General features: G+C 36.0%; 2 protein-coding genes across 5 annotated transcripts; both read left to right on the plus strand.

Annotated features, from left to right (window-relative positions):
* Nucleotides 1-8,264: 8,264 nt before the first annotated feature.
* Nucleotides 8,265-47,158, plus strand: LOC125866815 (uncharacterized). Of its 3 annotated transcripts, none has more exons than XM_049547173.1 (22): nucleotides 8,266-9,273; nucleotides 14,651-14,766; nucleotides 21,314-21,522; nucleotides 22,188-22,307; nucleotides 22,462-22,590; nucleotides 22,672-22,797; nucleotides 25,247-25,302; nucleotides 25,379-25,478; nucleotides 25,620-25,737; nucleotides 25,925-26,134; nucleotides 38,123-38,450; nucleotides 41,778-41,871; nucleotides 42,441-42,549; nucleotides 42,860-43,131; nucleotides 43,263-43,390; nucleotides 43,770-44,004; nucleotides 44,739-44,927; nucleotides 45,070-45,356; nucleotides 45,434-45,617; nucleotides 45,709-45,955; nucleotides 46,590-46,674; nucleotides 46,787-47,158. In XM_049547173.1, exons 1-22 carry the CDS (start codon nucleotides 8,465-8,467, stop codon nucleotides 46,932-46,934), a joined length of 4,299 nt encoding a protein of 1,432 aa, XP_049403130.1. In that variant the 5' UTR covers nucleotides 8,266-8,464; the 3' UTR covers nucleotides 46,935-47,158. The 3 variants fall into 3 exon arrangements, with proteins under 3 accessions (XP_049403131.1, XP_049403130.1, XP_049403129.1); XM_049547172.1 differs by having other exon boundaries at nucleotides 8,268-9,273; nucleotides 45,709-45,951; nucleotides 46,586-46,674; XM_049547174.1 differs by lacking the exons at nucleotides 41,778-41,871; nucleotides 42,441-42,549; nucleotides 42,860-43,131; nucleotides 43,263-43,390 and having other exon boundaries at nucleotides 8,265-9,273; nucleotides 45,709-45,951; nucleotides 46,586-46,674.
* A 6,330-nt stretch (nucleotides 47,159-53,488) lies between these two features.
* LOC125866816 (AP-4 complex subunit sigma) lies at nucleotides 53,489-63,943 on the plus strand. Of its 2 annotated transcripts, XM_049547176.1 has the most exons (5): nucleotides 53,489-53,621; nucleotides 53,719-53,865; nucleotides 54,189-54,275; nucleotides 63,470-63,538; nucleotides 63,624-63,943. In XM_049547176.1, the coding sequence occupies exons 2-5, from the start codon at nucleotides 53,725-53,727 to the stop codon at nucleotides 63,756-63,758; spliced, it is 432 nt and encodes a 143-aa protein (XP_049403133.1). In that variant the 5' UTR covers nucleotides 53,489-53,621; nucleotides 53,719-53,724; the 3' UTR covers nucleotides 63,759-63,943. The 2 variants fall into 2 exon arrangements, with proteins under 2 accessions (XP_049403133.1, XP_049403132.1); XM_049547175.1 differs by lacking the exon at nucleotides 53,489-53,621 and having other exon boundaries at nucleotides 53,678-53,865.
* The last annotated feature ends 8,146 nt before the right edge of the window (nucleotides 63,944-72,089 follow it).

Here is a 72,089-nt window from a genome sequence, read left to right on the forward strand (position 1 = left end):
ATTGTTGTATGTCATCTCTTGACTTGGTAGACTTAGGTGCTCTTCTTGATAAATGAAAATTTATGTTGAATATAAATCGATAGGCTATGGCATTCCTTTCATATGTAAGTGATGAACTCTGTTTCTGAGATGGGTAGGGTTTGGTAATATATGCATATCTTGTTCTCTAGAACTTCGTTTACAATGAATAAATATGATTTGGAAAGCTAACTCGTATACCTACAACTCTTATGTTTATGTAAAACTCTAATTTAAGTGATATGGACACGAAATATGGGACGCAACATAGGGCAAGTTCTGCCCAGATTTCAGAAATTGAAATCCTGTATGATCAGCTGTAGTGTTTTGAATATATTTTTTTGTACAAAATATATTTTGCGGTGATTCTTGTTTATTTACAACCTTTAGAGATGTACCTACATCTTTCATGAAGGTTATAAAGTTTAGTTTTGCCATTTTCCTTTTCAAATCTAACTTGCGACTTGAGGTACCAGGCTGGACAGATTTACTGTTTTGGGAGTATAGTTGTATTTGTACATGCTAGGCTTACTTGTGATGATGATCCTATTTTACGTCAACATTATTGAGCTAATAGAAGTTAAAGAAGTTATTTAATTGTATTTTTAAGGTTGTATATACTCGTGAACAAGTTGAGGACCATGAAACGTTGGTTGGTCTATGGTCTGAACTCGCAAAGTTGTGTTAGACTGGTTCTTTGCTAAAGCACTGAGTTTGGGTATAAACTTGTACTTGCACTCTTTTAACTGCTGGTATATCTGAAGGTTGATCTTGGTATCTTGGTTACCTCTTATCACTTTGCATTGTCGTGTTGGTATCCTTTAAGACGTTAAAGATGCTTGTGTAACTCGCCCACTTGTACGGATTGTTTTATCACTTGGCACTCTTGTTGGGACCTTATCCTTCTTGTGGCTGCGACTTTGTCACTCTTGGCATGCCTCTTGATTCTGATCACTTGCCATCTTGACTCTGGATTTTTAGTCCGTTTTAGGAATGGAAGTTGTCCATTTTAAGTATGAATTAGAAAGCCATTTTTAATATGGTTCTTGGTTCTCTTGATTATTGGGCTTTGACCCTTCTTGATACCGAGCGTCGGGCCTTCTTGATACTTGCTTGTGCTTGGTGTGACTACATAATGTATATATTGGGCGAGCCTTGTTATTGAATCTCTTGGAAATTTGTGCTATGAGCATTCTTGACACTTGGATCTTTAAATGTAGAACTTGATAGCCTTAGTGTGAACTCTAGTTACTTGATAGGTTCTACAACGTGTAGATAGTAGTATGGGATGCTATCTACACATGGCACGAGTAGGCTTTGAAGGTGCCAAAATGAGTTCCCTAAGTCTATATGACTATAGTGTGAAGTCCCCTAAATGCATGAATGTGTCCTACATGGCTTTAAAGAAGAATGTTGACTTATTGTCTAAATAATTTGTTGAATGAATAGCTTATGTTAATGAAGTGAGTTAGTTAGTATGCTACCTTGAAGCATGATGGTTCTTGTCTATAGTAGCCTTGAGGAACACTTAGGTGTGTATGAAGAGGTTGTATGGGTGGTCACTTCATGTCTCACTCAAGTGTGTCTTAGGGTAACTTTAGATAAGGGTTCTTGGATGATAAAATGAGTTACGTGGTGAAAATGTTGAGTATGTCTATAATGTGGTTAATGTCTTATATGTTGGTTGTGTTCTATAATATGTCTAATATGTCAATATTCATGAAGTTTTACTAAAATGGCATAGGGCATAACTTTCAACTAAATGTCCTTTTTAGCATGTTTTTGCATGGTTTCCAAACTTAGTACTTAATTGTACTAACCCCTTTCTTTCCCTTTTGACTAAAGTGTAGGGATTTGGAGATGTTGATATTCCATGGTTGATGGATAGGTTTCTAAGCTGTTTGAAGATGAAGACTCGGTGAGTCCTCATATATTTGAGGACAATAACCAACATGTTCCTCTATGTCTTGTAGTTTTGTTATAGTTTTGAGTGGGCTTAGTCTCATTGTTGTATTCAAGTATTAGATGGTTTTGAGACATCTTGGATAAAGTCTAGAAAGTCTTCCGCTTGCTTTTTATTTAAAAGGTGTTCTTTCGATTGTAAAGGAAGCTTTAAATTTCTCCTCTATATTTATTTTTGTATCGTATTTTAATGAATGATCCATGAGGCTTGTATTTGACCTCTTCGAGGTCGAATACGCCGGTTACGACTAAAGGGTGCTCTCGGGTCGTGACAAGTCGCTAGTCAAAGTTTAGTAGTTTCTTGGTTATTTGTCTTGAGGTAACTTGGAGCCATGTCCCTGTAAACTTATTTCCTTCGGTTTAAATGTTAGAGGCTTATTTCAGACATTAGTTGTTCAGTCATCATCGATTTGTTGATTTCCTTACTAAGACTTATTAATCATATGTTTCAGCTTCCGCATTAGTTTCATATGATATTCTTTGATATGTTATGCCAAGGATTATCTTGGGGTGACTCATGGTTCCGATCTTTGCTGGGGTGTAGATCCGGGTCGTGACAAATTTATATATTTCTAGATCTCATGGTGGCTTCGATGACCCACACATGATTTAGTTTATGTTCATTATGAATTACTAAGATTAACTAAGTTTACTGCAAGTTATGTTGATATGGAGATTACCGATTGAGGGCTTATTTAAACGGATATATACTTGGTTCATTTTTTAAATTTCTTGACTGCTATTATTCTAGTAGTGTAGTTGTCTATATTGCAAGTGTCAGCTCAAGATAAAGTGTTGCAACATATATATATCCTAAAATGTGGTTTTTGGTATTAATCTAATTAAATTGTGACATAATACAACATTTAACACTAATATATAATCCAACTACATGTCTAAGTATAAAATTATGGTCTAATACAACAACCGTCATCAATTCTATCAATTATTTTTACAAATACTATCATACAACTAGTTCATCATACAATGACTAAGTAATTTCTTATGATAGTTATATAACACCCTTGTAAATCGTTGTTCGAAGTGTTATAACATATTTTTATTGCATAATTATGGTCCAAAATACTAAAATATGGTCCAATTTGACATTCTTCATTACTAAATTGCTTAATTTATCGATTAACTCATCCATCAAATGTCATATATGGCAACATAGGTACGTTCTGTTGGATAATATGTTGAATTTTGCAACAGAAATTGCAACATATACGTCGTATATGGCAACATATGAATATCCTAAAATGTGGTTTTTGGTATTAATCCAATTAAATTGTGACCTAATACAACATTTAACACTAATATATAGTCCTACAACATGTTTAAGTACAAAATTATGGTCTAATACAGCAACCTTCATCAATTCTATCAATTATTTTTACAAACACTATCATACCTTTAGTTCATCATACAATGACTAAGTAATTTCATATGATAGTTATATAACACCCTTGTAAATCGTTGTTCGAAGTGTTATAGCATATTTTTGTTGCGTAATTATGGTCCAAAGTACTAAAATATGGTCCAATCTGACATTTTTCATTGCTAAATTTTATCAATTAACCTATCCATCAAATGCCATCAGTGGCAACATATGTAAGTTCTGTTGGATAATATGTTGAATTTTGTAACAAAAATTGCAACAGATACGTCATATGTGGCAACATATGTATATTCTAAATTGTGATTTTTGGTATTATTTCAATTTAGTTGTGACCTAATACAACATTTAACACTAATATGTAGTCCTACAACATGTCTAAGTACAAATTATGGTCTAATTCAACAACCTTCATCAATTTTATAAAAAAAAATTTACAAATACTATCATACCACTAGTTCACCATACAATGACTAAGTAATTGCATATGATAGTTATATAACACCCTTGTAAATCGTTGTTCAAAGTTTTATAACATCTTTTATTGCGTAATTATGGTCCAAAGTACTAAAATATGGTCCAATTTGATATTTTTCATTGCTAAATTGTTTAATTTATCGATTAACCCATCCATCAAATGTCATATGTGGCAACATATATACGATCTATTGGATAATATATTAAATTTTGCAACAGAAATTGCAACAGATACGTCATATGTGGCAACATAAGTGTATCCTAAAATGTGGTTTTTGATATTAATTCAATAAAATTGTGACCTAATATAATATTTAACACTAATATATAGTCCTACAACATGTCTAAGTACAAAATTATGGTCTAATTCAACAACCTTCATCAATTATATCAATTAATTTACAAATACTATCATACCACCAGTTCATCATACAATGACTAAGTAATTCCATATGATAGTTATATAACACCCTTGTAAGTCGTTGTTCAAAGTATTATAAAATCTTTTTATTGCGTAATTATGGTCCAAAGTACTAAAATATGGTTCAATTTGACATTTTTCATTGCTAAATTGCTTAATTTATCGATTAACTCATCCATCAAATGTCATTTGTGGCAACATATGTACGTTTTGTTGGATAATATATTGAATTTTGCAACAAAAATTGCAATAGATACGTCATATGTGGCAACCTATGTATATTCTAAAATGCGATTTTTGGTATTAATTCAATTAAATTGTGACCTAATACAACATTTAACACTAATATATAGTCCTACAACATGTCTAAGTACAAAATTATGGTCTAATACAACAACCTTCATCAATTATATCAATTATTTTTACAAATACTATCATACCACTAGTTCATCATACAATGACTAAGTAATTCCATATGATAGTTATATAACACCCTTGTAAATCGTTGTTCGAAGTGTTATAGCATATTTTTATTGCGTAATTATGGTCCAAAGTACTAAAATATAGTTCAATTTGACATTTTTCATTGCTAAATTGCTTAATTTATCGATTAACCCATCCATCAAATGTCATATGTGGCAACATATGTACATTCTTTTGGATAAAACACGTAAGTACTTTATAAAAGTCATAGGCCCAACCTCTAAAATTGGCCCAATCGGCCCATTATTTCATTTCTAGAAGGGATATATATAAATTAGGGTTTTCATTTTCATTTCAAGAATAGGGTTTTCATTTTCTTCCTCACCGCTTTGCTTTCTCTCTCTTCGCATGGATCTCGGATCTCTAGAGTGCATGGAATATAATGATGTTATTTATTTCGTCAGTCTTTTTTGTTCTTTGTTTTTAACACGCAACTAATTGATTGAGGTTTGGTTAAATCAAATCAATAAATAAACATAGTTTTGCACTTTAGTTCCAACATTTTTACTTGTTCTTAACATAAGATAACACCCATGTGTTGCTACATATGAGTCAAATGCTGCAACATTTGAGGCATATATTGCTACAAATGACTTATTTGTTGCTACAGATGCCTCAAATGTTACAACATATCACCCTTATGTAGCAACATTTGACCATATGAGGCATATGTTGCTACAGATGACCCAAACACTACATATAAGTCAAATGTGGCAACATTTGAGGCATATGTTGCTACAGATAACTCATGTGTTGCTACATATGAGTGGCATATGTTGCTACAGATGACTCATGTGTTGCTACATATATGAGTCAAATGTTGCAACATTTGAGGCATATGTTGCTACAGATGACCCATCTGTTGTTATATATGCAACATTTCAGTCAAATGTTGCAACATATGACTCATTTGTTGCTACAATGCAAATGACTCATTTGCTGCTACAGATCACCCTTATGTAGCAGCATTTGACCATGTAGTGGATAAGATAGAGTTAAAAGGAAATTGGTTGAAGCAACATAACATATAACATCATAGATAAAATAAAACATTGTCATTAATTACAAACACATTGTCAAGACTCCAAATTCTTATCTACTAACCCAGCAACCCAATTCCATTGCAATCGACCAGCTGTATTGCACACAACAAGGTGTTGGGAGGTTGAATTGGTGTGTTAGTAATCAAATGCTCAATAAATGCAAGTGAATATGACCCTCACGCGACACTGGTGATAATTTTTACCATGAGTTTCAATCGACCTTCAAATTCACATGGTTCATTGAGGAGCTTATCTGACAAATGCTTCATTATTTCACTTTGCCTTAACAAGATTGACAGCAAGTCGAACACAAGTTGTATGAATGTCAAAACACATCATGTTCCATACACGTTAGGTTGCAGTCATAAACATTCATGCGACACTCGTGCAAGAGGATCTCAAGAGTCACAAAATGAGTATTATTCATGCTCATGACTGCCAGAATTCTTTTTGCACTAATCCAATCGATGCCTCCAGGATATGGTATAATGCCCCTGACGTAGTCAATCATATCGTCATTCCATACAAACTCATTAAGTAACTGTGTAAAGCTTTTGCCACCAACTCTTGTTGCCTCCTCGTTGATACTGTCATACCTTTGTTTGAAGTTGGTATAGAAGTTGAAATTCATGATTCTATCCGTGGAATCATAGTGCTCAGGGTATCTCAACCGTCTCTCCCGCATGAGGCTGAAAATTTCATCAATATACTGAAATAACAATTAATATTAAAGAGTAAAGAAGAGTAAGGATTGAAAAGATAAAACAAACAAACATTATAAATTGAAGGTTAGTAGAGAAAAATTACCTAGCCTTCCCACCAAACGATTGTACTACCTTTTTAATTTTTTTGAATTTCGACAGTATAATGTTGCAACATACGACAATTCAAAAATTTTCATATGTTGCCACATATCTCCTTTCTGTTGGGGCACATGCACATAATTCTGTGGTTTTTTTTACAACAAAGAGGTTATATATGTCTCCACATATGACCTTCCTGTTCGAGAACATGCAGATAATTATGTGATTTTTTTTACAACAAAGACTATATATGCTCCAACAAAATAAAAATAATAATAATCATTAATATTATCAGCAACAATAACACTTCACCAATTGTTTTTTTTACAACTTATCAACAAAAAAGGTCAATGGTATACATAACCATCAAAACTAAATCTAATCAATGGTAGTAACCATAACATTTTCATTTGGACGTACGAATAATAAAATATTCATGTTGCTGCTCACATCCTTCACATGGACAAGAAGAGCATTTGATATTAGATGAGGAAGCAACACTAGCAAAAAATTGAGCTGTTGCCACAGATGAAGCTCCTTGTGACATTTTATCAACAAGGTAAATAAAAAAAGTTTGAAAGTTTACAACTGATTATAAAATAATAAGGGTAACAATTTATACTTATGTTGACACATATGAATATTTTGTTGCCACATATGTACCTTTTGTTGACACAGATGATCATTTTGTTGCTCTAACACATAGGTGACATGTTCCAACATATGATAACTATGTTGGAATATGTACCAACATATCATCAATATGTTGCAACATACGTCACAAGATGAACAAAATGTTGGACAACTGAACAAAACTAAAATTCTACAATCATATGAACAAAATGATCACAAAAAGAAGAACAAAAGCAACAAAAAGGACTCTTCACTGAACAACAACAAAAATGACTCTTCACATATACATTTCCTAAAAATTAGGGTTTTTTTTGGTTTGTCGATTTTCTTTCAAAAACAAAAATAATATGTACCATTGCACTATTATTCAATTTTCACATCTATAGAGCGATTTCTTGTTCATTAATTCAAGAAAAGAACTTAGTATCAAGAGTGTGTTGTTCGAAATTGTAAAATCTTTCAAGAAAATGACTTACCCGTTTTAAATCAAACACGACCTTCACTTCAGAAAGAGAGAGAGAGTGACGACCGGAGATGAGGAGGAAGATAATGGGGGAGAATGATCGGATTTTCTAAGGAAGAAGAAGAAGAGAAGAACGTTGAAGAGAAGAAGAAGAGAGAAAATTCTATTTTCTTTTAATATTTTTTTTTAAATTGAAAGTTTAAAATGTAGTGATTTTTTGAATTTTATAAAAGATTAGAAAGTTTTGAAAATGTTAATTTGTTCACAAAGTAACTTAATTACCTTTTTAAGTGGATTTGATCATTTTTTGATCAAAGAGTCACAAAAAACCAACGACTTATTGACACCTTTCATTTGATTTTCTCGTGTGACATTTAGCATACAGTAATAGTGCGCTTTGTGTTATTTGGTCTTTAACTAATCAGTTAGATGAAATTGTCCCATAAGGGAAAAGACTAGGTGGGTCCATAATGACATTATAAAGTAGTAAGTTGTGTTGAGGTGAGAAAACTTGTTGATGGTCCATCTCCATGGCAAATTTCAATTTTCATCGAAAGAGAAACAAAATGGAAAGTGCAGGTGTCATCCTGTCTCTTTCTCTTTCCACCGAACTCTTCGCAAGCCCCTTTTCTCTCCTCCACCTGTTCTCTTCTTCTCCCCATAAATTATATTTCCATTTCAATCAAATTCTGCTATTTTGTCACTGCAGAAATCATTACTTTCCCCTCAATTTCTCGTGTCTGATGAGTTTATATATATATTATGGCCATTACATTGATTTACCTTTTCGTCTTCTTCCACGTTTGCTTTTTCTTTGTTTCAGCATCACTTTCTGATTTTTCAATTCTTGATTACAATTTCGATTCCGATCCATTCAAAGCCGACTATGCACCCCCATCACCACCACCACCCTCTCCACCACCCCACCCTCCCTCACTCACATGCCATGAATTGCAAGGTATTGGCTCACTCAACACAACATGTCAGCTCAATTACAACGTCAATTTCACACGTGATGTGTACCTTGAAGGAACAGGAAATTTGTTTATTCTTCAAGGGGTTCTTCTCAGTTGCCAGGTTCCTTCTTGTTCCATTACCATTAACATAACCGGAAACCTTAAGCTTAAGGCCAATGCCAGAATTTTAGCTGGCTCGGTGTATATAGTGGCAGGAAATGCGAGTTTCATTAGTGGGTCCCTCATAAATGTAACGGGATTAGCCGGTGACCCACCGGAGCAATCAACCGGAACACCTAAGGATTATCAGGGTGGTGGTGGAGGCCATGGGGGTAGAGGGGCCAGCTGTGTTATGGATAATAAGAAGCTCCCAGAAGACGTTTGGGGAGGAGATACTTATTCTTGGAAGTCATTGGAACAACCTTTCAGCTATGGAAGTAAAGGGCAGAGTACTAATAAGGAGGATAATTATGGAGGTAATGGGGGTGGGAAGATCTGGTTGGACGTCAACAACGTTTTCGATGCTTGCGGAACTCTTTTGGCTGATGGAGGGGATGCTGGAATCAAAGGAGGTGGTGGCTCTGGTGGCAGTATTTACATCAAGTCCAAGAAAATGTAATATAATACAAACTTCTCTTGTTCTTTGTTGAGTATACTATTTTTCATTTAACGTCTATATATGCTGACATTACAAAAGATTTCTACACTACTAGTGCAGTTTGACTGTAGCATGTCACTTCTGAAGTTTTGCTGGTTACCAGCCAGTACCTGTTTATATAGGGAACTGGTTGTGTTTAGCTTTTAACTAACCATACAATGTACAATTTTCTTCACCTATACTTCGCCTTACACTTTACAGGCCAACTATGTTTGTCTGAAGATGGTATGCATGTTTTCCCATCATAAATATTGTCCCTCTGTCTTCTTTGACAATTGATTCTTGTTCTAGTGATAGAGACTTTTATTGCCAACCGTCGAGTTGGGAGGTTGAGTTATGTAGAGGGGAAGTTAAAACATTGTTAATCCTCTTGGAGGGGTAATCCCTATTTTAAACACAGAGTTGCTGGTTGAAGGTTCAATTAGACTAGTAGGAATATAAGCCTAAACATCTCTTATTGAGTTTCAATTTAAGGGGGTCATGCTTCCTTCATTAAATTAGAGTTTTTCTGAAGAGGTGTGGAAGGTATGAGGGAGTACAACTTGTTTTCCTAGGAGAGCTGGGGAAAAACTTTATCCCCTTTTTCGACCTAGAAACTGAAAAAGAATTCTAATTAGAGAAAAAGAAGAAGAAACTACAGGAGACCCTATCTTATTAAATGGAAAATGATGAGTTGAGCAAATAGAAATGCCAAATCATTGTAGATTTCATAGCAGAATTCTCTGTTGAAAGTTCCTCACATACTCTGGATTGGAGGCTTATAGCTCAATTTTACTGGGACAATCTATTCCCTGTTATATTTATCATTTCTGGATATACTCGAACTTAGCACCAAACCTGACAAAACCCACATGATTGCATGGTGTATCTGTTTAAGTATATGAAACCAAAAGCTAAAGTTGATGTCACGCAAATAAATATGAAGAGATGAAAACATTTTCTGAGTTTCTAATAAGCCAAAGGAACAAATCTCTAGGAGATATATCTTTACACAAAGTAACCATTACCGGGTGGCTGGTGTGAACATATTGTTGTCTTTTCCATTAGTGACTGTGGTCAATATCTTTGTATATCTTCGCTTTATTAGATTGATGGGAGATACCCCAATGTAGAAAGTATCTTAGCCTCTTTTGCCAAAAGCCAAGTGAAGCAGTTAACTGCCCCTGCCCCGAGGCTACCCCCTTGACGTAACACGGGACCTAGGATCACGAGTGACCCCAAGCTAACCCTGTAACTGGCATATATCAAGCATACTAAGAATAACTGAATAAAACATGTACTATTCAGAAGCTAAACAATAGATAACTGGAAAATGGGGAATACCCATCTAGTCTGAAGGTATAAAACATACTACAAATGGCATAGATCAAGCATACTGAGAAAAACTGAATAAAACATGTACTATGCGGAAGCTAAACAATAGATAACTGGAAAATGGGGAATACCCATCTAGTCTGAATGTATAAAACATACTACAAGTTTAATAACACTGAAAGTTCAAACTTAACAAGTCAAGCCGATACTACTACTATGTATGAAAAAGCCTCTAACTGAGTTGAGTTGTTGGGACATGCCCCAGCTAACTCTAACAAAAATGAAAACTGAATAAGAAGACTAAAATGAAAGCATGTCTATTGTCCTCGGAATATGAGGACTCACCACTGAAGCTGCTGAGTGCGGATCGAGAATCGATCTAAGCGCGATCTGGATGCTGAGTACCTGAACCTACATCATAAAAGGATGTAGCGTAGAGTATGCATCAGTACTTTGAAAGTACTGAGCATGCAGGATATAGATACTAAGCTGAACAAACATATATATAAGCTGAAACAAGGCATAACTGAGCAATACTGTAAACTGAGCAAGAATATACATACTGAAAACATAACTGAAATGCTGAACTGAATGCAATGACCAAGTACTAATCATGAACAAGACATGCTAAACTGAATTCTGAAGTACATACTGAAAATCGGTCAAATGCACTAAGAGTCTGACTGTGGGAGCTACTATTAACCGACATAAAATCACGTGAGCTAAACGTGGAGTTCGATGCATATGCCCCATCGAGAGGACCCAATATACCTTGCTAGGGGTATAAAGACATGACTGATGTGATCACTAATCTGATGCCCAAAAGAGGGGACTTATACTCTTACGGGGGCACGTAGTTCTGGGACTATGAGGGGTACGCTGAAACCTAGTCCAACTCAGTGCTAAGTCTATTCCCAACTTAATATGTATATGACACAAATGTAACTGGAATACTGAATAACTCAAAATACTAACATGCAATCTGTGAATGCAACATTTATGTACGGATAATGTGACATTCGAAATCTGGGGCATGATTATCTGTTTAACTGACCTAGCAAGTATAATCCATGAACTAAGAGAATTTATACAAACTAGGGTTCTGAGTTTCATACAAGGAACTAAACAACGTTTCCAAGAAACATGCTATGTTGATTTAGGATACTACCACAGCTAAATCACAGTATATATCCAAGGTTTTAAAAACCCTAAGTCTAATAATATATGGAGAATCAAGGAACTGGCTAAATTCTAGGGACCTAGTGGATGAAAGTAACTCACTAGTGAAATCCCACATACTTGGTAACGAAATCTACGGAGAAATCCCTCGATTTCGGGGCTGAAACTTGAAGCAAACCTTTTGACTATTCTTGGGAAAACTGGCGCCTCTTTCTTTTCTTTTCGCTCTAAGTTTGGATGATTTTTTGTGAATAAAGGTTTTGGTTAGGTTCTGACTAGATTATTAGGCTTAAGCGGAGTAAAACGACGTAGTTTAGGTATTAAACGATGTAGTTTAATGCCTAATGCATAGGGGAAAAGACCAAAACAACCCTGACTTAAAAGCTGACGAGGCCCTTCCACAGAGCCACTGACTGCCCGTCAAAGGGACCACGGCCCGTCAAGTGGGTCGTGGTTCTTGGCCAGGGTCTACTGGTTCTGGGAGGTCCATCCACGAGCCATACCACGGACCGTGTGAAGGACCACGGACAGTGAAGGCCACCGTGGTTCTTCACTTGGGCTGGGGGTCTACTGGATCAGGACGACAGACCCATCCACGGCCCGTCATCAAGACCACGGCCCGTGGAGGGCTCCGTGGTTTGATGCCTGAATCGTGGTGGCTCTGCCTCACATCCACGAGCCTTCCCACGGCCCATGAAGGGTCCCGTGGTCCAGCACACTTCTGGGTGGGTGTGAACCACGAGCATGTCGACGGATCATGGTTCCTTTCACTGTCCGTGAACCCTTCCGTGGTTCACCAAAATTTCGTTCAGGATTGTTAGGTGCTGAGGTGTTACATTAACTTTGTAAGGAATCTTTGGCTTCCAAATCATCTTCCTTGACACAGGAAAACCTAAGTAAAAGGGGTCATCAATTAGTCGCTGAGTGTTTTCTATGCGTGGAACAAACTGAGATAATCAACCATCTTTTTTTGCATTGCAAGTGGACAGACCAACTATGGAAGATGTTTATATGCCTAAAAGGGATCAGATGGGTTAAACTTGGAAGCATAGCGTGTGTCCTAAGATGCTGGAACAAGGATGGCATGGTAAGTAAGAAGGAGGAGAAATGGAAGATTATCCCGGCTTGTATTTGGTGGTCAGTTCGGATCGAGAGGAACAAGAGGTGTTTTGAAGGAGTACAAAGTAGTAGGGATGGCAATAGGGTGGTGCGGGGAGGGGGTGAGGCGGGTTGAGCTTAACCCGCATAATTTTTAATCCGCCCCGCCCCACATAACAACTTTTTTCATTTTCAACCTGCTCCACCCCGCCCCGCCCCGCCCCGCATAGACCCGCCCCGCATGAACCCACTCCGTATAACTTTTTTAATATTTTCTTTTTCTAGTTAAGTTTGATAATAAAAATAAAATTCATAAAAATAAATTCATTTTTTCATTAATTTAATAGGATAGTGACTTAAAATTTTATTTTTTAGAGGTCAATTGGAAACATGTAAGAAATTTTATTATTTTTTATTGGACCATTTTCATTTACTATCTTGAATATTTTTGTAGTTTTAAAGAAATTATATTAATATATAATGCTCTATCACTCTTATAACATGTAAGAAGTTAAAATTAGTTTGAACCCACATGAAATCACATATACCCGCAACCCGCCCCACCCCACATTAATTTTTTAAAAAACCCACTTCAACCCGCCCCGCACAATCTTAAACCCGTCCCGCCCTGCCCCATTGCCAAAGCAGCTTACAGATTCTTAATATGAATTGTTTAGGCCTATTTTTATTTTTGGTGTGAGCAAAAACTATTAGCTCAAACAGAAGATTTTTTTGATGTTTTAGACTTTTTGCAAGGATGCATGTTTGCTAAAGCAGTGGTTAAGTGAAACAAAGCGCTTAACCTGTTCCACAGCAACTTTCAAGGTATAAACAAAACAGACCTTAAGAGATTCTTTAACAATACTGATAAATATACTAATAAAAAACACTGATAAGCATATCTCAACAGTTAAACTTTGGATGAGGTGTTTTAAAAAACTTATCATGGATTTTTGGTCATTCTTGACCTCCGGATATTGACATACTAAGGGGTCTATAAAGATTTAAAAACCACTTCATCCAAACTCTTATGCTCTAACTATTTCACATAATATATTTTTTTGACTTTCGAGAAATTCATCTGGAACCAACTTTTTGGGCCAACCGTAACTTTTGGAACTCAGAGGTGGTGGGCCCGCCCTTCTACCCTTTTCCACTTTATTAAAGTTGGTAGAGTCTTAAGTTTGATTTCATGCCGGCCAAAAACAGAATATGTCCACATGTTTCGCCAAAGAAAATATTTAGGCTGACAGGTGTGAGGCGTATTTAAGACTTGATTAGATAACTAGTCCCTAACAATTTAATTTATATGAGGCGGTTTGCAAGAATTCAACAAAGCAAAAATCATTATCAAGTGATTATATGAGTGCCTTCTTATTGTACTTTTAGAAAATCACAATATAGTGTCCACAGTAAACTTTTCTGCTTTCAGTCTATCTAATACACTGCTTGCCTGATTAAGAGGGTATTTGAATTGGATTTTAAAAAAGGCTTATAAGATAAAAGTAAAGGGCCATAAGTTAGGATTACCCAACTTTTAGCTTCTTTTTTTCATACTTTTTGGGCCTAAAAATAAGCCAATCCAAACACCCTCTAAAATTCTAGTGTGGATTGTCATTCTTTTATGACAAGTCTCCCTATATGCTACATTTTGGTATTGTTTAAGTTATGCTATCCGATGAGTGAGGACATATCTCTTTGAGGTAGTATCATGTGTTCAAAGTTGACTTTCTTTCTAAGCAGGATAGGAGGTGGCAAAATAAGTGCTTCTGGGGGTAATGGATTTGCTGGAGGAGGTGGTGGAAGAGTTTCTGTTGAAGTTTTTAGCAGGCATGACGACTCAGAGTTCTTTGTTCATGGTATGACTAATAAAAAATAGAGTTTATACTTCTCTGTCATTGATTCATAAGTCATGTTTTCTGAGAATATTGCTTTGAATGAAAGCCATCTTTGGTTTGAGGATAGGGTTTTAAGTATTATAATATTGTGGAATCTTCAACTGAATATAAGGTTGTAGAGCATTAATAATATTTCGAAGCTGCAACATTTTTGTCAAATCAATTATGCTTCAACTGAATATACAGTAGTAGAGCATTAATAATATTTTGCCAGCTTCGATTTGTTTATCAAATCAATCATGCAGAGAGATGCAGAAGTCATGCATATCTCCTAGAGGACCAAATATGAATGTGAAGGAAGACTGCATAAATCGAGGTTTTAAGTCTTTGCTAAATGGATGTAGAAGCAAATTGCCCACCCATTTTGGATGGTAAGGATTTCCAACTTGTTGCAAGTCTTTGCTAAAGAGTGTAAAAGCAAATTGCCTGCCCATGTTGGAGGGTAAGGATTTTCGGTAATCGAAAGGCAATCTTAGAGCCACACTCTATCTACTCATCTGCCTACCCGAGGTATAGAGATTTCTTGTCACTTTAGATCAGTCCAGTGTTTAACACTTGATGCACTTTGAAAGTTAGCAGCAAATTTTCTTCAAGAGTCCAGCCTTCTAGAATCCTTTCCTTCTCCTGACGCTGAACCACAGAATAGCTCTTCCCAATGTGTTTTCTACTTGTCGATACTTAGAAATTCCCTCTTTTTTTTAAATAAGCTAAATGGAATTGCTTTGAATTACTAGGATAAGTGTGTACCATAAGGTAAAATTTAATCACTTATCATTTGTTATTATTTTTCAAATCTTAGCACGACCAAATCAGGAAACTCCCACTAATAAGCATTTACACTATGGTAGGACCTCCTTAGGAGGTATAAGGTTTTCATTAGGTTCTCCAAGCACAAATACCTTTGTTTAAGAAAACATTTTTGGTGTATGAAGTCTAATTTTGAGGATCTATCACATATGTGAACCTCCTTTTTGTGTCAATTTTGGGGACTATGTGAGGACCTGGTTTCTGTTCTCTTATTCTAGTTTCTCTTTCTCCCTCTGGCATAGATTAGAGCTTTTATTTCAGGGAAAATGGCCAGATCTATCCCTTTACTTTAAAGCATTATCTACATTTAACTTCTGTCTGAAATATAAGAGAAAAATATTAGTGAACATTATTACATTGAGACCCAATTTATAGACACTACATTACTCTTTTTCCAACTAGGACACTACATTACAATCATTTTTCAAGTAGGATTCTATATACTATTCTTGTTCCTACTCCTATTCTTACACTCCTCAAGCTGGTGCATTCAAGTCATATGTACCGAGCTTGTTACAGGTGTGATTAATACGAGGACCAGTGAGAGACTTGGTGAAGATATCTTCAAGAAAATTGGTAAGGATTGCTTTGGACATCTGGGCGACCTCAGTTGAAAAGGAACAATTGAAAAAATATCGGAAACTTGCAAAAAATATATGAGTTGTCTCAAAATCATGAGATGAGTAGATTGTGAACAAAAAAGACACCAAAAAACTAGCTAGAACAGGCTCATTCCGGCGAGTGGTCAGATCTCGTCGAAGGTGATGATCTCCTGGGAGACGCGTGGGAGGTTGATTCAACGGCGCCGGTAAAGTAGAAAATATGAGCATTTCAGAAAGTTGCAATCCCAAGAGGTATATCTTGCAAATATAGTGCTGCCAATCTTTCTACGGTCACAGGGAAGATCTTCAAATATCTTCTTATCCTTTCCATATATCCCAGTACTTGTGAGAAAACCACAACTTTACTCTTTTTGTTATACATCAATCAGAACCTTCACCATTTGTACGTGACTAGTCACTTGAATACTCGAAATTCACCAGAGTTATTTATTTGTGCAGAGTAGTTGAGACATGCATTGCATCGTTTATAGATTCGACAGACAACTTCATCATATCTATTCTAAAACTAACCTCGACTCCATTACTACATAGATAATTTAATCAAAATTATGATCAAATCTCTCTTGAAACTCGTGTCAGTCTCATTAAACATTTCTGACCTCTCTCTGATGAGTCTACCTATTCTCTCTCTTCTCCAGTCTCGAAAATTCCTACCATGAGAGATCATCGAAGGGAAGAGTAAGCTTAAACCTAGATTATGGCAATGAGAAATGCCTTTGATTTCCCTTACAGGTGGAAATGGAGAGACAAACATACTTTGTGGTTGGCACCAAGTTCGTCAAACTGGTGGACTTGTGGAAAGGAACGAAGCTTTACTAGAAGAATCAAAGCCGATGAGGATAATATAAGGTGGTTTTGTGAGGTTGATGAAAGCAACTGAGGGGAAGGGAAATCTGGGTGGAAGATGGGGAAGGAAGGTACAATCTTATGTGTATACTTACCGAAGCTTCAAAAGATTTGGAAGATATGCAAGGCTAGAATCTTGGTTGGGAAATATTAGGGGTTAGTTATAATCCAGGAGCGGATAAATGAGTGGAATGGATGGATATAACAGTAACACTACTGAATTTTGTGGAGAGAATCGGAAAACAGTGCAGTGTAGAAGACAAAGTCATTCATTGAAGTAACAGAAGTGAAATAGTGTCTGGATATTGAAGTGAAACTGGTCAAAAATAAAGAAGAAAAAGAGGAAGAGATAGAGGTGGAAATCGATTCAATAGACAAAAGGATGGAGAACTTGAGCATATGTCTGGTAGGAGCCGTAAACAAGCTTAATCCCAATAACTGGCATACACTACATGATTGGTTTTAAAGATTGTGTAAGGTAGTGACACGAATCAAGGTCCGTTAAATACAGGATGGTCGTTTTCTGTTTGAGTTCCCGTCCAAGCATGAGGCAGAAAAATAATTAAGGCAAGGGAGTGTCGGTACTGAAGGGGAGAAGATTAATCCTGAAATGGTCGTCACAGATGACAAACATAGTCGAAGAAGTGCAAGAACCAATGGATGATTGTAGAGGGAATGCCATTGCATGTGTAGTCCGAATCTATCTTCTGAACCATTAGAGTCAGACTTGGGGGTGATGAAGAAACAAAAAGGTTGGTACATTTAAATAGGCTCGAGTATGTGTAAGCAAACCAATGGTGATACACCAAGAAAATTGGGTATCGTCGTCAATGGGTGGAAATACAATGTGAAAATCAAGAAAAGACGAGTCGACGAGGATTGAAAAGGCTCAAAGGACAGTTCCCCGCAAGGGGGTGTTCATCAGCGACAGAGTAGTGAACCATTGTGCCAGAAACTTCGGTCAAGGGGTAATAGGCGTATTGACTCAAAGGTACACGTGGAGGAAGAGATTTGAAATTTGTAAAAAACTAAACTGCATACTAGCCAACAGCTGGTTCAAAGACGGACACAGGAACGGTTCAAGAGAATAAGTGAACTGAGCCACAGATGACAGAAGTGCCCTAGATTGAGTCTGGATTGAAAAAAGAAGGCTCCACATAGAAGAAACCCAATATAGGGAAAGTTTTAAAGATGGAGGAACGGAGAGTTCAGAGATTACACAACCTGAGCCCAGAGCAACCAGCAAAAAGAAGAATAATCAGCTGAAATAAAAAAAAGTCACACTGTAGTCTGAATTCTGATAGTAACAAGGGGGAAGAAGTGCAAAGCAATAATTCATTGAAGATGAAGATTTTGAGTTGGAATAATAGGGCGTTGAACAAACCAACAAGAGGAGGGACATTAAAATGTTAGTACCGCGATATTCTGCACTTTCAAGAGACAATGATTAGGGATTTTTCGAACTCCTTAGTGAGGCAAATATGGGAAATAGATGGGCTTCTTGGGCAGAAATCAAAGCAGAAGGAAGCAAGGGAGGAAAAGTGATATTATGTGATAAAGGCAGTAGAGAATGGCTGCTAAACAACAGGGTATCTTTTCCATGTCGTGTTTGTTCAAAAGTTTGATAGAAAATCTCAGGTTGTATTTCACAAGTATGCCCTAGTTAAAACTCAAGCCCTGGGGCCGATGGCTTCAGTTTGACTTTTTACCAAAAAACTTGGAGCATTATCAAAGAGGACTTAATCAGAGATATGAACTACTTTTAACAAACCTACAAGTTTTTCAGAGCTTGCAATGCCTCTTCATATGGCCTTGGTTCCAAGAAAAAAAAAAGGTGCTGAAGGCTAATACACCTCAGACCAATAGTCTTGTTAGAAGTGTGTATAAAATTATGTACATACTTCTAGTTGAGAAGTTGAAAAGCGTGATGTGGAATTTGGTTTCTGTGCAGCAATCTGCATTGAAGGAAGGCAAATTACAAATGAATCCCTCATGCCAATGAGGTGCTGGACTGGAGGTTTACAAGGGGAACCAGGTGTTTTATGTAAACTAGATGTGGAGAAGGCAGACAACCATGTCAATTCGGTGATTCTTATTTAGCACATTGCAACAGATGGATATTGGAGAACTTCATAAAAAAGCAGATGGGTTTCTGAGAAAGGTGGCTGTGCTGGATAAAATTCTGTGTCACAACAATTAGAAATCCCATTTTAGTTAATGGACAACCAGTGGGATTTTTTTCCTGCACAAAGTGGGTTTGAGGCTGAGGCAAGACGATCCTATATCACATTTTCTCTTCATCCTGGTTATGGAAGCTATCAATAGAAGATAGAGAAAGCCATCCAATATCAGTGGATTAAGGGCTTTATGTAGGGTCAAAACAGGGGACACAATCACTGTTCCCCACCTTTTTTTCCTTATGATAGATTGATATTCTATGGTGCTGAGCGAAGTTAGATGAGATACATTAAGTTGCTACTCATTATTTTTGATACAAAATCTGGATTACTCATTAATCTTTACAAATCAGTCATCCATCCAGTAAATGTAGTAAAAAATGTGTTGGGGCCGGCAGAAATATTGGGATGCAGCATTTGTACTTCCCTATCATATATCTTGGATTGCCATTGATACATTAAGTTGCTACTCATTATTTTTGATACAAAATCTGGATTACTCGTTAATCTTTACAAATCAGTCATCCATCCAGTAAATGTAGTAAAAAATGTGTTGGGAAATATTGGGATGCAGCATTTGTACTTCCCTATCATATATCTTGGATTGCCATTGTGAGACAAATATATAAAATCACGTCAGTGTGGCAGGGAATAATTGAGAAATTTAAGAAGAAACTGGCCACATTGCAGCCACAATACTTATTTTTGGGCGGGGAATAACTTTTGACTAATAGTGTGTTGGACAACATTTCATCCTATTTTTCCCAATTCCAGGAAAGGTACTTCCTCGTCTGGACAAAATAAGGAGGAGGTTTTCCTTGGGAGGGCATAGTTCTCTAACATAAGTTTCATTTGGTTAAGGATTATTTTGCCCAAGGAAAGGGGAGGTATAGCGATCAGGGACTTAATACTTCACAATAAAAGTTAATTGATGGAGTGGCTGTGGAGATATAGTAACTATGAGGAGGCCTTGTGGAAGAGAGTAGTGCCAGATAAAACATTGCGCAGAGGTTGACACTCTAAAATAACAGCAGTCCCACATGATGTGAGTCTGTGGAAACATATAAGCAAGCTATGGGATGATTTTAATGACAAAGTGAAAATACAGGTAGATAATGAAGAAAATACCTTATTTTGGCTAGACAGATGGAATAGAAACAGGGTTTTGAAAGAAGAATCTCAGGTAGTGTCTGGTTTTGTTAATGATCCTAAAGCGTCAGTAAAGCAGCTCCGGGAGAATAACTCCTGGAACATTAGTTTCAGGAGATAATGCCATGACTGGGAAATTTAAGAGATACTGGGATTTATGGCCAAAATTCAAGACATTCAGGTGCAACAACAAGAAAAGGATAGACCGATATGGGGGTCAAAGGCCAGGGTACCTTCACAGCCAAGGAGTTGTATGAGCAAATGGTCAGCAGAGGCAATATCATGGAAGATTGCAAGATTGGCTTATGAAGCTGATGTGGAGAACCAAATCATCTACCAAGGTAGCATCGTTCAGCTGGTTGGCAGTTCAAGGACCCTACCTAACATGAAGCATTAAAGAAGAGGAGAATAGTTTCGTGCAGCAGGTGTTACGTGTTTAAAGAAGATAGTGAGAGTGTAGACCATTTATTTATATTCGGTACAGTAGCCAGGAATATGGGGGATCTGTTCAGCAGTATTTATGTATAAGTTGGGCAATGCCAAAGGAGTGTGAAGGAAGTTAGTCATTTGGAATGGCTTCAGAGTTGGAAAATCCACCAGATGCATCAGGAAGATGATACCTCAGCGTATTATTTGGAGCAAATAGAATGGAAGAAAGAAGAGATGCTTTGAAGGAACTTCAACTCCCATGCACACACTAAAATGTAGATGCTTACTTTCATTCTCAAAAAAAATCTAGACACTTAATCCTTTTGCTTCGAGTAACTCTTCTGATGTTATTTCACATCTGGAAATTTGTGGATCATGGTATCTTTGTTTCCCTATCCATGATGGCTGTATTTGAATATGTTGTATTGTGGGTAGGGTCTCACTGTGTCAGTACTTTTCCTTTTTGTTGTTTGACAGGGGGAAGTAGTTTTGGATGTCCCACAAATGCAGGTGCTGCAGGGACGTTCTATGATGCTGTTCCTCGAAGACTCATTGTTAACAATCACAACTTGTCAACAGATACTGATACGCTTCTCTTCGAGTTTCCTAATCACCCTCTCTGGACAAACATTTATATTCAAGATCATGCACGAGCTACTGTTCCTCTACTTTGGAGTCGTCTACAGGTCATTCATATCTTTTGTTCTTGTGAATAAGTGCTTCAACTTACAACATAAGGATGTTTTGCTTCTATGTCAGAACGAATTTTGGATTTGACAGATGTCAAAGCAGTGAGTTGACTGCCCATTGACCATATCTAGACTTTTTCTTCATTTAAAACTTTTGAGTGACTTGGGCATGTTGTGGTGTTGTTTTAGTAGCCAATCCCTAAGGAAGCAATATATGTGTAAGAATCAATTGAATGAAATATTGGCTCTAAACGGAGTTGTTAAATAGATAAAACCAAATAAAGACACCCGAAAAGTGGGTTCATTTCTTCCTAGCTCAGTTTTTCAACCCCATTGGGAAAATGGGTATGAATATCTAGAAGTTGTATAAACACTAGTGTCACAACCTCCCTATCCTTTTTGTGTCCTTTAGCACTTCCTTTTGTATTTTTTTCTTGGATGACCATGGTGTCTTTTGTCTTTCTTACTGCTATTTCCTTTTTATGCCTTTCTGGTTTGTTAGGTACATATTATGGTCCAGGAAGGGAAGCCTAAGTTCATAATTTGAAAATTGAATATGATATCTTAGTTTCTAGTTGGCTTCCTTCTACCACCATGCATTTAGATTTGAGTGTTAATCTTAGTTGGTGGTATTTGAAGTTGATATGCTACTTGTCATTTAGGTTCGAGGACAACTTAGTTTATCACATGGTGCCATTTTGTCCTTTGGGCTTGTACATTATGCTTTATCAGAATTTGAATTGCTGGCTGAAGAGCTCTTGATGAGTGACTCAGTAATTAAGGCAAGTATGTTCTCTAGTGTTTTACCCTCCTCTTTTTATTCCAGTAAAAAAAAGAGGCACACCCCAAATTTTCTTTTTAATTGTTCTTTCTCTTTTCAATTTATGTCTAGAACATATTTGTTGGTGTTATATTTAATAGATTACAAATTTCTAGATCTATGGGTCGTTACGAATGTCTGTCAAAATCCAGTTGATGTTGAACTCAAAGATGCTTATAGATGGTGATGGTGATGCAATTGTTGCAACATCTTTACTTGAAATGAGCAATTTAGTGGTGCTAAAGGTAACTCATTCCTTTACCCTACTCTTATCATTTTGGTTATATTTTCTTTGTTTGTTACCCATCAAAACATATTGGCTTTAGGGATCCTCTGTGATACAATCAAACGCAAATTTGGGAGTTCATGGACAAGGTTCACTGAACTTAACTGGACCTGGAGATATTATTGAAGCACAACATTTGGTTTTGTCCCTGTTCTACAGCATAAATGTAAGGCTCTTTGTCTACTTAATGCTTGTACCTTTTAAGTGCAACATCTGCCTTTTCTTCTTCTGCCAAACATAAGTTTATACTATCCTCATCTAAATCTTCTGAACCAGTATTCATTCAGATCTTGCTATTCAACTTGCTCTGAAACCAGATGAATATCAGGATATTTCGCAACTTAATCGTTGGGTGTTCCATACCAATTGAATTGTTCTAATATAAAACTCATTGAACTGTATTTACCATTTTAGCGGTTAGTGAAACTATTTGTACCATACTAGGTAAGAAAAGAAACATCTATAATGTTCTTTGTGCGGCATGAAGCAGCGATTGAAGCTATTCTGCATCTTGAGTTGTCTTTTCAGAAATGTTTCTGTTTCAATGATGAAAGAAACAAGTCCACTTATACGGGATTTGCAAGCTTAGGCAGTCCCCTAATAAAGGAAGAGGGCCGCAAAAGATTACGATCAGTGTAAAAAGAGTACAACTATGATGAATGATTGATAAAGAGTATTCATAGAGCTGACTCGAACTAATTTAGAATTGCTGAATAATTGATGTCACGACCCAAATTACTCCCTAGCCGTGATGCTACCCGACTATCTCAAGACAGGCGAACCTAGTAATAATTAACCAAAACCAATACACGTGGAAGCATTGATTAAGTCTTAACATATGAAATACCATAAAAGACCATGAATCTGATACAAGTGCGGAAGCTATAAATCCCAAAGCATAATACTTAATATCTCCAAGACCAGGTGTCGCATTGTCACGAGAATAACTAGAAGAAAGTACAAGAGTCAACTAATACAGAGTACCAATAGATAAGAAATAACAATAAGATAAGGGACGTAGTGGCCACTATTGCCACAAAGCTGGAACTCACGAGCTGTGCTGAAACTGGGATTCAAAAATGAACAGAAGTGCAACAAGTGTAGTGTGAGTATGAAAGTCAACGTGTACCCAGTAAGTCTCATTGTCCGTTCTCAAAAGTTTAAATGTCCTTCCACACACACCAAAAAATACAAGTAGGGATCATTTTATGAACTTGTCTGATGAATTTATCAACTTTCCAAGAGTTCCAACTAATGTAAGCATCCTTTAAACTAGCAGAGGCATGACCCAACTCAAACCAAAAATAGCAAAAAAACAAATTCCAAAATTCAGCAGTCACTGGGCAATGAAGAAATGGATGTTGTTAGTCTCATAAGCTTATTGGCACATGAAGCATCTATGGACTGTTGTCATGCCCCTTTTCCTGCGGTTGTCCTGAGTGAGACTGGCCTCATGAAGAACTATCCAGATGAAACATAGGACCTTGGGAGGGACTTTGGTCCTCCAAATGACGGACTCTACGGTCCTCACATGTTACCTTCTCAATCTGGCTCAATAGTCCCACATCTCTATACCAACTCATACTATACAGTCCACACAATATTAAACACCCGATCCCAACAACATCTGAACATCAGACTCACAGGGTCCACAATGTTCATATCAGAGCTCTACAACAATAACATATCAGAAATAAGGAGCACATAAATAGATAATATTACAAAGGCATATCAATGCTCAAAAAGAGAATTTCAATAGATTCTGAGATAGCAAATGATTTTTTGGCATATAATAAGTCTAAATTCATCAGAAGACATAAATATTATGCTTAGTTCATCAAAACACAGATGAAGAATGCGAGGCTGAAATCTAGCATTTCAAGTATATTCCATTTTACACCCGATAGTCGTATATAAGCTCGTCACAACATGTGTATGCTATTCCCACACAACTCTCAATTAGCACGTAAGTTGGGGAAAATTCCCTATCAAAGTCTTAACTTACCACAAGAGAGCTTTCAACCTTTTTTGACCGCGTCCAAATGACTCAACACTAGCCAAAAAATAATTACAAACTTTTAAACAAAGCTAAAGGATGGATAACCATAATTTAATATGCGGTCTAGGTCAAGGTCAACCCAATAGTCAAACCTGAGCCCCAAGTATTTCTGATCCTACTATCTATATTCCTACTCATATATAGAATTTTGATATATGAGTAGGACTATATATGAGTAGGAATATAGATAGTAGGACCAGAAATACCTGCTAAGGCTAAAAGTCTAAAACATGATGTATTTTTGATGATGGGGTTGGATGGGGACACAAATTCTACCTTTGTGGGGGAGTGTGTACCAAGTTCTATCAAACAGACACTTTGTACTCTGTTTTGGCTTGATCTTCTAGTTTCAGACATTGTGTAAAGGGCTTATGTCTTCACGTGAACTCAGGTTTTTAGATTTGTAAGGTAGTCTGAGATTCTTTGCCTTAATCTTTCGTCTTTGGCTGATGCTACTTTTGAATTTAATTTGCTTATGAAACTTGAAATCCTAATACAGCATAAGTAATGATCTGTGAGCATGCTAATGACAGTATTTCTCTGTTTATGTGTGAAGGTCGGTCCTGGGTCTATTTTGCGTGGTCCCCTTGAAAATGCAGGTGTTAATCACACGTAAGGCACAACTATCTACAGCTAGTTTTTTTTGCTGGACTCATTGTTTTCAGCAAGATATTATTCGCAATTGCAGGAAAGCGAGACTTTTTTGTGGACAGGCGAATTGCCCAATTGAATTGATATACCCCCCTGAGGACTGCAACGTGAATAGCTCACTATCTTTTACTCTTCAGGTATATTTGCTAATCAAATTCATCACTCAAGGGTGATATCTTTCATCTTTATGCCTATATCTGTTTAAGTAGCTTTTGGCATTGACTGCTGTTCTGTATTCCAGATGATTTGAACAAAATTGATCTGTTTTATTCGTGTAGGTCTGTCGTGTTGAAGATGTTTTGGTTGAGGGCTTCTTAGAAGGGTCTGTTGTTCATTTCCATTTGGTTAGAACAGTTATTGTAAAATCTACAGGATCAATAAGTGTCTCTGGGCTAGGTATGCCTTTTCTCATTTTCCTTCCCTTGTTTGTTATCTTTTCCCTTCTTGTAAGTTTTCATGTTTCTGTTGAACAAGAAAATCTTTTTGTATGTACATGGAGCTTAAAAGAATACAATTTTCTATCAATTACCTTTTCACTCTTGTAGTCCAGATTCAGAGCTAAATGATGTTTCTTGATATGAAGGTTGCACCGGAGGGTTGGGCAGTGGTGTGCTCTTGCCTAATGGCCTAAGCAGTGGTGCCGGACATGGTGGAAAGGGTGGTGATGCATTTTATAATGGCAGCTATATCAGGGGTGGTATTTCATATGGTGACACAGGTTTGCCTTGTGAACTCGGTAGCGGAAGTGGAAACCATAGTTTGCCTAGTTCAACTGCTGGTGGTGGCATAATTGGTTAGTGTTTAGAATTTTTTTCATTAATCTCTTTGTTTCTTGACTTAAGTTATCCTCTGGTTTTTATGGCGATACCACCCAAACTAACCTGCAGAAAATAATCTCAATATAACTGCCTAAAGTAATTGAATGCTGTTTGAGTTTTTCTGGTAGGTTTTTGTAAAGTCACACGCATAGAACATATTTTTTTTATCCACAGTGGCAGATTACATTTTTTACCATCCTGGATCTTCTTGGGCTTTTGTTGTTTAATGTTATATTGAAATTTGCTATCAGAGATTTACGGCTGAGAAAGCCTATTCCAATGAGCTGATGAACTCCTTGAGAAGAGATGCTTGTTGCAGTTTACATTAAAGGGCAAGCTTACACGTAAACAAATCTTGCAGTTGAGGAATGGCCATACAACAGTAACAACAACAACATACCCAGTGTTATCCCACAAGGTGGGGTTTTGGGAGGTAGAGTGTGTGCAGACCTTACTCCTACCTCGTACACATAGAGAGATTGTTTCCGATAGACCCTCAACTCAAATAAAGCCTGCCAAACAGTTTGAAAAGGGGATGCAGATTCTCGCCCGGAATAACCTTGCAGTCCTTTCACTGGGTATGTTGTTGTAATAACCTTGCAGTCCTTAAAAAGAAGGCCTCTATCACCCTTCCTAAGAAGTAAGTATCAGTCTGAGTCTTAGCCACCAGGCAACAGAAGGTAACCAAATGGTTCTCCTTCTTCGGGAAACTCAAATTTGCTACCACCAACTCAAAAGCTTTAGCAAAATTTAAAAATGTGAACCCTCCTTCGTTTCAATCCCCAAAACCAAAACCTCCATGCACATCATCATAGCCCCTACAGGTTGTCCCGATGAGATCATTGAAATCCCCTCCTACAAATTGCTTCTCAGTGGGTGGAATACTTCTCACAAACTCATCCAAATCCTCCCAAAAATGCTTCTTGACCTCCTCGTCAAGCCGCTTGTGGTGTGTATGCTAATAATGCTCAATGTCAGCCTTCCCACAACTAACTTAATCAACATAATCCTATCATTAACCCTCCCGACCTCTACCACTTACTCCTTAAGATCCCTGTCAACCAAAATGAATACTCCATTCTTATTCCTCACCTCTCACAGAGTACCACGCCTTAAATCCTTCCACATCCCAAGCCTCAGTACCTACCCTGCTACCCACTTGGGTTTCCTAGACACAAGCTATATTAATCTTCCTCTTCCTAAGGATCTTTACTAACTCTATGGATTTCCCCGTTAGTGACCTTATGTTCCACAACCCTAATCTCAGCCTAGATGCTCCCTAAACACACTTACCACCCTTGACCCTCACCTCTATCCCCGACCGACAACATGACCTTGGTCTACTATCACAAATCAAAGCCACTAAAGCAGATGAAACTAATCAAGGAAATTATAAATGCAATAAGGGACCACAGGCCAGAATCAACAAGAAAATACAAGTAAGCAGGCAAGCAAATTTTTGAGAATTGGTAAACATGTAAGCAGGCAAGCAAATTGTCATGACCCAATTTAAGACCGTGACCGGCACTAAGGGGGAGAATCCCAAAGCAAGCCTTAATAGAAATTTACAGAAAACCGAGCAGAGTTTCCTTTGCTTTTGGGGCTATCCAATTTTTCCATGTCACAAAAACCAGCAACACAACTACAACACCCCTAAATCAGGACAGACTATCCATCTATATCTAATCGACATGCAATGATACCATTTCATCTCCAGAATACAAAATAAAGTTCAAAACTAGTCACAAGACTGCAAAACGAAGGAATAGTCATGACTCTAATAAAGGAAATGACAATGGAGCGACTCTAAGAGTTTCAAAGAAAATGAACCATAGCAATTTAAGATCCCACACAAAGTGGCCTGTTTTGTGTGGTTACTGGCTAAGGAAGTGGTGTTAACACAGGAGAATTTGATGAAGAGGGGGATTACACTGTGTTCCTGCAGAAACAGTCAATCACTTGTTCATCAAGTGCAAGGTCACTGGCCAATTGTGGAGTCTATTCCTAAGGCGCAAAAACATCTCATGGGTCATGCCTGGTAGAATTACAGAGGCCTTATACAGTTGGGAAGAAGCAGGATTACAAGCAAAGAACAGAAGCAACTGGAGAATCATTCCTGCTACTATTTGGTGGACTGTCTGGAAAGAGAGAAATCTTAGAGTTTTTGAGAATAGGGAGAGTAATATGCAACAAGTAAAATTGAATTGTATTCTAACTCTATGTTTTTGGTGTAATCAGATCTACTCTAATGACACTGTCTCTATCAATGATGTTTTAGACTCATTATAGGGATAGGACAGTGCCTTTAGAGTTCATTATGTAAATATGGCTTCAGTACAACCCATGTACTGATTTAAAGAAATAGAAACAGTTACCAATCTCAAAAAAAAATAAAAAATCTCTTGCCACGCGAAGCAATGTGGAGCTCACCAGATACTACCAATTAACACTCTTTAGATAATGAAACCCTTGCTACCATCGTCTGAGTTCTCTGTTAAAACATATAGCGAGGAGTGAGACGCTAGCTCAGTGAGTAATAACACTTAACCACAACCGTTTTAATGAGGGACAAGTAAGAAAATATGCTAGTTTGATAATCAAAATCATAAAGTAAATGCCTTTTTAGAAAACAATAACAATAATCAATCTTGTCTGTGTCATGTAAGCAAAATTTCAATTTAACAATTTAGAAATAAACTCAGTAAACACTTCAATATCAAATCTTATATTTGGGAGGTTTCCCAGAATGAATCATGTAATCGGTGCGGCTCTTCTCTTTAAGAAATAACCAATTACAATGGACCCCTCATAAAGGAGTCAAATATTCATATCAGTAGATCCCTAATCGAGGGAAATCGGTAACTGTATGCTAGTTAAAAACAAGGTACACCCGGTCTAACGAACCCGCCGTTAGCCATGGGATTCATTAAGGTCTACTCCCATTTATACTTCTCTTTATAACCGGTAGAAACATTTTCCAAAATAGTACAAGACACTCAAGTTCTTATCAAATCATATTATGTAAAACTTAAACCAAAAACATATGTCAAGATACATACTTTTCAAGTAAATAACAAACTTTTTCAATAATGGTAAATCACATTTCAATTAACAATAAACAAGTCTTATAAAAGTGAGAACATCTCACATAACCGTTTCAATATCATATTAAGTAAAAGTCTTGTCACACATGCAAGTTCAAAACATTCGGTAACTCATTCACTTAATAAATTATGAGAGTTATAAAATTCAAATTGTGGTAAGATTACTACTGACAGTACTCATGTTGAAATACCAAACTCTTCACTCGAGTAATCCGTACGACTTTTCTTCAATCAATCTATAATCACATCATATAAATTTCGTGTTAAAACATTTTATTTAGGCTAACTCAAAACTAAAAAGACATCCAACCTTCAAGGTTCATGCTTTACTCTCAATTAAGAGGTTGTATTTCTCATCAACTTTCGAAATTCTCCAATCTAGTAAACGAGTCATAATTTTGGCTACCCACATTTTAACTTTGCTTAAAAATTATCATCTTGCAGACTACCCAGTCTTTTGAGATTGGTAACTGTTTCTATTTCTTTAAATCAGTACAACCCTTGTATTGAAACCATATTTACATAATGAACTCTAAAGGCACTGTCCTATCCGTATAATGAGTCTAAAACATCATTGATAGAGACAGTGTCATTAGAGTAGATGTGATTACACCAAAAACACAGTTAGAATACAACTCAATTTTAGTTGTTGCATATTACTCTCCCTATTCTCAAAAACTCTTAAGATTTCTCTCTTTCTAGACAGTCCACCAAACAGTAGCAGGAATGATTCTCCAATTGCTTTTGTTCTTTGCTTGTAATCTTGCTTCTTCCCAACTATATAAGGCCTCTGCAATTCTACCAGGCATGACCCATGAGATGTTTTTGCGCCTTCGCCTTAGGAATAGACTCCACAATTGGCCAGTGACCTTGCACTGGATGAACAAGTAATTGACTGTTTCCCCACAAAAAAAAAACATCTTGAACGCAGTGTAATCCCCCTCTTCATCAAATTCTCCTGTGTCAACACCACTTCCTTAGCCAGTAACCACACAAAACAGGCCACTTTGTGTGGGATCTTGGCCTTCCAAATGTGTTTCCAGGGCCATTTGGATGCCTGCATAATTGGGTGGTTCAACTTCCTATATGCTGCACTTACTTTAAAAGTCCCAGTACTGTTCCCCAACCACTGCAATCTGTCTTTCCCTGTCTCCAAGCCACTAAATTGTTCAATGACGCTGAAGAATTCTGTAACTCTTGGAATTTCCCAATCATTGAGGTGCTTTCTAAATATAATATTCCACCCATGTGGTGTCCATAGTTCAGCTATTGTATTTTGTTGCTGAAGAACCAGAGTAGTATGTCCGGGAAAAGTGTCTCCAGATTTCCTGCTTCATGCCAATCTTCCTTCCAGAATCTAGTTTTAGCACCATCTACCACTTTAATCTTGGTGTTTTGTTTGAATTCATCCCATAGTGATCGGATGGATTTCCATAAACTAACACCATAGGGAGTGGTAACTTCCTTTGCCATCCAGTTGTCACTTTCTTCATAATTTGCTTTTATGACTGAGCCCCATAAATTCTGATCATCGTTGGAATACCTCCAAAGCCACTTCATTCTCAAAGCATTGCTTTGATTCTTAAGGTTCTTGATCCCTAAACCCCCAACTCTCTTATCATTGATCACTTTTTTCCATTTGACTAAGTGGTACCCCTTCCTTTCCTTGTTTCCTTGCCACAAAAACTTTCTCCTGATGCTATCCAACCTATTAATGACACCTGGAGGAATAGGAAATAAAGACATCATATATGTTGGAAGTGCATCAAGCACAGAGTTGATCAAAGTCAGTCTTCCTCCAAGTGAGAGGTACTGAGACTTCCACCTTGCTAGACACTTCTCAATCACCCCATTCCAAATTTCCAAAGACGTGGATTTGGCCCCTAAAGGCATACCCAAATAAGTAGTTGGAAGAGCACCCACTTCACCACTAAGAATTAACTTCAAATTTTCCATATTTGGCACTTCATTAACTGGATACAAGAAGCTTTTTCTCCAGTTAACATGAAGTCCAGACATTCCTTCAAACAAGACTAGAATTAGTCTCAAAATTTTGAGGTGGTCCTCTTCAGCATCACATAATATCAGGGTATCATCAGCATATTGTAGATGAGTTATCTTTAGGCTTTCCCTTCCGGCTCTAGCTACTTCAAAACCTCTTTGCCATCCTTCTCTATTTGCATTCATAATCATATTGTTGAGTCCCTCCATGACTAATAGGAAAAGGAAAGGTGATAAGGGATCATCTTGCCTTAAGCCCCTTTGTGAGCCGAAAATCCCTGATGGACAACCATTTATCAACACTGAGAAGCTTACTGAAGATATGCAGAATTTAATCCATTGTCTCCATTTGAGACCAAAACCCATCTTCTCTAGCATACCCATAAGAAAATCCCAGTTGACATGGTCATATGCTTTCTCAATATCTAATTTGCATAAGATGCCTGGTTTTTTCAAACTTGACCTGGAATCTATTGCTTCATTAGTTATTAGAACAGCATCCATGATCTGCCTTCCTTTAATAAAAGCTAGCTGTTGTGAATTAACAAGTTTGGACATCACTCGTTTTAGCCTTTCAGTGACCACTTTTGAGAGAATTTGATAGATGCTTCCTATCAAACTGATAGGTCTAAAGTCCCTCAGTTCTTTAGCACCCTTTTTCTTTGGAATCAAGGCTATGAAGGTAGCATTAAAACTTCTTTCAAACCTCCCTTGGTCATAGAAATGCTGAAAGGTCTTCATGATATCACCCTTGACCACTTCCCAACATTTGATGTAGAACCCCATTGTAAAGCCATCTGGTCCTGGTGCTTTATCCACTGCACATTGCTTTAAACTTCTCAGAACTTCCTCCTCATCAAAATTTCTTTCTAGGTCCTCTATTTCTTCCCCTGTTAGCCTTGGACAGTTTAAGAAATTGTTGCTGGGTCTCCTTTGAACATTTTCAGAGTAAAGTTTCTGGTAGAACTCCACTATTTCCCCTTGGATCCTTTCTGGATCTTGGACTATATTCCCCTGAATGAGCAGTTGATCTATGTTGTTATACCTCTTGTGTGCATTAGCCATTTTGTGGAAGAAATTGGTATTCTTGTCCCCTTCCTTTAACCAAACAGATCTTGACTGTTGTCTCCAGTAAATCTCTTCATTTTTTATTAAACCCTCCAGTTTCAGAAGTAAAGTTGCCTTTTCCGTTGCTTCATCTTCTGTCAATGCTCTATCAGTGGCAATCTTTTCCACAACAGCCAGCTTTTCAAGAACATTCTTTCTCTGTTGGCCAAGACTTCCTTGCTCACTTCTATTCCATTCCTTCAATTTATGTTTCAAAGCTTTTAATTTAGATGCCAGGATGTAGTCAGGTCTCCTAATGTAAAATTTCTTCATTCCTAATTCAAGAGTTGTTCGACAGCTAATTAGCTTCATCGAAAGATTTTCATATTTAATATTATCCACTTTAATTGGATGCTCAACTGAAATTCAAATATCATAAATGAAGAGCTGAAAAATGCAAAACTGAACACTACAAATTATCCATCCAGGATACTCATGTGTTGCTAGTAAGTAGTTTCTTATGTGCAGCCTTGTCTTCCAACAACAACAACAACAACATACCCAGTGAAATCCCACTAAGTGGGGTCTGGGGAGGGTAGAGTGTACGCAGACCTTGCCACTACCTCGTGGAGGTAGAGAGGCTGTTTCCGAAAGACCCTCAGCTCAAGTACACCAAAACCAAGTTCAAGGCGAGGAGAGCAGTGCATAAAACATACCATCCAATAAGAAAGATAGTAAATAATCAACAGAGGAGACGGTAGCCTCAAAAGAACAAAGAGAGAAGTGATTACCTTTAATCCCAATTCATCAAGTTAATTCAAATTTAGTGTGCCCATAACTCATAAATTAGACTTATAAATCGAGTAAGTAGATTACCTTGAGTTCTTCCTCCTTTTCTTCTCTTCCTCTCTCTATTAGATTATTTTTCTCTACGTGTGCTCCCATGAGAAGCTAAGACTGCGTCTATTTTTTCCCTTCATTTTCAAAGGGGCTGGCCAAAGCTTCCACTCCAAATCTCCTAAGATCTTTGCCCCTATTTGCTTGATGTTATCCCAATCCCTAAACCCCTCTTTTCTTTTATTTTTTTTGTCAAGAACTTTCATGAGAGATGTATCTTTGAGAAAAAGCTTCAACTCTACCTATGTGGCTTTAATTCCAAAAAAAAATGGGTGCTAAGGAGCTCACTGACTTTAGACCCATTAGCCTAATTGGTAGTGTGTACAAGATCGTCTCCAAATTACTCACCCAGAGAATCAAAATGGTTATGCACAAACTAGTGGGCCCCCAACATTTGGCCTTCATAAAAGGGAGACAAATAATAGATGCCATTCTTATGGCTAATGAGTGTGTTGATGCTAGAACTAGAAGTAGTATCCCAGGCATCCTATGTAAGCTGGACATTCAAAAAGCTTATGACCACCTCAGTTGGAAGTTCTTGTTGGAGACTCTTTCTAAAAGGGGTTATGGAGGTAGATGGTTAAGATGGATGAACTTTTGCATCAGCACTGTGAAATTCTCAGTTCTAATAAATGGCTCTACAGGTTTCTTCTCTTCACAGAGAGGTTTGAGGTTTAAGACAAGGAGACCCATTATCCCCCTTTCTTTTAATTATCGCTATGGAGGGGGTAAATGATATGTTGAAAATCACTCAAGAAAAGTTGTGGCGGAGAGGTTTTAGGGTATCCAATAGAGTGGGGGCTGATCTGGAGATTACTCACTTACAATATGCAGAAGATACTCTTGTCTTCCTGATGTATACAGGAACCAACTCAAGATTTTAAGGGTAATCTTTGTTCTTTTTGAAGCCATCTCTAGGCTTCACATCAATTGGAACAAGAGTTTCTTGTATCCAGTAAATGAAGTCCCTGATTTATCCTCTTTGGCTAGGATTTTGGGTGGAAGGACAGGAAACCTACCAACTACATACTTGGGGATGCCCTTGGAAGCCAAAAGCAAATCTATAGGCATCTGGAATGGGGTGATTGAAAAATGTGAAAAAAGGTTGGTTACCTTATCTTAGGAGGAAGATTAACACTCACCAACAATGTTTTGGACTCTATGCCTACCTACATGATGTCGCTTTTCCCTATTCCTAATGGTGTTATTGGTGTTATTGACAGTCTTGATGCTTTGAGGAGGAACTTCCTGTGGGAAGGAAATAGTGAAACCAAGAAATTTCACTTGGTTAAGTGGGATACATTGATTGAGAGTAAACACGCAGGTGGGATGGGGATAAGGAATTTAAAAATCCAAAACCAGTGCCTTATGATGAAGTGGATATGGAGATTTGCTTCTAGCGAGCAAGCTTTGTGGAAAGATGTAATACAGGCCAAATATGAAATGGAGGATCACTGGATAACTAAAATGGTCTGTAGCACTTATGGATCATGCCTTAGGAGAGCCATCAGAAATCATTGGCCAAAGCTCAGAGGAAACTGCAGTATTAAATTGGGTAATGGTAGGAAAACCTCTTTTTGGGAAGATAGATGGCTAGAACAAGGATCTTTAAAAACTTTGTTCCCGGATATTTTCACCCTAAACCAGCAGCAAAGGGCCATTGTGACAGAGATGTGGTCAAACCAAGGGTGGAATCGGAGTTTTAGAAAACCTCTAAATAACTAGGAGATCCAAAGGTTGGTGTAGTTTTCCAAGGTCTTGGAGCTTTGAACTACTGATGCACATGATAGTTTGGGATAGCAGGATCACAATCAAGACAATTTAGTGTCAAAAGAGCCTACAAGAAGTTTAATCCTTGTAACAGTCAGAGGAATGGGTCAGAGGAATGGGTGGCCGTGGAAGCTGATATGGAAAACTAAAATCCCCTACAAAGTGTCTTGTTTTACTTGGCTCCTTGCTAAGCAGGCACTTTTGACCCACAATTATCTTATGAAAAGAAATATTCATCTGAGTCCTAGGTGCCTCCTATGTGGTGAAGTAGAAGTAGAGGCTGTCACCCATCTCTTCCTTCACTGTAGAATAACCAACATTTTGTGCAATGTTTTTATCAATCTGAAGGGCATGAAATGAGTTATGCCTAGGAGAGTTAGCAGACTTTGAAGATATGGAGCAGTTATGCAAGCATTACTGGGCATAAAGAGAGATGGAAAATCATTCCAGCTTGCATTTGGTGGTCTATGTGGAAAGAAAGAAATCTCAAATGCTTCCAAAACAAGAGTAATTCCATCCAGAAGATTAAGATGAACTGCTTAGTTTTGTTTCTTTTTTGGTGTAAACAGGAGTACATGGAAGATCTAGAATCAGTTACAGATGTTTTAGGTTCCTTGTAAATTTTGCTATAGGATTGAAGATCTTCCTGCTACTCTCCACAATTGTAATTAGGAACGTGTAATTTGTTGTGGTAGGTTCTGGTTTTTTGTTTTGGAATAGAATACAAGTTCAGACCTCAAAAAAAAAAAGTTGTCAGAAACGTGATTATGGGCTAAGCCCATTACTTACACTTTTTTTTTTTCTTTAAATGGTCATTGACTCTCTATTTTCCTTCCTTTTTCTTTAGCAGCTGACACTACTTTTATTTTTATATGGATTATAACACAAATAATTAGGATAGCCGGGCAGCATAAGAACTTGAGGATAGAGGTTAAAGAAGTAGAAACTAAATAAATGACTAAAATAGGGGCAAAATACCAACAAAGGCTGCACAATACCTAAAGTAATATGGGTTGAATAAATAAAGATTATTGATTTTTTAAAAGATGGTGCAGCAAAAATGGTTAAAAGTACTGATTAAAATGTCTGTAAATATTTTTATCAAGCGTAGTAGGGTATTTAATAGTCAATTTAAACACATGATGTGCAAAAAATCTACAATTCAAAAATTCAAAAAAGCTTAAATATCTCAACAACTAAAACAACCTAATAGAAATATAAAATTCAAATTCATCCTAAACCTAAGCAAGTTATTATGCTAAAAGTTACAACAATAATTGAAAGTAGATTTCAATACTCCTCCTTTGCTTCAGTTGGTGCAATCCAAAAAAATTTGCTCCTCAAATTCTGATTCGGCAGTTGGCACTGAAATCTTTTGACTGCATTTGAACTTGCACATTTTTTAATATTGATCTTTCTCTTCTTCTTTCTTTTTCTTCTTTTGATTTTGTACTTACGAAACACCCATAATAATCTTGTCTTGTTTGAAAGTGTTTTAATCTGGAAAATGATAAGATTCACGTAGAGTGTTAATAAGGATCGTTCTTCCATTATAGCATTCCATAAATCATAGGTTTCAAAATACAATTTCATTCTCATTGACCAAATTTGATAGTTTTTATCGGTAAAAATTTGTGGGGCATTGAAAGAGAGATTGCTGCTTGCCATGGTTGAGAAGTGGGTTGAAAATTAATATTGGTTGATAAAGTCCTGTGCGTTAAAAATAAGCACGAAATTAAAATGGATTGAAAATAGGTATGGATTAAAACTGGTAGAAAGTTGTTTTTCAATGAACTTACAGATCTTGTAAGATTAATGAGGCTCTTGATACCACTGTAGTTTTTTATAAGATGGTGTGACAAAAATGGTTAAAAGTATTGTTTGAAGTTTCTCTCATTATTTTTACCAAGCATAGGTGGGCTTTAAATAGCCAATTTGAATACATAATATGTAGAAAATCTACAATTCAAAATAGCTAAAATATCTTAACTAAAACAACCTAATAGAAATTTATAATTCAAATTCATCCTAAACCTAGGCAAGTTATCATGCTAAAAATTACTGCAATAACTGAATGTAAATTTCAACACAAATGCTAATAAGAATTAGAAACAGAGAAATTGAACAATAGACCCAGAATGGAAGGTACAAATAAGGACTTATACAATCAGATTATCCCACGAGAAGGTTGCAGAATCAGACTATCCGAACAAGAAATCCAACTGCAGAATCAAATTCTAAATCCTTAAAATCTACTTCTATCACTTTGAAATATTGGAAGTTGAATCATGAATGTAACTTAAAATAAGTTTAAAATGACTTTAAAAAGTTAAAAGTAGGTACTCCCCTACTTTTCATTTTTTAACTTAAAAGTTACTACTGTTTGACTTTTTAAAAACTACTTTTTTTTTAAGTTTAGCCAAACGGCTATTAATTACCTAACAAAGGATTGCAAAAGCAGAATAAGAATGCAAGATGAGCACGAAAGGTTTCAGAAAATATAAACCCACTACAAGAAAGAAAGAGGGACAGGATAGACAGAACCTTGCCGGGATGGCAAGCTGTTGAAGATGAGAGGGACCTCAGTGATGCTTGGGCGATCTTCCGTTCAAATGTGAGTGGTCGCCGGAGAAACAGACAGTGGTGCTTCTGTCTCTCTCCTGCTCGCTGCCTAGGGTTTGGTCGAACAAGGAAGAAGGGAAGAGAGAGAAGAAGAGGAGGAGGAGAGAGAGAAGGGGATGAGGGAGACACCGGGATTGGTGGCCTCCAGCATAAGTGTGATGAAATTGGGAAAGAGGTAGCCACTATCAGGGAAAGAGAGCAGAAGAGAGAGAGAGAGAGAGAGAAGCCGTGATATCGAGATGGATCCATATATACCCATGAAATGCTACACAAATAAAAGCAATCATCAATCAGTAAACATGAATTGAGGAATGGTCCAAATTTCAATTTTTTTTCTTACTTAACTTATTTTTGCTTGTTTATTTGCTGTGAAATGTGGTTTCATGTGTTCTTCAATTCAGTGCTGATATTTCTAGTCACTTTTTCTTGATAATCCTTGCATAATGAACATTGTCTCCTTAGAAACTTGCTTTAAATACAATGTGTAGAGAGTAATAGTCTGTGATATCTCTCTTGAAACAGTTATGGGTTCACTGGAGCATTCATTGATAAGGTTGTCTGTCTATGGTTCAATACAAGCCGATGGAGAAAGCTTTGGCAAGTATAGCACAGATGACTATAGTAAGGTTCTTTCAGACTTAGGTCCTGGTGGTGGATCTGGTGGAACAATTCTTCTTTTTGTTCAGTCTTTGGTCCTTGGTGATTCTTCTACTATATCAACTATGGGAGGGCATGGTAGTCCTAATGGTGGTGGCGGTGGTGGTGGAAGGATTCACTTTCATTGGTCGGACATTTCTGTTGGAGATGAATACCTGCCTATAACAAGTGTAAAAGGCACGATAAATGTCGGGTTCGTATCTAATCTAGTGTACATACTCATTGTGTAACTTGAATTTACTTGCTTGGTAAGTTTTGTTTTGTGAAACATCATATATATCATATAAAAGAGAACCCTAGACCCGCCTACGTGGCGCACCACAAACCAGGATTCCCTTTTAATTTATTTTATTTCCAAAATTGGCCTTCCCTTTTCATGAAAAGTTGCGACTTTTATGAAAAATTGCAACTCTTATGAAAAGTTATGACTTTTATGAAAGATTGTGACCTTTCCGAAGGATTGTAACTTTTCCGAATGACCTTTCCGATAAGACACAATAAGCATTTGTTCACACTGCCCTTTGTTGTCTATAAATATAGGAATTTCCTCTCATTTTAAAACAACGAAAATTTTGAACTTCTTCTTCTTCTGGACAATTAAATATTTGTGTATTTTGCTCTTGTTGAATGATTTACTGACAGCATTGTTTTTGTATCAATACACTTGTGAATAGAATCGCTCTATCCTGAGAGGATCTATTCCTTTAAACCTCGGGTAGTAGAGGGGAATAATTTCCTTAAGGGGATATCGTGCATTCAGTGGGCTCGATCTTTTTCATTCTGTTTCATTCTATTGTTACAGATTCTGGTATATTTTTTACAGTCATTGATTTTTGCTTATATTATTAATTGTTATTTTTGAGTACATGCTTTAAACTTTGTTGTTTATGTTTCTGCAAAATTATTGTTATAAGTATTTGTTAGTACAGATTAAATAACAAATGTTAATTGAGTATTCAAGCAAGTTTTCTTCTCTACTGGAATTGTTGAAGGTACAATTAAAAAAAACCCTTACAAATCTCTAATTTCTTCATCAACATCATTCCTTCACATACAAGGATGAGATTTTGTGTTCTTTAGAAAACCCTCTGAGAACATACAAGGATGAGATTTTGTGTTCTTTAGAAAATCCTCTGAGAGTTAATAACTTTGCATGCCATATGGTTTTTATGTTGTTATCTATTTTTACTAAATTTTATCAGTGGATATTATGAGTACTTTAAGAATTGAAAGTTGATTGAAGTGTAAGTCAATTTTTGAGGTTTATTATTTCAAAACATGAGAACTTTTCTGGTTAGAATGATTTGTTATCATCATTGGATATCTCATAGTTTACTCCCTTTAATGTATGTTTTTTCTCGTTGTTTGTTGTCTCCTTAAAATTGTATTGATTATTTTCATTTGGTATGTATATGATCTCACTTGGACAAAGCTTTCGTCCTTTTAATGTTTTTCATTTTTTTTCCTTCTCATTCGGCTCTTCTAAATATTTTTGGTGTGAGTTATGACTATTTTCGGCAAGCTTAATTTGAAGAATATGAAACAAAACTTGCTCTAAATAAAAGTAATATCTTAAGCTACAAAAGATATGTCTATTAAAATAGATTTGTTGTCCTTCATGTCCCAAGTTATTGTTGAGCGTTTGAGTTATCTAGGTTAGACTCATTTTTAATTTTTTAATGTTCGAGAATATTTCTTTAAGTCTAGAATCCAACATTTTGATCTACTTGTACTTTCATAATGCAACAATTATACATACATATTTTTGAAAAAGTCGTAAAGTTGCATTGATGAAGTATCTAGAAGGGCCTTCATAGCAGCAGTTTAATGAAGAATGAATTTCTAAAAGGGGGAACAATATTATTTTGCTGTTGTTTCAAATTTATTTTTATCCTATAAATTTCTTTAGAGTAACAAAGTAACAATAACAAAAAGTTGTGAACGTTTGACCTCAGGCAAGTAGATTGTCTCTAAAAAATTTATTTATGTTGTTGTGGTGTACATTTTTAACAGTGTTAACTTATTTATAACTAATATTGATTATCCAAAACTTTCACATAATTTTTTTTTTCACAAGGAGTTATTCTAACCATAAAATTATGAGATTCTATTTTTTCATGTACAAAGAAATAGAAAAAATGATGTTTAATCGCTTTATTAAAACATCACTCGGTTTTAACTAGACAATTATATCATCTGTTAGAATATGAATAGGTTTATACAATCCTATTAAAATAGGAATAGGTTTATACAATCCTATAAGAATAAGAATAGGTTTATACAATCCTATTAGAATAGGAATAGGAATAGAAATAGAAATAGGAATACTAAATAGTATCCTACTTGGTAAAGGATTGTATTCTAGGGTCTATAAATAGAGTCTCAATGTAATAATGTAGACACAACAACAATTCAATAATATTTTTTTCCTATATTTCTCACATCATCAAACATATATTATGATAAATTATGTAAAAGATAAAAATCATTAGATATGAAGATATTTTTAAGGGAAAATGATCTGAAAAATACTCCAACTTTGGCCGAAATTGTTGTTACGATACCAAACTTTATGGGGGACCTTTTACCCCCTGCACTATTCAATAGTGTATTTTAAAGATATATATGTGCCCACGTGGACACATTACTATTTAAAATGATGCAATATTTATGATGTCCACATAGACACATATATACCTTTAAAATACACTATTAAATAGTACATGGGGGTAAAAGGTCCTTTCCAAAGTTTGGTACTATAATAGCAATTTCGACCAAAGTTGGAGTATTTTGCAGACCCTTTTCCCTATTTTTAATCATTCATTATATATTTATAATTCTTGAGATATGTGATAATGTCAAATTATTTAATTTCGGTTGAAATGTTCTTAAAACCTACTAAAATTTACTCTTTTTTTTTCTTATAACAGTCAATTATTGGAAAGGTTGTTTAAAAGCTTAGAAAGATTATTTATGCCCCTCGTGCGGGTGAATTACCTAGTTAAGTAATAAAGATAAGTATTGTAGTAGCTAATATTGTGTAGTTTCTTTGGACCTGTAACCTTGATACTTCCAGGCTGTGACCTAGGCCCTTGAAGGATAAAACCAAAGATATGTACAAAGTTGAATTGTTTCTGCCAACCTGTGAGTAAGGGATTCATTAAAAGGAAACAGCACATTTGGTTTGCATTATCTTTAATGATCCAGATAATGAGCATCTTAACAGAGTAGGACCGTTTTTCTTGACTGTAAATATGAGGAGTTTCAATCATGTTGGCTCTGAATCAAAGCACAGACCGGGATCTAGCTTCTATGACATGAACCTTTGTTGTCTATGTAATGTTCATTAGATCAGGCGCCTAAACTTTGTGGATCAATGTTACTTGTTGAGTTATCAAGGCTAGATAGTTATTTCTGTTGTTGCTACACTTGGTTGTGCCTAAAACCTACATGCTTGTACTATTAGTGACACTCGTCTATTTAATTCCAATCCTTATTGGATATCATTCTGATATTGCAGGGGAGGAATTGGTAGAGCTCTAGGGCAAGATGGAGAAAACGGCACTCTTAGCGGCAAACCTTGCCCAAAGGGGCTTTATGGGATATTCTGTCAGGTAACTTGTAATTTCAACTTGCGTAATCAAAAAGATAAAATAAAAGAATACATTATCAACACTTGCAATTCCTTCTTACAATTGAAACTAATTGAAAAGGTTTTGGGGCCTGACCTGAAGAATATGATGCTTGTCCTAAAAGAGTGATAGACAACCATATGCGTTGAGATTGCATTTTGTGGACCAAAGGCTTGTGGATATGTTTAATCAAATTCTAGGTCTAAAAGCAAATATGCTTCATATTTTAACTTCTTCTACATTTTGAAAAAACCTCACCCCAGAGTTAATTTTACTGCAATCTTATCTGTCGGTTAGGCGATGAGAAATTTCATACATGTTACCTCTTCATGTTGGCTAATCTTGTTGTGGATCAAAAGGTTCGATCACACTTACATTTTTTTTACTTCTCAGTTTTCTCTCTCTCTGGGGTTTAATGTAAACTATTGTCAGCTCATTCAATGTTTGCTGTCAAAGATATTTGAATAATCTTTTAATCTGTATCTTAAGAATGTGGAATTTATGTTTAACGTATATTGTCAGTGTTTAAATATGTGGATGAACTAATGCAGGAATGCCCTATTGGTACTTATAAGAATGTAAGTGGATCTGATCAGTCCCTGTGTGCTAAATGTCCATCTCATGAGCTTCCTCATCGGGCTCTATATATTTCTACACGAGGTACGTTCAGTCTTATTTTATGGTTCAGCGATGATTTCATCCTGCACTTTTGGCAACTAATTAGTTTTCAGTGTTCAGTTGTATTGATACATTTCTTACTGGTAGATAATTCTTGCGACTTCAGCTGTTTTGGGATTAAGGGTTTCTTGATTGATAGATGTGTATAAGTTGGTAGAAGAATTGGTGAAATAAGATTGTTCTAATTGAATAATAGCATTATTCTAGATTATGATTTGTAAGAAGTTTAAAAGTTTTCTCAATCAATGATTTTATTATATAAACTTTTCGGGGTGGCGCTTTAATGCTGCAGGTGGCGTCACTGATACTCCATGTCCGTACAAGTGCATTTCTGATAGATATCACATGCCACGCTGTTATACAGCACTTGAGGAGTTGATTTACACCTTTGGTGGACCATGGTTATTTGGTTGTCTTCTTTTCAGTCTCCTCATCCTTCTAGCTCTTGTTCTTAGTGTGGCTCGGATAAAATTTGGCAGTGGCGATGAATTGCCTGGTCCAGTGCCAGCACGTCGTGGATCTCCAATTGATCATTCATTCCCTTTTTTAGAGTCATTAAATGAGGTCCTCAGATCCACCTTCTATATTTCTATCATTTCTTTTTTCAGCTGCCATTCAACCAATATTTACACGTGGCATATTAGAAATGTCCTCTTGATGGGTATTCTGATTTTAATATAAGTGTGTTATTTTAGGTGCTGGAGACAAGTAGAACTGAAGAATCGCAAACACATGTGCATAGAATGTACCTTTCGGGGAATAACACTTTTAGTGAACCTTGGCATCTCCCTCATTCTCCTCCTAAAGCAGTAACAGAAATTGTGTATGTTCTCTCTTATTTGCTATTAGACTAAAGGCTTGCCCATGCATGTCATGCAGCAATACTCAAACTTGTTCCTCATTAATACTAGTCGTTTAAGAACTTATTTGCAGGCACTAATATGTTAATGTCTATATTGGTAGTTTTTCTTTTTTATAACCACGGTGTCCAGGCCTGCTTGCGGACACCTCGACTCATTCCAGGGGATATCTGCAACATTCCTATCTGCTTGGATTTGAACCTGAAACCTCATAATTCTCAATCCAATTTATTAACCACTAGGCCACACCCTTGTGTTCTATGATTGTAGTTTCCTTTCATCCAAATGTTCTTGAGAACTTTGTAACATTCAATGACATAATTGAATTGTTAAACATATCAGATATGAAGATGCATTCAACAGATTTGTGGATGAGATAAATGAGTTGGCTTCATATCAGTGGTGGGAAGGGTCAGTGTATGGCATACTTTGTACTTTTGCATACCCACTTGCATGGTCATGGCTGCAATGGCGTCGGAAGAAGAAAATGCAGCAACTGCGCGAATTTGTTCGTTCCGAATATGATCATGCTTGTTTGCGCTCTTGTCGTTCACGTGCACTCTATGAAGGGCTCAAGGTCTATCTAATCAACCTTTCACCAAGTTATCATTCCCTCAAAAATTGTACAAGCTTGTCAAAAAATCTGGTAATCGGTTAGAAAATGCTAGTAAATGGATATAGTAATAGAGTTCCTGGATGCCAGTCGAGATATTTTATGTATGACGTCCATGCAGCTGTATTTTCTCCGTGATATATGTTTCATGGGTACAAATGTCTGACCAGATAGAAAATATGCTCTTAACTTTAGAAACTTTAATGAAGATCATATAGCCACCTTAACTTGATTGTGATAGAGATTTAGTTTTTTCTTTTTTATTTTAAGAAAATGGTATTTTAAATTGCACAACTACAACTCTTCTACCGTGTAAATGAGACACTCTTATCTGTATGTAGCTTGGCAGTTGATGGTAAATTTGCTTCTGGATAGTTTCATTTCAATGACTGAATGATAGAACTGAAATGAAAGTAAGTTGAGTTTCTGGATGTGATTTATTTTCACCTGAACTCCATTAACTTTTAGAAATATGCTTATGACATGGATTTAGCTTCTGTATGAAGCACAAGCACATAGTTGCAGTTTGTGAGTTGTAAAGATTGTCTCCAACTTGCAAGAAATTACAGCATATAGGATTTAGTCTGATGCTGTTGGTTAGACTTGGTATTAGGTGCAACTTTTTGATGCCATTTTTTTGCTTCATTCTCGTGGATGTTTACCACCATTGGTGTTGATCAATATCGATTCTAGTGTAGGTAGCTGCAACTTCAGATCTGATGCTTGCATATGTGGATTTTTTCCTTGGGGGAGATGAGAAAAGGGATGACCTGCCTCCTCCTCTCCATCAGAGGTTACCAATGTCTATACGTTTTGGAGGAGATGGATCTTACATGAGTCCTTTCTCTCTTCAAAGTGACAATATCCTGACCAGCCTCATGAGTCAGGTTTGTGTTTATTGCTAAGTAAGATGACTGACCGTTCAGGATTTTGTGGGTAAATCATTTCTTTTAGCATTTCTGTTTCTCCTTCCCTTTCATTAGAAAATTTTGAAATATGTATTCTTCTTTTTTTTGTATCCCATTGCAGTCGGTGCCACCTACAATTTGGTATAGACTAGTTGCTGGTCTAAATGCGCAACTTCGTTTAGTACACCGCGGACATCTGAGGGCTAATTTTTGTCCAGTTATTAGTTGGCTTGAGACCCATGCAAATCCATATTTACGTGCCCATGGCATACATGTTTATCTTACTCACTCTCAACCTTCAGCCAGTGGTCATGACCAGTTTGGACTACTTGTATGCACTGTTGGAAATGAACCAGTGATGCCGTCGGAAAGCCAGAACAGATCTTTATTGCTCGAGAAGCACCCACGGTAATGATTCATATGTTGCTTTAGTTTTTTGCTTCAATCTATCCTATTGTTCCTTGATTCTCTTTCTTTGGATGCAGTACACCTGCTAATCGTTGGAGAAAGGCATTTGATCTTGTTAGAGTCAATGAACATGCAACAGTGCAGAAAAAAATACCTGGAGAAATTTTACATGACAAAAACCTACAGGCTCTTAAAGACCAATTGACTCTATGCTACCCGTTCTATTATATAATTCGGAATACAAGACCTGTTGGCCATCAGGTATGTTTCATCTCAGTTGCTTTTGCTGTTCTTCTTTCTCGGTCTGTCAGCCTCACAAGTTGATACTAATGCTTGTTCTATATTCTTGTAGGATGTTATTGGTTTGGTCATCTCAATACTCCTATTAGGAGATTTTAGTCTAGTCTTGCTCACATTGCTACAGCTGTATTCTATCTCAATGCTAGACGTGTTTTTCTTTTTGTCTATTCTTCCTCTTGGTATACTTCTTCCATTTCCAGCTGGAATCAATGCTTTATTTAGTCACGGACCTGCACGATCAGCAGTGCCTGCCCGTGTCTATGCTCTATGGAATATCATCTCAACAATTAATGTTGTAAGTAGCCAGGGACTCTTTTTTTACTATTTTCCTGTGTCACTGATAAGATGACAAAATGCTCCTTGTTCTTAAGAATCACTTTGTGTTCCTTACCATGTCTTTTCTCTTTCGCCTAGATTACCTTGATAAATAATTTATGTGCCATGCTACAACTACGCCTTCGTTTGCTTGGTATTTGTTTAGAATAGGAAACCAACATGTTTTGACCTTTTCTGATTCCAGCCTTATCTCTTTACCCTCTCCTTTTTTCTTCCAAATATGAATAGCATAAGTAAATGAAGAATTTCCTTCATCAAACTTCCAGTATAAAAGTGTGAACCCTATGCCCTATGTTCAGCCCAATTGCTAAACTGAATTGAGTTTGATTTTATCCATTTTACCAATTCAAGGAGCATCCATATCAAGTATTAGTTAATGATATAATTTTGAAGCTGCTGGTCATTTGAACAATACTAACCTTTTATAATCATAGCTCTGAATGAGTCTATTATGCATAATTATACTAAGAATTCTTCAGGATACACCTTCTCACTGTTATTTCAATTGTATGGCTTGCTTAGTTATGATAGTTTTCACCGACTGATATTTCATATTCTGAGTGATTTTTTTCTTCTGGAAACATCTGCAACAGGTAGTAGCTTTCATTTGTGGATTTGTTCATTTTCATAGCCAATCCTCCGCGAAAAGACATCCGAACTTTCAGTCCTGGAAATTTAGCATGTAAGGAGCTTCAAGTCATCCCAAGGCAATAGCCACTGGCAGTAAATTACATTATATTGGTTGATGTTATTAATGTTGTGATATGGGAACACGGTGGTGTTTTTGGGTGCAGGGACGATAGTGGTTGGTGGATGCTGCCTACTGGACTTCTCCTATTTAAAACAGCTCAAGCAAGTCTTATAAATTACCATGTAGCCAATCTCGAGATTCAAGATCGCACACTGTACAGCAATGACCCTGATGTTTTCTGGAGGTCATAAAAGAAAAGAAAAAAAACTTAACTTCCTTTGTCATATTCTTTTATTGGTTATATTCACTGTCTATAGTTTTTTAGATAGAGGCCAACAATGTATAGGATAATACCAGAGCGTTCGTGCAAGCTGGTATGTATGTGAGGTATGTGGGACCACGTTACGACTCTTGTGAAGGTGTAAGTTGAACAAAACACCTTGAGCCGTGAAAGAACTTTTCCTAATGCATATAAAAGTTTACTAATCTTAATGGAACTTTCCGTTAGTGCATTTGTGCCTTGAAGCCTGTTTTAGCACTGTAAAATTTTTACCGTGACTTGTCTTGACTTACTACTTGCTCCAACAAGTCGAGTTAAATCTCATTCCAGGAAATATCCAACTTGACAACAAATAATCGGAATTTGAACTAGAGAGCAAGTCATTACATTTCATATTCAAGCTGGCAGATTCCACCACAAAACAAACTCGGCATATTGTATATTTGTATACAAATGTTATTTGGAAAGGTTTCCTACTAGGATAGCCAACATAACTACAACATTTCCTATCATCTCAACATCACGAATTCACTAAGCACCATTAACATGACTTATTCAATCTGGCCAATTGAGGAGGGAGATTACGTTCCGAGGGTCCATCGTTTACCAATCTCAACTGTTCAAGACAAAGCTGTCAAATTTTTCCCATTCAAACCTCCTCGGAGATGGAATATTCAGTGTAGATGACGAGATTTGGAAGAAACAAAGGGAAATAGCTAGCCTTGACTTTCATTCTGCTAAAGTTTCAGTGTAGATGATGAGATTTGGTAGAGACAGAGGGAAACAATCGGTCTTAACTTTCGTTCTGCTAAAGTTTCAGTGTAATGATGAGACTTGGTAGAAACAGTGGGAAACAACCAGCCCTGACTCTCATTCTGCTAAGGTTTCAGCATAGATGATGAGATTTGATAGAAACAGAGGCAAACAACTAGCCTTGACTTTCATTCTGCTAAAGTTTTAATGTAGATGAACTTCCGTTCCGCTAAAGTTTCAGTGTAAATGATGAGACTTGGTAGAAACAGCGGGAAACAACTTGCCTTGACTCTCATTCTGCTAAGGTTTCAGCATTAGATGATGTGATTTGATAGAAACAGAGGCAAACAGCTAGCCTTGTCTTTCATTCTGCTAAAGTTTCAATATAGATGAACTTCCGTTCCGCTAAAATTTCAGTGTAGATGATGAGATTTGGTAGAGACAGAGGGAAACAACCAACCTTGGCATCCATTCTGCTAAAGTTTTAGTGTAGATGATGAGATTTGATAGAAACAGAGGGAAATAGTTATACATGTATTTAATTCTGAGATGTGTTTTTTTAAAAGATAGTTACACCTTAGTGCAGCTCATAAAATTATATTACACTAGTTAAGTGTGTGTGGTTTGCACGATGATTATTTCATATAGGAAGGTTAAAAGTTATTTTTAAAACGTCGACTTTTTTGAGAGAATAAATTTCCTACTCTATTGCTTCAAACCGTCAATATGCAACTTTACATTCATAGCATTAATTCAGAACTATTGACATATTTTTTAATTATATTGAGGAGAGAAAAACTTAGAACTCTTAAGTATTTATTTTTATCTTACCATATATTTTAGAATTTCTTAATTTTTAAAAGATACTTTACTCTGAAAATAAATTTTAGAATTTCTTAATTTTGAAAAAAGTGCAAGATCTATGACAAATGATAATGCTAAGAAACTAAAAAATGATGCTGACCTTAATTAAGAGTGGAGAGAGACAATATAGTTGAAATAAATAAATAAAGAGAAAGAAACATAAAACTTATTGTTTGAATTACCTAGCACAAATTCAAAAAGAAAAAAATAAACTATTAATTCTACTTATCTTTATTTCTTTGTTATGTGGCTGTAAAGCAAACTAAGAATAATTTAGATTAAAGAAAAATGATAATAATTTATTTAACATAAGATAAATAATAAGTAGTGGGAAAAGTCAAGAAGAAGTATGTGGGGTTTTTTTTATATTTATGAGAAAAGAAGCAAACAAAAAGAAGATCCTGAGAAAAGAAGACGAAGAAGAAGACATATGAGGTATTTTAATTGTGATATTTACTTCAAGTAAAGAAAGAATTTGTATAAAATATAATTCCAAATTTAGGAAAAGAAGAAGACATTTGAGTTATTTCAGTTGTGATATTTAATTGAATTAAGAAATCCTTCTAAATTTCATATATGACATATATTATATTAATATTTTTGAATTATAGCAGTAGATTTAGACTTTCAAGTTATAACATTAAAAATTTCAGGTTCTAACAAATTATAAAAAAATAATAATAATAATTGAAAAAAGTTATTTAAAAAAATAAAAAAATAAAAGAAAAATTAAAAAGAAAAATGGAATTGATGGTAAAAACATAAAAAAAAAATTGAAATTGTGGTGTTAATTTAATTTGAATTTAGTGTAGATAATTAATAATTGGCACGAAATAAGGGATCCAAACTAATTAAGATTATTTAGTATCCTTAATTCACTCAAATTAGTTAAAATCAAATAAAAATAAGACTTTATCTCTTTTTTTTCAATGTTTCTCTCTCTTCATTGTTTTTTCATTGTTCTACCAGAAAAAATTCCCAGTATCGAGTAATTGAAGTTTTTTTTTTTTATATTTGAAAAAAATTGATTTTGTTGTGATGGACAACAACGTTTCAATATTAATTAAACATGGTGAAAGATGGGATCCTTCAGGTTAGTATTTATTATTGTTTGTTTTTAAATTACAGTGAAATGAAAAAAAAACGATAAAATTGTAAATCGTCAATATATTTAAGGTGATATCACTTTTTGTAAGTTGTTGTGAAATATATAGTATTAGTGATTTTTTGTTTTTGTGGTTGTTTTGAATACTGTTTTTTTTCTTCTTAAAATATAAATTAAATGTATATTTTTGAATGAATTTGATAGAATAAATGAAAAGAAATTTGTATGAAAGTGTGTTCAGTAATCTATAAAAAAAAGTTATTTAGAATTTTGACGAATTGTATGAAAAGTGATTTAAGTTGATAATGAATTTGATAGAATAAATGAATTGAAATTTGTATGAAAGTGTGTTCAGTAATCTGTAAAAAAAATTATTTGAAATTTTGATGAATTATATGACAAGTGTTTTAAGTTGGTATTAAATTTGTAATTTTAGTGTTTATATTAGTTTTGTCATTTCTGTATAAAGTTGTTTGTTAGTAATGAAGTATTTGGTACGAGTAAAATGTATGTATTTAAGAATGAATGATGATTGTTGTATGAAATGTGTATTAAGTGAGTATGAAAAGTGTTTTGTAATGTACTATCTGAATGATATTTGTATGAAAAAATAAAGACAAGTGGGTATAATTTTGTTGTTATTATAATAATTTTTATATATGAACCTATCCCTTGCGATAGTCCAAAGAGAACGGTAGGAAGACCGCAACTAGAACGCTGGAAGCGGTTTGCTGAGTGAAATTCAAAAGATCTAAAGTTACCTGCGGTAGATGTCGTCAAGTTGGCCACAACAGGATGACATGTTCAAATTATCCTGTGCAAAACTAATGACTGGTTATTTTGTTGGTTATATTAATGTTTTGTTTTGATATGAAACATAATTGGTTTGAAGTGCATTATAGCTTAGTGTTTAATATATTATTCATTCTTTATACACTGTTCATTCAGTAATCATACAGAATGCATACTGTTACAAATAAAATTTATTCTAGTTTAAAGATATTGTATATATTAGTGATAATTATAAGAAGGTAATTATGGAGTTCATTTGGTATCACAAGTATTTAATGTAAGTTATCATGAATATTAATTTGGTTTTCAATTGGTGTCATATTATAAATAAAATTATAACAAATTGCATGCCAATTGTATTCATGTTTCATTCCAACTCTAGCTTAAGTTATGGTCATACACATATTAATCAAATTTAATTTAGTTTTCTTTCAAACAACATGTGTAGAATAAAAAATAATCAAATGTGAAAACACAATTCATAACATTTGTATATAAAAATCATATCACGATTCATACAATATCCAAGATTTAATATTAAAGTCATAGTCATATACATATAAATTAGATTTCATACACGTTTCATCCAATGAGTGTACAACTTAGAAACACACTGATACTTTAAAATAGTGTATCCGAAATGTACGAAGTCTGTATAATACTGGTGTCCTGAAATTATAATAGTCAAACATTATAACAAACTGCATGATATCATTTTTAGAAAAAAATCACTAGTTTGACAATTGATATCATTTTCATACCAATTTAATCATTCATACCATATGAAGATTCAAAAGAAAATCAGACAAATGTGAAAACACAATTCATAACATTTGTATATAAAAATCATATCATAATTCATACAATATCCAACCCCTTATATTAGAATCATATTCATATACGTATAAATTAGTTTTCATACACGTTTCATCCAATGAGTTTACTACTTAGAAACACAATGATACTTTAAAATAGTGAATCCAATTTGTATGAAATCTGTATAATACCAGTGTTCTGAAATTATAATAGCCAAATATTAATTCATGTGTAGATGGTAGCTGAATAAAACATAACATATGGTATTATATATCATCAAATACTTAAACAGAAAAAGTTTATCCAAAAGTTAAACAGAAAAAAATTATCCAAAAGTTAAAAAAAAATAATATGTAATTCTTAAAAAGTAGAAGTTGCAATGAACTATTTCAAATTTCTTGTCGGTGGTCTTGGTGTAGGATAACGGTGGTATCCGGAACATGTTCTTTTGCTATGTGAGGTCCACCAAATTTGCTAGCAATCGTACCAGTAGTGATCGCTCCATCCTCATTCTTTGTTTTTCCATAATGCCACTGGATTGTGGCATACCTTTCACGATGGTACTTTACATCAATTTCAACATCTCCCATGTCAAAAACACCATTGTTGATAATTCATATGTTTATACACAATTAGGATACAAATTTAATGTTAATACATAATTCATATCATTTTATAGTCAAATCCATAAAATATTTTTTTCATAATTCATACAAAATACATCACCCAAATTTTATAGTCAAATCCATAAACATTTTTTTTTCAGATTTGGAACAAATTTCACACAAACAACTGTTTTGAAAACAATAATAAGAATAATGTGATATAAAAACTTACTATTTTGAGTAATGTGAAAATAAATTAAATAAAGTACTTACCCTTACAATTTTTTTGGGGTTTTTGTATTTTGGTAATTCCGATTCCTTCTTCTTTGTTTTTCTTCTTGTATCTGGTTTTGATGTTTGAGCAACTTCAACATTTGTTGACTAACAAAATCCGAATCGAAATCGAAATCAGAATCAGGAGGGGTTTCAACAAGTGTTTTCCCCTTCCCTTCTTCCCCTTTTGATTTGCCGCAATCGCACTTTCCTTAGCTTCATTATTTTTATCTTTTTGATTCTTCGATCAAGAGGAACCACCGGTCGCCAAAATTTCAACAGTTTTAGGCGGGGGTGTTTGGGATAATATATTGAACGATGGAGCATGAACATCATCAATTGAAGTTCCATCAAATCTGGGACTCTTTCGAGGAGTTTCAATGGGTTTCTTAAATATGATGATGAATAATCGTGGGGGAGGGGGTGGACTATTTTGAAGTTAGACTTGATGGAAAACAATGGTAAAAGTGGGATAGTGGGTTGTGGCATGTAGGAGTGAATAAGCGTGGAGGAGGGGGGTGGGATTGACGAATGGGGATGGTAATGGTAAACAAGAAAAGAAAACGTGTATGGAGAAAATCCCTAAAATTGAGTAACTGAAAATTTTAGTTCTAAAAAAAAGGAAGTGAAATTGAATTAATTACCTATTATTAATTAATAATAAAAATCTTTAAATAGATTAATAATTTATTAAATAAATATACTTTAATTTTAAAATAAAATAAAATTTAATTGATATGTCATAACTCGTAAATAATTTGTTATAAGCAAGAATTTTTTAAAAGTAGATTTAAAATTCGTAATATTTACTCTTAAATGTGTATATGGGGTGATTTTTCCTATTTAAAAAGTAAAATAGAGTGTAAGATTGGACATGCCTCACACAAGACTATTTTAAAAAAAACAACAACAAAATAAAACCCAACCCATAATATATGCTGGTTATAACAATATCTCGAAATATAACCGGAAGATGTTAAATTTCTCATAACAGAGAATCAGGAAGCACATATATTGTATTGATAGCAACAATCGAAAAGAAATACACCTTCTTACTTAAAACCCTTTGCAGTTGATTATATGTGTGACTTGCTCAGAAACAGCTAAAATTGAGATAGATTGATGATTATGAGGAGCTTTGATAACCAAAATTGAATATTTTGAAAAGATACAAGAGCCAGAGAGTTGAGGAAGAAGAATAGGATCCCAAGAGAGACTCCAGAAGAGTACAGTACGGCTAACAAGAAAAGAAAGCTGATATATATGGACTTATATTATGCCGTTAGATAAATCATTAAAATTACGAAAATAGCCTTGGTCGTCCAGGGCTGAATTCACTCTTTTATATATTCTTTTCTTCCTCAACTCTCTGCCTCTTCTATCTTTTCAATGTCATCCATGTAAGAGGAAGAATTAATTTCTTAGTTAGAGATAGACAAGATTAAAGCAAGTAAGTTCAGATTAGTGAATGTCTGTTGTGGGTTTTGGGTATTTTAATTAAATCCTAAAGAGAAAACCTAACCAGATCGAATTTGGAATTGGATCAGGTAATCATGGGGATCAGATTCATACTAATGGTGAATAAGCAAGGACAAACCCGTCTTGCCCAGTATTACGAATACCTCACTCTTGAAGAAAGACGTGCCCTTGAGGGTGAAATTGTACGCAAATGCCTTGCCCGCAACGAACAACAGGTTCCCAATTTTTTCTATGTTCTTATGGGTCTTTCAATTCTTAGTTTTTCTTATGTTCAAACGTTGCTATAATTCTGTAGACATAGCTGCTAATGCGATCAGAATAGAGAATGAAATGAAATTACATGACGGATCCCTTAAAAATAATTTACTTGTATACTAGTCAGCTTTCTGCTTTCTCAACCTTTTTTAAAGCTTATTATTTCTGTGTAAAATTATTTTTTTCTTTATTGTGTTTGTGAATGTGCATAACATGTTCTGGTTCTGAATTTCTTTGTTCCAATCTTTCTTGTTGATACTCTTTTTCCTGTATTTCAAAACAGTGTTCATTTGTGGAGCATCGTACCTACAAAATTGTCTATAGGCGATATGCATCACTCTTTTTCCTTGTTGGAGTTGATAATGAAGAAGTAAGTTATACTGTTGACTTCTTCCTGCTTTTTTATTTACAACTCAGCTAACCCTTTCTTTACCTCTTTGCTTACCACTCAATTACATCGAATTTAACTTATTTTTGTTCGTATTTTATGTTTGAAGTGGTGTAGGTCGATCCCCCTCCCCCCTCTATTCTTGACAATATCCTGTCATATCAATGCAGGAAGCATCCTTTGTTTACCTCCATGACCTAATTCTATGACCTGGAAACTTATTCATTTTCCATATGTATAGTTAGAGAAATATCTTAAATTTAAGTGTGAACCTACCTCCCACACTAATGGTATTTGGTATGCTATCTATCAACTATGGAGAACTCTAAGAGACTAGGATAACTATGGAGTATAAGTATTGCAGTCCAGATCAGTATTTGTCTTGTTCTTTTGTTATAGGCCCAGAACATTTTCTTATTACAGAGGTGTTCCCCTAGATGTTCACTAGCTATTAAGCTTCATCTGAGAATTGTTTGTTTTTGTTTTAAGGTGGGCCACTGCAAAATAGATGTTGACCATAAAAAATACTCCCAGACACGATAATCGAGGTTTAGCTTTCTCTCTTGGTTTAGCTTTCTCTCCTTTCTGCAAGCTCAACGACCACTTTTCTGGCAACTCCGCAATAGGAAATTTAGTTTGCTCCTCAATCATTCGTCAGTGATTGATCAGAAACTTAGTCTATATTCAACATGGGCGATGGTAAAATTTATTTTAACCCAGGGTTTTAATCTGATGACATTACAAGGACAATTTCAGGATCTGAAATCTGGTTCAACTGGGTTGAATGCTGCAAGAAATTTGCTTAGGAGAGTCACTTTGAGCCTTAAAGTCATGAGGTGGATTGTTTATATTCTTAACACGGCCACAAAGGGCCAGAGTATGTCGGTCATACGATGGAAAATAGAAGATTTCCATGCAGGGATTTACTGTACTTTGAAATACAATAAATACAGAAGGTACATCAGCATTATTGCTATACAAGGAAAAAACAGATAAAAAACCATCAACCTACAGTTAAAGCATGGAGGGAGAAGATTGCATTAAGGATAGAAAGATTCACTAATGCTTCAAACATAAAGGAAAAGAAACCTGTAATTCAACCATCAACTTCTTTTTTGCTGAAGTAGTCAGGGCCAACAAATGGATGACTACATAAACCTAAACATCGCCAATCAAACTCCAGAATCATCATCTCTGGTAGCTCCAAAACAATAGGCAGGGATTTTCTAGGGAGATGTAATGTTAGTAGATTCCATGTGTCTTTGTAGGACATTCCACCTCTAAATGACGTCCGAAGATGGGTCACCTTCTGCACATGATGTTAATGTTTATGAGATGAACGATTCCTATTTCCTGATTGAACTTTTGACAAGAAAAATTGCTGAACATGTCCTTACAAGTGAATGGTGCTGGAAGTATGTGAAGCTACTACTTGATTGGTGGTCTCCCACAGTGAGATGTTGTCCAAAACCTGTGGAAAGAAACTACATATGGATTTGGCCCTTAGGGAAGTTAAAGTTATGGTCCCAAAAGGTTTTTGAAGTAATTCGTAGTTTTGTGGTAGTCGAATTGAAACAAAAGAAGAAACCAGTATGAAGAATCATATGCGTTGGGTTAGGGCAGCATATCGGTTGGTTCGGTTTACTTTTGAAGTTTATCGTTCGACTTATGGGTTATCGATTTGTAGACATGCTAGCCGTTATAGAAACATTAAGATATTTATTTATCAGTTTGATTATCTATTTTTTTTTTTAATTCAAAGGTGGATCATATAGACTCTTGATTAAGAATCAAACGATCATATCCAGACCATAAATGCCCCGTCCCAGAACAACACAAAATCTGTCCTAAAACAAAAGAAAGATAAGATAAACAAAATAGGAAAAGAAAATTCTAAAACTGATTGTCTTCTAGCTAGAGTTCCATCTGCCATGGGGGACGAAGACGCAATGCTTACCTTGGAGAAAAATCGATCTCGATTTAACCATTAAGATTTCACACACAAAAAAGAATCATTGAAAATCATTTTGAAATAAGGTGACAAACCAAATGAACTATGCCCATGAGTTGACATATTGCATCTTGGTTAGAAGAAATCACTAGCACTTTGTAGAATAACCTAGAGTTTGAGACAGTGGGAAATGAAAGTATGAGACTAAATCCTAAGTCAAGAACTTTATATATCGAATGGTATAAATGAAATTATTAATCTACTATTGGGTTATCGGTTACCCGTTCAGAACTAGTAGCCTGATATAAGAAAAAACCAAAACCGTTACCAAAATTGCTAAATCAATATCGATAAACCATTAATTTTTTTTTGGTTCGGGTTATTGGTTTCGGTTCGGTTTTGAACAGTCCTAGTTGGGCTAGAATTAAAGTGAAGGGAGACAAAGAAACTTCCCAAGCAAAAGTAGAAGCAAAAAGTGATGGATTTTTTTTTTTGAAACTGGTAAATGGGTATTCCTCAGCATTAAGGACATGCTGGACACCATCAAAAAGTGTTAGATAAAAAAAAAACAGCAACTAGAAAACAAGATACTTACAGAGATCTTAATAAATCTACAAACTGATCTATATCCTCTGAACCTACTTCTTTACACAAAAGTAGAAAGATATTATACAATTCCATTTAACTTTCTGAATGGAATTGGATCTATCTTCATAACACCTCCCATTTCTCTCTCTCCAAACTGTCCACCGATGCATTGTGGGATGATCCTCCACCACTTCTTTTGACTTTTGCTGCCTGCTCTTTTCATCCAGCAACTAAGCAAATCTGCAGTATGCTCCGGCATAGTCCAGCTTGTCTTTGTTATGTTGAGAAATAGAGACCAAAGTTGTGCTGTAAAGGTGCAGTGCAAAAACTGTTTGTTTCATTTGTCTCATTGCATAAGAAGCACCTGGAAACTATGATGGCCCCTTTTTTCTTCAAAGCTTCTTGTGTCAGGCATGCTCTTTTAACCACCAACCAAGCAAAGCATTTTATCTTGGTTGGGGATGGACTATTCCATAAGTTTCTCCATATTTTTGGTTGCCCTCTACACTGTACCCTTTCTTCCATTTTATAAACCCTTTTAACAGAGAATTGCCTATCAATATTGTGTTTCCATCTTAATGTATCTGGTTCAGCAGTAGTGCCATTGAAATCATCAATCCTATTTAGCAAATCGGCTACTCTATCGATCTCCCAGTCATTTAGCAATCTCCTGAAGAATAAGTTCCATCCCTGTGCACTCCACATATCATAAATGGTGCCATCTGGGTTGTTGCTTAGAATAAATAGGTCTGGAAAAATCTCCATTAATGGACTTTGCTCCTTCCAAGCATCCTTCCAGAATTTTATTCTTTTCCCATCTCCAACTCTCTTCTGCAAGTTCCCTTCCAGTTTGGGCCATAGAGCTCTAATGGTCTTCCAAACTCCAACTCCATAGGTATCAGTGCTCACATTGGTACACCATGGGTTGAGTTCACCAAACTTGTGTCTAATTACCTCCCTCCATAATGCATGATCCTCCACATTGTATCTCCAGAGCCATTTCATCAATAAACTATTGTTCTTTCATCAATAAACTATTGTGCTGTGCTCTTAGATTTCTGATGCCCAAGCCACCTTGTTCTCTACTGTGCATTGTTGTCTGCCAATTGACTAGTTTATATCCTTTGCCCTCTTTACAGCCATGCCACAGAAAATCCCTTCTAAGTCTGTCCAGCTTTTTCATAACTTTGGGAGGTATGGGAAATAGAGACATTACATACGTAGGAAATGCATCAAGTACAGAGTTGATAAGGATGAGCCTCCCTCCTAGTGATATACACTGTGCCTTCCACCTAGCCAATCTGTTTTCAATTTTCTCTAATATTCCATCCCAAATTTCCCCTGCCTTGTGTTCACTGCCCAGAGGCATACCAAGGTATGTAGTTGGCTTATTTTCAACTTTGCACCCTAAAATGATTGCAAGATTTTGGATATTTGGCACCTCTTTTATCGGGAACAAACTGTTTTTTCCCTAATTAACTTTCAAGTCAGAAGAAGCTTCAAAAATAGTGAAAATCATTCTGATGTAACCTATTTGTTCAACCTTTGGCTCACAAAATATCACTGTGTCATCTGCATACTGTAGGTGATGTACCTCCATTATTTCTCCTCTGCTATTTCCTATCTCAAACCCTTTTTTCATCTATTCTGTAATGCTATCCTCATAATGCTATCAAATCCCTCCATTGCTAGTATAAACAGGAAAGGAGACAGAGGGTCACCTTGTCTAAGACCCCTTTCAGAAACAAAAAAACCTACAGGTTCACCATTCACCAAAACAGAGAACTTGACAGTTTTAATGCAAAAGTCAATCCATTTCAACCATTTCTCACCAAAGCCCATTTGACTGAGAGTATTCAACAAGAATCTCCAGTTGACATGATTATAGGCTTTTTCTATGTCTAGCTTACACATGATACCTGCTTCTGCCCCTTTAAGTCTCGAGTCCACACACTCACTAGCAATTAGGGCTGCATCCATGATCTGTCTTCCTTTTATAAATGCCATCTGATGCTTGTTAACTAAATTGTTAACCACCTTCTTGAGTCTTTTAGCCAGTATCTTTGCCACAATCTTATATATTCCACCTATGAAACTTACAGGTCTGAAATCTTTCAACTCTGAAGCTCCAATCTTCTTTGGGATCAAGGCTATGAATGTTGCATTGAGGCTTTTCTCAAACTTCTGATGTTTATAAAAATATTGGATAGTTTTCAGAATGTCCTCCTTTATAAGTTCCCAGAAAGCCAAATAAAAGGACATAGGGAATCCATCCGGCCCTGGTGCCTTCTCCATAGCACACAATTTAATGCCTTCTAAGATTTCATCCTCTTCAAATTGTCTTCGTAGCTCCTCCTGTTCTTCTGCAGATATCCTTGTAGCTTCATGTAACACTAATTCTAGCCTCCATTCTTCTTCCTCCTTATACATGTTCTTGTAGTAATTTTGAATAGCTTCTTTGATCTCCTTTGCATCTGTCACCTCCATACCATCCACCTTCAAGTTATCTATGGAGTTTACCCTTTTGTGAGCTGTAGCTATCCTATGGAAGTATTTTGTATTTTTGTCTCCCTGTTTCAACCATTGTATTCTTGATCTTTGTCTCCAAGCTATCTCCTCATTTCTTGCAACTTCTTCAAACTCTAAAGCCAAATTTGATTTTTGCATTGCCTCATCATCTGTGAGAGCTCTTTGTTTTCCTGGATTGCTTCCAAAGTTGCAAGCTGGTTTAAATTGTCACCCTTTCTTTGTTTCCAGTTGCCCCTGTTGTTTCTACTCCACTCTTTTAACCTTTCTTTTAGCATCTTCAGTTTCTCAGCATGGGTGGAAATTAGTAACCTAAGTTGTGGTAGTATCCTAGTACTACCCATGGAAATAGGGCAAGTACATTGACCTAACTGATGGCTATGAGACTATACCTCTGAATGAAGAGGAAGTATTGCTGAAAGAAAATCCCATGAAAGTGATGGATATGTTTACACCATTCTGATTTGGTGTGAAATTTCAGCATGGGTGGAAATTAGTAACCTAAGTTGTGGTAGTATCCTAGTACTACCCATGGAAATAGGGCAAGTACATCGACCTAGCTGATGGCTATGAGACTATACCTCTGAATGAAGAGGAAGTATTGCTGAAAGAAAATCCCGTGAAAGTGACTTCCTTGTCCCACAATCAGTTCATGTTCGAACTTCCCTCGAGACACGAGGTGGCTATGGTTAAGTACATTGACTGCGGGAAATGTAAGTATGAAACTAAATCCTAAGTCAAGAACTTCATATACCGAATGGTATAAATGTAACTATTAATCTACTATTGGGTTATCGGTTAACCCGTTAAGAACCAGTAACCCGATATAAGAAAAAACCAAAACCGTTACCAAAACTACTAAATCAATACCGATAAACCAATAACTTTTTTTTGATTCAGTTATTCGTTTCGGTTTGGTTTTGAACAGTCCTAGTTGGGCTAGAATTAAAGTGAAGGGAGACAAAGAAACTTTCCAAACAAAAGTAGAAGCAGAAAGTGATGGATATGTTTACACCATCCCGATTTGCTGTGAAATTTCAGCATGGGTGGAAATTAGTAACCTAAGTGGTGGTAGTATCCTAGTACTACCCATGGAAATAGGGCAAGTACATCTACCTAACTAATGGCAATGAGACTATACCTCTGAATGAAGAGGAAGTATTGCTGAAAGAAAATCCCATGAAAGTGACTTCTTTTTCTCACAGTCTGTTCATGTTCGAACTTCCCTCGAGACAAGAGGCAGCTACGGTTAAGGATGGCGAATGGTTTTGGAACGGTCGGAGGCTAACCGTAAACTGGGGGTCTCCGATCATGGGTACGAAGTAAGCTAATCAGACTTCAGGTTATGTCTGGATCAAAGTTTTTGGGTCCTGCTTCATGCTTGAACAATTTTGAAGTTTGAAGTTAAGAATTTGGCCAAAGCTGAAACAATTTCTTGGAGGCAAAAGTCCAGATGTTTGTGGTTAAGGATGGAGACAGAAACACACAGTATTTTCAAGCAATGGCCAACTCTCATGGGAGATATGACAACATAGATAAACTGAAGGCGGGATGGAAATAATTGAAGACAAAGTGCAAATAAAGGAGGAGGTACTACCAGAATCTATACACTCAAATTAAAGCTTAGAGGCCTACTACCAATTTTGAAGATGTGCCCAACTTTTTGAGATTGTTTTTTTTTTGAGAATTATGTGCTCAACTTATCAGGCGATGATACATATATGCTTGAAAAAACTTTTGATGAGGAGGAAGTTCACTCCATCATTCAGTCCCACGCTCTTGACAAAGCCCTAGGATCTGATGGTTTCACTATGGTTTTGTTTTAAAGAACATGGGGTTTTTTCAAGCCAGAAGTGGTGGGAGCTCTCATAGATTTCCATCAGAATTGCCAAATGATTAAATCATGCAATGCCTCCTTTATTGCACTGATATCTAAAAGGAAAAGAGCTGTGGCATTAGAACACTATAAGGCCAATTAGCCTCATTGGCAGTATATATAAGATTGTGTCTAAGCTTTTGGCTGAAAGACTTAATGGGTCGTTTGGTGTGAGGGATAATACCAAATAGTCCCGGGATTAAATTATAGTACCGCTTATTTTGTTGTTTGGTTGGCAAGTTCGGGATAACTTATCCCGGGATTAATAATTAGTACCGGGATAAGTTATCCTCTCTTTGGGTGGTATAGTAATCCCGGGATAACTTATCCCGGGATAAAATAGGTAAATGACAAAAATGTCTCTTTCAACCCTTTTGTTATATAACTTTTTACATTAATGAAGGGCATTTTTGTAAACAAATAAATTGTTCTTAAAATTTATTATTTTGAATACAACAAACCAAACACTCAATAAAAAATAATCCCAACACAACTTATCCCATCATAACTAATCCCAACATAACTTATCCCAACATAACTTATCCCATCATAACTCATTTTCAAACCAAACGACCCCTAAGAGTATTATTGACAAGCTTGTTTCAACACATCAGAATGTCTTCATAAAGCACAAGCAAATTACAGATGCAACTTTGGTAGTAAACGAAGTGCTAGATTAGAGGGTTAAAAGTGGTGAACCTTGTGTGATCTGCAAACTTGACTTTGAGAAGACATTTGATCAGCTCAATTGGTCTTACCTTATTTCTATCCTACGGAAGGTGGATTAGATGGATCAAATTTAGTATTTCAATGATGAAATACTCGGTCATTGTGCATAGAGGACCAATGGGCTTTTTTCTCTACTCAAAAAGGAATCGGACAAGGGTATCCCCCCTCTCCCTTTCTGTTTATTATAGGATGATGAATCAGTCTAATCAGCAGATTGATAATTGGCCTTGGAAAGATATTTGGAGAACTAATATCCCACACAAAGTAGCTTGTTTTGTGTGGCTCTTGGCTATGGAAGCTGTCCTCACCCAGGACAATTTAATGAAAAGAAAGACCACAATGTGTCCCAGATGCTTTTTGTGTGGAGTTTAAGAAGAGACCATTAGTCATCTATTGCTTCATTGCAAAGTGACAACATTTGTGGAGAATTTTGTTTAACCTGAAAGGCATATCCTGGATCATGCCTGGAAAGATTATAGAAGCTTTGCGAAGTTGGTAGGAAGTAGGATCCATGGCAAAGAACAGAAGTAGATGGAGAATTGTCCTTGCTTGCATCTGGTGGACAATCTGGAAGGAGAGGATTTCAAGATGTTTTGAAAATATAGAGAGTAGTATGTAGAAGATCAAACTGAATTATGTTCTGCTATTATGTTTTTGGTCTAAACAGATATACTCAGATGATACTGATTGTATTATTGATGTTCTAGAGTCAATATAGAGGTAGATCAGTATAGCTTCTGGAGTACAATTGTAAACTTGGTTGTAGTACTACCCATATGCTGTTTACCCACTTATACACATATATACACAATAGTTACCAGTTTCAAAAAAGAAGGGCCACACTTATACACATATATATACAATAGTTACCAGTTCCTTGTTCTTACATTGTGAAGTAACTAGACAACTTTAGAGCATATTTCTAGCTCTAGCATTAGCAGGGAAACACTGGGTTATGCCAAACAATACAAGGAAATGCTGTCATGCTAGAATAAAAGGAGAAGACCTTCAAGTCAGAAAAAGTAGAGGAATTCGATCCTTGCATGCATATGGTGAATTGTACGAAAATTAGGGACTCGAGATTTTCAGTCAAGGCAACTCCTTTCAGAAGATAAAATTGAATTGCTTGCTTCTGCAAAAGACTCAGAAGCTAACACTAGATGTTCTTGGATTTCTGTAAGAAAGGAATTGTTTGCTGTATATTTTTGGATCATGCCCCTGTGATTTTGGCCAGCACAACTGCTGTGCTTTTGAATATATAAAATTTGTTACCATCTGAGAAAAAAATTTATCTTGTTAGTAAAACCTTTTATAAATTCATGTATCAATCTGTTTTACTGCAGCTGTGTCACACCTAATTGTGGTTGGAATTTTTTAGTTCATGCACAGCAGGCCTTTGGGGGAGGATTATTGGGACAAAACTTTGTTCATATGTAGGTCCCATAGCTAGTTAAGATTATTGTTTGGTTTGCCTTTTCATCATTGATGTCCTATTCCATTTGGCAGAATGAACTAGCTATTTTGGAATTCATTCACCTCTTAGTTGAAACTATGGATCGTCATTTTGGCAATGTGGTAAGTTTGTGAATTAAGTTGATTATTTTTTGGAAGTCAGTTGGGATGTTTTGCTTTCTGGTTTATTAATTTTCTAATTCAATAGTGCGAGCTAGATATCATGTTTCATCTTGAGAAAGCGCACTTCATGTTGGAGGAAATGGTAATGAATGGGTGTATTGTTGAGACAAGCAAGGCAAATATTCTGACTCCAATTCAACTAATGGACAAAGCATCATAAGAATCCACTCTTATGCACAAAAGGTTTCGAAGCATCATGGTGAACCATTTGTTTTGTGAAGTGTTCCTTCTTTGATTGGTTTGTATGAGGAAAACAATCTTTATTTCCATTACAATGCTATGCATCTGCTTTGACAACATATAAGGAGGATAAATTGCTTTGGTTATTTTACTTGTTTGACTTGGAGTTCTTGATAGTATGTTGCCGGTTGTTGCTTATTTGGCCTTTCAATTGTTTATTTTACAGGCTGGTTTATTGGGTGCTTTCCCGATAAACCACTCAGTCTCCATGGTAGGTAAGAGGAAAATATTACACTACTGTTTTCATTACTTTTTTCTATATAGGCTGCCTTTTTAGTTGAAGTTCCTATATTGATTTTTTCTTTCTTTCTCTTATGAATCCCCTTTTTCTGCTCCTTGAACTAATGGTTGTTTATTAGTTTGCCTCCCATCGCCACCAATCACAATAGCTAACTGTAAAATTTTTAAGAGAAGAAAAATACACTTGGCCGCTCAAAGTCAAAGGTGGTTTAAGCATCGTATTTTGGATGCCTTGCAGAATTCCTGAACAATAATTTGAGTCATGGAAAGCATTGTCTCTCTTTTGGTTGAATATAAATACTAGTTGGAGCGCGAGGAGTTTATGAGGGGATGTTTCTTAAGCTGTTTAAATTTTTTTTCCATTTTATTGTTGATAGATGTACTAGTGGAAGGAGACCATTTAGCTCCTAATAAATATTTTACAGTAGTTTTGCGTTTGTTTGTGTACAAATGCACACGCAAGTATACGCTGAGTTCAGATATTGTAATCACAGGGACCTGTAAAATTGATGGTCTAATTGGAATTCTTATTTCAACTATTCCTAGAAACAAATAATTCTTGAGTTTTTATTATTCTAAAGTTAACTAAGAAAACAATTAAACTTGTAGGAAGCTAGGAAACGTTTGTTTTAATAGAAAAGTCTAGGGTCTTGGCAATTTAAATATTTAGTTTAGTCTTTTAATACTCACATTTATTTACCTGAGTTATTTGTTGCATGTTCATTACTAATTGAGCATCTTGCCAAAAACTATAAGACTGCTCAACTATTTTTGACTTCTATATTATATGATCGTCGGTTAATAGTGAAGTGCATTTATATTCTGTATGTATGAACTGAGCAAGACAAAAGGGTATATTACTATCCTCATTAGCGAATCAATTTCCTCTACCTATAAGGTTAACAAACAAGTTCTACTTATTACGCCCACTATTACCTTTTTAAAGTTCAATTAACGAGCCACAAATAATATTTGATAGTTGGCTAAAAAATAGAATGATACAAACCAAGAAGAATTAAATAACTCAAAGATGGAAAATTCAATATTTATAAGCGATTGTTAAATGTCAATCATGTCAATGGCAAAACCCTAGAAATAGGTAGTGTAGCTACTCATGATTCTCATAAGATGATACGAATCATGTGATTACAAGAAATATTGAAAAGTAATGTGTTGCTCTTCAAAAATCATGTAAAAGACCAATTTATAGAGGCAGGTATAAGACTGTAAAATTTGATTCGAAAATATAATAATCAAGACTGAAATATATCACAAAAATCATGGTATTTGATTTCAATATGAGTGATATTATTTCTATGAATTTTCTGATTCTTGTTTTCAAATATAAATTTAAGGGCTTTTGAGCTTTATTTTTAATCTGGATGAAGTTGTTCTTCATTTGTACTTGAATTCAAGGGTCTTTGAGCTTAATCTTGAATCTTCATCTTGATCTCTAGAACTTGTAAAAAAATGTTTCAGTGCTTGAACGCTTGTAGATTGTAGAAAAAATTGCAGTGTTTGATCCACAAGCTCTCTCTGGGTTCTTGTTAGGATTTTGGTGAATTTTTTGAATGATGAGGATCCCTATTTATAGTTGTAGAATGAAGGAGGTGTGATGAAGAAAAGTTTCTTTCGGCCAATCATAGTTAAGTGACATGATAATATTTGATTTGCCGCAATATGTCACTTGCACACATGTGACACATTATTCTTGATTTTTGATTTGGCTAGGCATGTTATGTCATTTTGACATGTGACATGATCCTATTGGCTTCTATATTTGACTTGATATGCTGCGACATCTTACTCCATTTTCTTATTAGCAGACCAATTTTGTTCAAGAGAAAATTGGCCTTCTTCATTTTTGACATTTCTATATTTTGAAATAGTTCACCAATTCAGTGCTTTATTTGTAGAGTCAATCTTTCTAGAGAAACAGTCTTCCTAAAACACCAAGCGCGAGTCCTTATCCTCGAGTGCATTTTTTTGCTTTTCTGCGAAAGTAATTCTCTATCTTGGCCGCGGTCAAGCTTCCCGAGAAGACTCTAAGTTTTTTTTTCTTTTCAGAGAGTTAGTCTATTTTTTGATGAAGTGAATGCTTGAATTATTGTTCTCACACTCACAAACTTGGCTAAGTTTGTGCACTTACAACATTGCATAATGATTACATGAATAACCAAGTCTGCACTTCACCTTCCCTCCCTAAGCCATCACTTTCCCTTGTCAGTCACTCGCACAAGGATAGGTCTCGAGCAATAGTAGCTGACGAAGAATAAGATAATGAAGCAAATTGGAATCTGCCCTCATCCCCGGTGACGACCTATGTTGTAACAGGTCTGACATATGAGGAGTATGAGAGCGATTCGACATGATCTTCGAAAAAAGGAAAAGAGCAAAAGTCCTCGAATCCTGATCAAGCCCCTAAAGCTGGAAGATTACACATTCGATCATTGAGCAGTACATGTACAGTCTTTCCTTTTATCCCACATGTTGTTTCAATTGATTTTTTTTCAAGCATTGCAACTACTTTCTTTCTCTTCCACTACCTTCCCATGGACAACATAAAGCACCAACAACATCCGAGATTACTAGATAGAGGAGAGACGTGTAGAAAGTTGAAAGTAACAAAGTTTAGTTAAATGAAAATTCTTTCAATATTTGTATCAGTTCGGATTCATGCCGGGACGTTCGACCACCGAAGCCATTCATCTTATGCGTAGACTGGTAGAAAAATATAGAGAAAGGAAGAGAGACCTGCATATGGTGTTCATTGACCTGGAAAAGGCTTATGACAAAGTACCGAGGAATGTTCTCTAGAGGTGCTTGGAGTCTAAAGGAGTCCCGATGATGTATATTAGGGCGATAAAGGACATGTACGGTGGAGCCAAGACTCGGGTTAGAACAGTTGGAGGAGACTCAGAACATTTCTCAGTTGAGATGGGGCTGCACCAAGGATCAGTCCTAAGCCCTTTCCTATTTGCTTTGGTGATGGACGAGTTGACGCGGTCTATTCAGGAGGAGGTCCCATGGTGTATGTTATTTGCGGATGACATAGTACTGATTGATGAGACGCGGGACGGAGTTAATGCGAGGTTGGAGGTATGGAGACAAACGCTGGAGTCCAAAGGGTTCAGGTTGAGTAGGACCAAAACAGAATATTTAGGGTGCAAATTCAGTAATGTGGTGGATGAGACAGATGTGGATGTGAGACTTGCCGCACAAATCATTCCTAAGAAGGAAAGTTTTAAGTATCTTGGGGCTGTAATCCAAGGGAGTGGTGACATCGACGATGATGTTACACATCGCATTGGGGCTGCTTGGATGAAGTGGAGGCTTGCCTCTGGAGTATTGTGTGATAAGAAAATTCCACCGAAACTTAAAGGTAAGTTTTACAGAGTGGTAGTTAGACCGGCCTTGTTGTATGGAGCGGAGTGTTGGCCAGTCAAGAACGCACACGTTCATAAAATGCATGTTGCGGAGATGAGGATGTTGAGATGGATGTGTGGGCACACTAGGAGCGACAGGATTAGGAATGAGGTTATCCGGGAGAAGGTGGGAGTGGCCTCTGTGGAACACAAGTTGAGGGAAGCGAGACTGAGATGGTTTGGACATGTGAAGAGACGGAGCGCAGACGCCCCAGTGAGGAGGTGCGAGGTAATGGTGGTAGAGGGTACGCGGAGGGGTAGAGGTAGGCCCAAGAAGTATTGGGAGGAGGTGATTAGACAAGACTTGGCTATGCTTCACATTACCGAGGACATGACTCTAGATAGGAAGGAGTGGAGGTCACGTATCAAGGTTGTAGGTTAGTAGGGCTAGCGTGCTGTTTTCCCTTGCAGGGGTATGGGTTGTTAGCGTTTGGAGTAGACTTAGCCTTATGTTGTTTACTGCGTTTCTCGCATCGCATTACTTTCTTGTTGTTACTGTATCATTTGTTGATTATTCGCTATCGTTTGTTTTGGCTGGTATGTTGTATATATATTTCTCCTGTCTCTTAGATTTGTTGTTCTTGAGCTGAGGGTCTCCTGGAAACAGCCTCTCTACCTCTACGAGGTAGTGGCAAGGTCTGCGTACAATTTACCCTCCCCAGACCCCACCTAGTGGGATCTCACTGGGCATGTTGTTGTTGTTGTTATTTGTATCTGCCTTTTTGATAAAGAGAACAAAACTTTCTCCCGTGTGAAAGTTTATCTTTATTCACTGCTCCTGTTCGTCAAGTAGGCACTTTATGCTTTTCTCTTACCATTAAAGTCAAGATCATGGTTTTTCTCTAGTCAAAGTTCTATCTGGATTTCTATAGGGAAAGCGAGAGACGAGTATAGTGATAACACTCAAACTACTCTCAAAACAAATTCAAAGATTAAGCGATCGTTGTCAATAAAAATAGCAAACTAAGAGTCGGGATCGAATCCCACAAAGAATAGTATAATAAATTTGAATGGTATAATGATAAGAATTCAACTAAGAAATTTAGAATGCAGACTTGTTCATTGTAGTAGGTTAAGACAAATGGGTAGATGATTCCACCAATTTTACTAAAAGAGTTTATTGTAATACCTCCGAATTCAGAAAAAGTTTTTGTGTGTTAAGTATGGTGAAAATAACTTTTGATTTGATACTTGAATGTCTAGGCTCTTTGTGCTATTTCATGTACCTACGTGTTGATCATTGCTAACTAGAACATGAATTTGTTGACTGAATGCTAGAGAGTGGAAGCATGCGTCAGGAGTGTGTGAGTGTTTGTTTGAAGTTTGACTCTGTATGTATAAGCTAAAAATTTCTTAAGTAGTCTTGCCTAGATTCTTAGATAGCTAGATAGGAAAGTATCATAGACCATTTTTGTTATATAGCCCCCAATAGCCAAAAACATTTACCAAATGAAATCATGAACCCTTTGAACCCTGTTTGAGCCTTGAAATTGATTTTTGTTTGTCAGTGGTCACCATGATTTGATGTCATATCATTGGTTCTCCAAAGTCAAGATGACACAACTCAGGCCAAAATCCTAAGTTGAAAGTGAGTATGAGAAAAATTAAGAAGAAAAAGTTTATCATTGTCATATCCTTGATTTTTCCGAAGGCACGAAACCACAACACAAAATAAAAATGGTTCAAGTAGATGGTGGATACATATATATATATATAAAGCGAAAATAAAAAAGAAAATAAGAAAAGAAAATGATGTGGTTGTTGGGATGCGAGAAAGAAGGAAAAATCGGAAATGCCTAAGCAAGAGTTGTGTGCAAAAAAGTAACTTTGGGGGACCAAGGTAATCTAGTCACTCATATTCGTAAATATTCCATTCCCTAACTCGAGCCAACATCACAAGTCGATAAAGTCCTAGAGTGATCCTATTCCAATTGTTTGATAATTAATGTGTTAAAAATAAGAACAAGCCTATGGTCTGTGTACTTGTATTGTCAGAGGTTCTTTTGGAGAGTGAGTGTATCTGTCAGTCCCATATCTTATCTGAAATCATGTGTGAGGGACTTCTTTGAAGTGAGGGCAATATGTTTGTATTTTCTAGTTGTTTAAGTTGACTGGAAGATTGTAACTTGCATAAACATGATCAACTATGTGTTATGAAATGTTTGCCCTTAGATCCTTGCATGTTAGGTATATGATTTTGGGTGTAAATTTTTGTGGAAGTAGTTGTTGCATATCTTTGACAATTTTATTATTTGAACATCGGTTATTGATCATTTTCATCGCTTGAGGACAAGCAATGGTTCTAAGTTGAGGGTGTTGCTGTGTTGTGAACTTGTAGCACATTCGACTTCCAAAACCAAGAATTATTGCAAGTAACCAAGCATTCAATTTGTAGGAAAAGACTGTTAAAAAGTAGTTGGATGAGAAAGCTTGAAATTGGAATAAAGTAGTTAAGGATGGAAGGCTAAGCGAGTCGTGTATCTATATACTGTCCATGAACCTGACCATGAAGTTAGCCTGGAAAAGAAAATGCCAAGTGCAACTGAACAAGACCCTATACAGTCCGCAGTGACTTAAACGAGAAGGCCAGGCAGCCGTGAAGTGGCAGGCTAACATCAAGTCAAAGTTCACTCTGAAGGATAAGAGAAAGAGGCTGAGGACAGGTCGAGGCATGGTAACCTGTACGGGTCGTACAGTAGTTTGTGGAAAGCTAAGGCAGAAGCTCAAGAATTATTTCTAAGTTTTGGATCATGAAAGGCTTGAACGGACCGTGAAGAGATTCACGGGCTGTTTACCTATCCGTGAATGTTGTCGACAAGAACACTTTCCTACTTTGTCTAGGACTCATTTTTAAGACTATGATTAGTTACTTAGGGTTTTATTTATGTTATCATTAATATTTTGAGACAAGTTTTTATCGAAGAGACGATACCTTTCTTATTTTGATTTATCTTTTGGATAATTGATCAACGTTTGATCTTGGATTCGAGTTCTTAATCAAGATTGATTGGTTTTCATTATTGTAAGTTTATTACTTCTAAACTTTCATAAATGTTTCACAATTTTTTTTTGAGAACATGAGCAGCTAAACACCATAACTAGGGTTGTGGGAACCATGATTTGGGCACAACATTAAAATCAACCACGGATGGGTATCAATTAAAGTTTTGCATGCTTCATTTCTATTTTCGTATTGATTAATTTCTAGTGACACGTTAGAACCTTTCTGTATTCATTACTTGCTCGAGAGATAAGAATACGATTTGAAAAATCTAGAAATGAATGAACTCCACAATTGAATAACTTGTTTGAAAGATTTGAGTCTGGAAGGGAATAGTTTTCTAAACGAGTAAGCAAAAGTTAAAATTCAAATATTCTAAGACCCAGAGAAGATGAGTGATATTCACCTAATAGGACTGATAAGCATTTAGGTGTACTTAACTTGCTAGATAATGCATGCATTGTATTAAGAGACTGTTATTTGTGTAAAATCTTAGTTGTAGTCTGAATGTCATGGGGTACACGATCCGGTCTATTCTAATTTATAATCGAGCTCTGGAACTATCACATGGTACTGTTACAACTGGATTTTAGTTACTATTAGTCACTTGAACACTAAATCAAAACCCAATTTACTTTACACATTTAGTTTTTATTTCTGGGAATATCAACTACAACTAAACATAAGAACTAGTAGACTTATTTCTTTTGTAATTCTCTGTGGGATAGACCTTAACTCTTATTGAGTTCAGTAATTGACTTTGATAGTTATTACTTCTTTAGTGAAGTGTAAGTTTGGACGTATCAGTTGGGGAGTAATGGGACTTGATGATGAGTTGATTTGTTCATATTGAATAATCCTAATGATGAAAAAGGAGAAATAAAAGGCAACTTGAATTATATATTGAAGTGTGATGTGTTGAGAATTATTTGAAAGGTTTATTGATTCATTGTTGATGTTGTATCATGATTTTGTTGTTGTGAATTGTGCGTTGATATGGAAATGTAATCTCTTTATTATTTGTGTGAACATGCCTATTTGCGTTGATTATGAGACATGATTATAATAAGTGTTTTTTGAATTGATAAAGAATAAAGAATTATAGAGGATGTACCATTTCTAGATATGTGTCGTTTGCCGCAATGGATATATTGATTTGAGGGACGTGTCACGTGCCACAATGAATATATTTATTCGAGGGACATGTCACACGCTATAAGGAATATATTGATTCGAGGAATGTGTCACGAACCGTAATGAATATATTGATTTGAGGGTCGTGTCATACGCTGCAATGGATGCATGGATAAATATGTTCCCTATGGGTCTCGGACCAAGAGACAATTGATGTGCATCACTAAGTCAGACTTGCATCACCATACTTAGCATTGCATTGCATATCTTTATCATTTGTGAACTTGTGAGTGCCTTTCTGTGGAACTTGTGATTGATGAACTTGATCTCGTGTGTTGCTATTCTTTAATTGTTGGAGTGTTGTTATTGAGCTATGTGCTATATAAATTGTGAACTGCTAGGCTTTGCTGGTTGTAGTTGTGGAGGTTTGATTGGTGTGGTAGGAATACCT

Source organism: Solanum stenotomum, chromosome 6 (assembly GCF_019186545.1).
Source record: "Solanum stenotomum isolate F172 chromosome 6, ASM1918654v1, whole genome shotgun sequence".
Taxonomy (NCBI): Eukaryota; Viridiplantae; Streptophyta; class Magnoliopsida; order Solanales; family Solanaceae; genus Solanum; species Solanum stenotomum.

Bases quoted from the DNA above. Each gene is read 5' to 3' on its own strand.
- LOC125866816 (XM_049547176.1), top strand. From the start codon at position 53,725: ATGGGGATCAGATTCATACTAATGGTGAATAAGCAAGGACAAACCCGT. The intron at 53,866-54,188 runs GTTCCCAATTTT...ATTTCAAAACAG, and splicing joins TTGCCCGCAACGAACAACAG to TGTTCATTTGTGGAGCATCG. The intron at 54,276-63,469 runs GTAAGTTATACT...TCCATTTGGCAG, and splicing joins TTGGAGTTGATAATGAAGAA to AATGAACTAGCTATTTTGGA.
- LOC125866815 (XM_049547173.1), top strand. From the start codon at position 8,465: ATGGCCATTACATTGATTTACCTTTTCGTCTTCTTCCACGTTTGCTTT. The intron at 22,798-25,246 runs GTAAGGCTCTTT...TTATGTGTGAAG, and splicing joins CCCTGTTCTACAGCATAAAT to GTCGGTCCTGGGTCTATTTT. The intron at 44,005-44,738 runs GTCTATCTAATC...ATTCTAGTGTAG, and splicing joins CACTCTATGAAGGGCTCAAG to GTAGCTGCAACTTCAGATCT.